This window comes from Dermacentor variabilis, chromosome 4, assembly GCF_050947875.1.
Source record: "Dermacentor variabilis isolate Ectoservices chromosome 4, ASM5094787v1, whole genome shotgun sequence".
In the NCBI taxonomy this organism is placed as follows: Eukaryota; Metazoa; Arthropoda; class Arachnida; order Ixodida; family Ixodidae; genus Dermacentor; species Dermacentor variabilis.
Genome location: NC_134571.1, coordinates 134,018,710 through 134,090,798, shown reverse-complemented (window position 1 = coordinate 134,090,798; position 72,089 = coordinate 134,018,710). Strand labels below are relative to the sequence as shown.

The 72,089-nt window shown below is 44.8% G+C and overlaps 1 long non-coding RNA gene across 1 annotated transcript; it reads right to left on the bottom strand.

Moving 5' to 3' along the window:
• Positions 1-13,613: 13,613 nt before the first annotated feature.
• On the bottom strand, positions 13,614-39,409 carry LOC142577954 (uncharacterized). The gene is made up of 3 exons (XR_012827111.1): positions 39,281-39,409; positions 31,685-31,810; positions 13,614-13,877 (listed from the first exon to the last, which is right to left on the bottom strand). It is a non-coding gene; the product is annotated as an uncharacterized LOC142577954 (long non-coding RNA).
• Between the last annotated feature and the right edge of the window lie 32,680 nt (positions 39,410-72,089).

Below are 72,089 nucleotides of genomic sequence, written 5' to 3'. Positions count from 1 at the left end.
CATGGTCAGTAGAGGATTTGGCGGCGTAGGGAGCAACGCAGCGTCACCTCGAGGCGCTGCATCGTCTAGTTTTCCGGCTGGGAGTGGCGTCCGAAGGGAGTCGGCGAAAAGGACCGATGGTGTTTGCCCGAGAACACGCCAGGACCACGGGGAGCGGGGAGAGTGATGTAGGTCGTCGAAGTGGCAGCAGGTGTTGTAGCCGGCTGAGTCGAGTTGTCAAAGCCGGGAGCCATGAAGGAACGCTCGACGTACAATCCACTGCGAAGCTCCGTGACGAGGTACAGGAAACGTTCACCTCCACCAGATATGTTACATACGAAGACGCAGAAGAAAAGCTGTATACAAGTATATTTACTTGGAAATACGCCGCACTTGGCCAAGGGGCAACAGCCCGCGCTAGCCTCCAATATTCGTCGTCGTCGTCTCGCTGCTCGCCTCTTCGTCAATGCAAATACTGTTCCGTAGCAATAGTAATTCATGGTTATGCCATTCGCCCTATGCGACGCCCCAGCAACGTTCGAATGTATGATGGACCCTTTGCTTCAAGAGTTCAACGGGTCAACATGCCTCTGCTACCTTGACGACGTTCTCGTATTTTCGCCTACATTTGAAACATCAGCTGTTCTTTAAGTCTTCCGCGAGGCTGTGCTCCAAGTAAATTCCTCGAAGATACACTTCGGTCGTCGGCAGATTACAATGCTGGGCCTCCTCGTCGACGCTTCCGGTATTCAATCAGACCCGGAGAAAATTCGTCCTGTCACGTCTTTTTCGGTACCTCAGTCTATCAAAGACGTCCGAAGTTTTGTAAGACTCTGCTCCTACTTCCGGCGCTTCCTTACCCCTTCAAGATGCATTACCAACAAGCCCACATATCAACATTAGTTAAACACTTCGAAGGGATTGCCCGACCACTTACTGATCTTCTGAACAAGGATGTGCCGTTTATATGGGGCCCCGCTCAAACTGCCGCATTTACCCACCTCACCAACATTCCTACCACGCCACCTATACTGGCCCACTTTGACCCTTCCTCTCCTACCGAGGTGCCTGCCGATGCATGTGGTCACGGTGTCGGAGCCGTCTTAGTCCAGCGGCAACAGGGTCAAGATGCGTTATCGCATACGCTAGCCGCCTCCTCACAGCAGCCGAGCGCAACTATTCGATTACAGATCGTGAATGCCTGGCTTTCGTCTGGGTGGTTTCGAAATTCTGCCCGTACTTGTATGGCACGCACTTCTCGGTAACCATGGACCACCACGCGCTCTGCTGGCTTTCCTGCACTCGAGCATCCTACCGGCCGGCTTGGTCGCTGGGCTCTGGGGCTGCAAGAATATTCCTATATAGTAGTGTACAAGCCGGCACGATTACGTCAAGAAGCATACTGTTTAACACGCTATTCAGTGGACGAACCACCCGGCGACCCTGACCCCGATATCGACGCTTGCGTTCTCTCCGTTTCTCAGCTGCTACACGTTGCCGACGAGCACCGCCGTGTCCCGCAGGGCCGTCTTCGTCAGCAGGCGTTTGGTGTGTTGCGACACCACGTACCTGAGCACACGAGGGTTGGACCCTCCCGCGTGTAGCCGTGCTCGGCTTAGCCGTGTCTGGGGAAAGGGGGATCCTGGGGGTTAAGCCGATGCTGGGTGTTTGGACCGTTAAGGCCCCCCGGCGGAGGCAACACACCTCTTCGGCCTCACCTTCATATAGACGGCACCTCCAGACTGACCCACCTGGGCGACATCGGCAGTTGCCTTTTCCTGTCTATCTCTCCTGGAATCTTCGTCTTTATCTCTCACTTTTTGACCTTCTTGTCTCCTTCTCTCTTTTATTTACTTCCTTTCTCATTGGCGGCAAGGGTTAACCGTGTGTGGTTATTCAACCTTGGGTACACCATATTCGGTTATAGTGATGGCGTACGACTGGCGTCGTGCAGACTTGTATGCAAGCTCTGCCGCGTCCCCTCATTGGGCTCCGTGGCGGGTGGTCGGCGCTGTTGCCGAATCTATACATATTTTCATGGAAACTTCTTTCCCCTGCCTTGTTGATAGCCCTCAGAAACGAGGGCGCATCGAAGATGCCTTCAAGTTTTTTGGACACCAAATCCAGAATTTTCCCCGCTTTCACGTTATTCATTCTGAAAAGCCAAGCAAAGCAGTGCGAACCATTTCACAGTTCCTTGCTGATGTACATTTCACCGTTCCTTTCACCATTCCTTGCTGAGTCCGTGGCTGATGTTTTTGGTCCAGGTTACAAGGTGTCGAGGGCGGCAAGCGGTGACCTCCTCTTGGAGCTCCGCGATCTCAAACAATATAAGAAACTACCGAATGTTGTGTCATTTGGGGAGACCCACATAACAGTAACCCCGCACCGTACAATGAACACCACCCGTGGTGTTGTGTCGGATGATAGTTTGCTTGAGCTGACTGAAGCGGAACTCCTGGAGGGCTTCAGTGAGAAAATGTTATCAGTGTCAAAAGAAGAAAGATAAGGCGATATGGTAAAGAAATCCAAACCAAGCACCTAATAATCACCTTTCGTTCGAGTGTCCTACCCGAGTCAATCGAGGCCGGGTACATCCAGCTCTGTGTTTGGCCATACGTGGCCAATTCACTCCGTTGTTTCAAATGCCAGCACTTCGGCCGCAGTTCGCAGAGCTGCCGAGGCCGCCAAACTTGTGCGAGATGCAGTGCCCACGCACACCTCTGAAGCTTGTGAGAATGCTCTCCACTGTGTAAACTGTGACGGGGATCACGCCGCGTACTCGAGGTCGTGCCCCTCCTGGAAGAAGGAAAAAGAAATTGTAACAAGCAAAGTAAAAGAGAATATATCGTTCAAACAGGCACGCAGGTGGGTAGCATACCTACCAAACAAAAGCTTTGCCGAAGTGGCGCGTCAGGGGGCAGCGTCACAACGGCCTTCGGCGGCTGTCCGACCCACAAGCAGTGAGTCGGCAGTTACGCCATCTGCCCCCACGGTGGCTGCAGCTAGCGCTGCTCCGCCAACCAAGCATCGGTTGGTGGAGCAGCGATCGACCCCGAAGGTGGGCGCAGCCGAGGCTGCCCCAACCTCCCCGGCCCCTTCCAGCGCTGGTAACAGCCGCCGCAGCCAAATCCCTCAGGGAGCCCCATCGACCTCCGGGCTGGTGGGTGCAGGGGTCTTGCCCTCCAAGGCGGGATTCTCTCTGGTAACTTCTCGCTCGCAAGAGCACGTGTCCGGAGCCTCACTAGAGGCAGCGGACACTACACCTATCCTCAACGCGCACAAAACGCCTAAGGAGCGGTGAGGCTCCCTCGAATGCTTCAGAAAGGGCAAAATCCCGATTACAGGGCCTTGAAAGAGCTCTGTAATCTAAGGCATCACTTTTGTTTCCGTACACACAGCACCTATTTACTTCCAATATGGATACACAAATCCTTCAATGGAACGTCAGAGGTCTCCTTAGAAACCTTGATGATGTGCAAGAACTCATCCACAAACACAATCCAAAAAAGCTGTGTTTACAGGAAACACACTTAAAATCAAAACACACAAACTTCCTCCGAGAGTACACCATTTTCCACAAGGAGCATGATGAGTCTAACATCTCGTCCGGCGGTGTATCAATCCTTGCAGACAAGTTCGTAGCTTGTCGCCAGGTAGCCTTACAGACGCCCCTCGAGGCAGTGTCAATTAGAGGGATTCTTTTCAATAAGTTGGTAACTGTCTCTACGATATATGTATCCCCAAGCATTACCTCCAAAAAGCCGATTTCTCTAAGCTCATAAAACAACTCCCGGAAACCTACATACTTGTAGGCGATTTTACCGGCCACAACACGCTGTGGGGAACGCGCGTTGTGACTCATGAGGCCAACTCCTTGAAAACTTTATTCTGACCTCTAGTGCCTGCCTGTTTAATAAGAAGGAACCAACATATTACAGGATTCAACACAATTCATATTCATCCATTGACCTAGCAATAGGCTCCACTTCCCTTCTCCCTCATCTGGAATGGAATGTGATGAATAATCCTTTTAGAAGTGACCTCTTCCCTGTAATGTTAAATCACGTCAGCACGAATGCCCCCCACATACCCCCTAGTGAAAACTAGCTTCAGTCGAATTGATTAGTTTTAAAGAATCAACTTACTTAGCACGAGCTCTTATCACTGATTTTAGCATAGATGATGCAGTAGTATATTTTACTTGTTTTATAATCGACGCAGCTGAAAAGTTTATTCCCCAAACACAAAGTGTCTCTTGTAAAAGACGGGTACCCTGGTGGAATAGAGTGCAGATTGGCACGAACGAAATAAAACAAAACGTGGGGTTTGCTGCGTCACTCCCCGACTGCAGAAAAGCTCATAAAATTTAAATTGGCAAAATCGCAGGGAAGGCGCACGCGGAGACCGGCAAGGAGTGCTAGCTGGGAGAAGTTTCTCTCGGGCATCACTTCCTATATCCAAGAGTTCATAGTATGGAATGGCGTACGAAAGATAGAGGGGCAACAAATCCACCCTCTGCCCTTAGTGGACGACCAAGGGACTACCTTGGTGGACCAGGCGAAAGCTCTGGGTGAACACTTCGAACATGTATCAAGCTCCACACATTACACAACATCATTCCTCAAATATAAACAATTAGATGAACTTATGACACTTTATCGTAAATGCCGTCCGGATGAACCATATAACCGTCCTTTTAATATAGCCGAGCTTAAAGCTGCATTGAGCACATGTAGAAGCTCTGCATCGGGAGCTGATAGAATGATCTATGACATGATTAAGAACTTACACGAAGGCGCACAAATGACACTTCTGGCACTTTTCAACTCTATCTGGGCTGCCGGATACCTGCCATCCTCATGGAAGGAAGCTATTGTTTTTCCCGTCTTGAAGCTGGGTAAAGACCCTTCCTTGGCGGCAAGTTATCGCCCGATAGCTCTTAGAAGTTGTCTTTGTAAGCTATTTGAAAAAATGATTAATCGTAGACTAATAAATTTCCTTGAACGGAACAATATGCTTGACCCCTATCAGTGTGGCTTTATAGAAGGGCGGTCCACAACTGATCATCTTGTACGCCTTGAAGGAAATATCCGCGATGCATGTGTACATAAACACTTCTTCTTATCGATCTTCCTCGATATGGACAAGGCGTACGACACAACGTGGCGATACGGGATCTTGCGAGGCTTGTCGGGGATGGGCATTCGTGGAAATATGCTGAGCATACTAGAAAGCTATCTGTTCAAACGTACCTTCCGCGTGAAAATCGGCAATCTATTGTCGCGACCTTTTATACAAGAAAATGGTGTACCTCAAGGAGGTGTGCTTAGCTGCACGGTCTTTATCGTGAAGATGAACACGCTTCGGGCTTCATTACCGCCAGTCATTTTTTATTCTGTTTACGTAGATGACATACAAATAGGTTTCAAATCCTGCAGCCTTGCCGTGTGTGAGCGGCAAGTGCAACAGCGCCTGAAGAAACTACCTAAATGGGCAGACGAAAGCGGATTTAAAGTGAACCCGAACAAAAGTTTTTGTGTGCTTTTCACAAGAAAGAGAGGGCTCATTCCAGATCCCAATATCGAAATGTATGGTCAGCGAATCCCTGTGAACAAAGAGCCCAAGTTCTTAGGCATCATATTTGAATCTAAACAAACATTTATTCCACACATAAAGTATTTCAAGGTGAAATGCTCAAAAACAATGAACTTACTGAAACTTTTATCCCACACAACATGGGGCAGCGACAGGAAATGTTTGATGAATCTCCACAAGAGCCTAATTCGATCACGATTGGACTACGGTGCCGTGATCTATCATTCTGCCGCCCCGAGCGCGCTAAAGATGCTAGATCCGGTCCACCATCTAGGAATCACACTGGCCACTGGCGCTTACAGAACAAGTCCCATTGAAAGTTTATATGTAGAATCAAATGAGTGGTTACCCCATCTGCAGAGAACATACATCAGCCAAACATATTCTCTGAAAGTCCACTCTAATCCTCAACATCCGTCTTTTAATACCGTTAACGATATGACATATGCTACACTATTTCGTAATCGTCCCTCTGTAAGACAGCCCTTTTCACTTCGTGTGAGGGAGTTGAGTGCTGAAATGAATGTTCCAATTCTCAAACATCGTTTAATGCCTCCAGCTAAGCTGCTACCGCCTTGGGAGTGGCAGATGATACAATGCGATTAAACTTTCATGCAAGTTACAAAGCACGCCCCAGATATACAAATCCGAATGAATTTCTTGGAATTCCAGTACAAGTACGCCTGCACGGAGTTCTACACAGACGCATCGAAGTCACTCGAGGGGGTATCCTATGCAGCCGTCGGTCCATCATTCTCGGAATCCGATGTACGGCATCCGGAAACAAGCATCTTTACGGCTGAGGCCTACGCACTATTGTCGGCTGTGCAGCATATAACGAAAACGAAACTAAAAATCTGTTATTAATACGGACTCCCTAAGTGCTCTGAAGGCCTTGATGTCATTTTGTAAGCATAAACATCCAGTAATCAATGAACTATATTCCGTCCTATGTAAAGCGTATATATGTAACCAGCATGTCATCATATGCTGGGAGCCGGGTCACAGGGGCATCAAAGGTAACGTTCTGGCAGACCAGATGGCCACATCAAGTGCATCGTATTCTGTTAATCCTACCGCTGCATCCCTGTCAGGGATCTGAGGCCCTTCTTGCGCAGGAAACTGCGAAACTACTGGCAACGCTTGTGAGACATGGAAACAAATAATAAGCTGCACGTGATAAAGCCACAATTAGGGTTCTGGCCTTCTGCAACAAAATCACGCCGAATAGATGTCCCATTCTGTCGTCTAAGAATAGGACACACATTTGGCACACATAATTTTTTACTCACTGGAAATCTGCCTCCAAAATGTGGAAGATGCGGGGAGAGGCTGACCGTCGTCCACGTCCTCCTGGAGTGTCGGTAAGCCGAATCTGAAAGAAACATTTTTCCTTAGCATACCGGCAACACATCCACCTTCATCATGTAATGTTACTCGGCCCAGAACCGCTCTTTGACACCAACGCAGTCCTAGGTTTTCTGAAAGATGTTGTGCTAGATGTTATTAGCCCCATTAGTTCGTAGCGCCTCCTCTGTCTAGAGGATAGCGCTGTGATAGTTGTTTCGTATAGCACACGCCTCTAGGCCCTTGTGTTTCAAGGGCTTTGGCGAGGCAGTGGTGCTTTTGGCAATTTTAGCACTTCCCAAGTTTTATGTATTGCATCGTTCTTTCTTAATTAATTTTAGTGATCAAAGTACACGTCATTAATCATTTGCATAATTTTATTACGTGTACATTTTATGCAATTTATACCAACTCTTTTAGGCCCCTTTACAGCCACGTCACATTAAATGCAGAGAACCCATCAGACCACTACAACTTCATCACCACTAGCATGGTGCTCTTTGGCCATACCTGGCCCTTGCTCCATTAAACCTCAAACTTCATCATCAGCACCGCCGTGATGCCATTTTGCGCTCCATCATTGATGACTTGGAATCTTCGCCTTCTGATTCGACCTTTCACATGTTTATTCTCCGGGATGGCGTATTATACCGCCACAATGTACGCCACGATGGTCCTGCCCTACTCCTCGTCATTCCTTAGCACCTCCAGTCATCTGTTTTCCAATAACTTCACGATTTACCAATGGCAGGTCACTTTGGCGTCTCCCGCACGTACGGCCGGATTCGCCGACGCTTCTTTAGGCCAGGGCTTGCCTGTTTCGTCCGGAAATACATTGAGGCGGACGAAAAATACCTGCGCCGAAATATACCATCGACGCTCCCTGCCGGTTGCCTTCAACCGCTCGACATTATTTCGGAGCCGTTCTTTCACTTTGGCTTGGGCTTACTTGGCCCTTTTCCCTCTAGCCACGTCTGGCAACAAGTGGGTCGCTGTGGCGACAGATTACGCCACGCGCTACGCCATCCCCAGAGCGCTTCCAACAAGCTGCGCCACAGATGTCGCCAATTTTTCTTTAACGCGACGTGATTCTGCAGCACGGTGCTCCACACCAGCTGCTCCCAGACCGTGGTCGGACATTTCTTTCTCAAGTCATAGCCGACATGTGCAGGCCTACTCCACCAAGCACAAGCTGACTACGTCTTACCGTCCACAGACTAGTGGTCTCACTGAGCGTCTGAATCGCACCCTAACACACATGCTTGCAAAGTATGTCTCGTCCGGCCATACTGATTGGGACCTTGTCCTATCTTACGTAAGTTTTACGTATAATTCTTCGCGTCACGACACTGCAGGTTATTCCCCGTGCTTTTTGCTGTTCTGCCGAGAACCCACATTGTCACTGGACGCATCCATTCCATCCGCCACAGGAGAGACCAGCGAGTATGGACTTGATGCAATCACCAGGGCAGCCGAAGCACGAGAAATGGCCCGCACTCGCCTCGTGACCTTTCTAGACAAGCTACGGCGCTTGTACGATCGCCAACACAGAGACGTCCACTTTTCGCCTGGATCTCTGGTACTCCGGCGGTCCCCGACTCATCACGTTGGCCTGTCCGAAAAACTCTTTGTCTTGGTAGACAGGCCCATATCGCGTGATGCGAGCCATGACTCCAGTTACCTACGGAATCACCCCAGTCAGTACCAGTGCCTCATCTGCCCCAAATTCCACTGACGTTGTGCATGTCGCACGCGTCAAGCCATATTACTCTCGTGTTATCACCGATATTTAGACACCCCGGGACGGTGCTTCTGCCGCCGGGGGTAATGATACGTGCACATAGCGTCTTTCTTATGGCCGATGCACGCGGGCGCCTCGACGACGACGACGAACGCTCTCTGGCTCTCGAGCCTACAGCTCGAGAGCCAGAGACTGGCCAGCGCTGCAGCTACCTTTCGTAAATATATTTTGTAAATACTCTCCAGTCTTAATCCTTTGTTCGCGTAACAATATTTTCTCTACCCAGTAAGATTTATTAAGGGATATGTCAGTAAACATCCACGAATTATACCGAGACTCTATTTCGTGGAACACTTACGCTTCATACATACCTGACCCGGCCATCGATATGCGTCGTGCTGCTCCTCGATTACGTGGACACGATTGTGGGTCACGGCCTCGCCACTACAAAGCAGTTCTGCTTTAACTTACGGCAGTGGCACATTAAAGCTGTCACATTATGAACACATGTGAGGCGCACCTACCAACAGTCAAGAAAACAGTGTTTACATTAGTGCTGTGTGTAAGAGCACAAGGTCAAAGTCACTGATGAATATCATGATACTGGGGACCCTTCATCGCAGTATTATTTTAAGAGGCGCTGCAAGAGCACGTTACAAAGAAATCCTTGTTTACCTAAATTTTTTTTTTCATGACACCTTGATCAACTTTGCCCTGACAGGTTTAGTTACGTCAAATTTATGTCAACACGCCTAGTCCTAAAAAGTAAACTCTATAGTAGCAATTACAGTAGCAATCTCTGATTTCTCGCAATTTTTCGCCTAGAACTGCTCGTAGACCGAAAACTTCATAAGCGGAGACCATTTAGAACGTCGAAGCTTTCATAAGCGAGGACACGTCATTGCACTAAGGATCGGTGAAAAGGCAGATGAGTCGTTGTTATGCAACTTCACCAGAAAAACTGGAGTTCGCGCACAGGCGCGCATTATGAACACGATTATTTGCTAACGTAATCTTTCCATTCTGAAGAAAGCGCTTATCAAGATTTTCAATTTCACAATGAGGCAATAAATTTGTGTAACTAAAATCTGACAATCAGCGCTCAGAAAGCGCTCGTTTCACTGTTTGCGTGGCAGTTCTGTTTTCTTCGTTCGCAAATCACCCTATGCACACACAAAAAGCACGCACAACACGCATGTGGTTAGCAAGCACGATTACTTACCTTTTCGATGTTACGACGCGCTCGACAAGTACCCTTGAAGTTGCCGGTGCGGCGGTGGTACTCCAAACGTACAAGCCTTTGCGAGTGGACAACGACAACCAAAGACAAAGGTGCACGGCATGAAAATGCTTGGTCCACATTTGCCCGGTGCACCACGCATATGGCGAGTTTCTAGAGAGACAAAAGCTATCTTCTGGCACTTTTATGTGTGCGAACTAAGTCGCATTTCATTATAGCAGAAACAAAACCACACAATTAGGCAAACACGTCACTGCATCTTTAACCGGCACGTTAAAACAGAGAACAGGGTAGAAGAATGAATGTTACGTGCGTTTCATTCTAAAGGGGGGGTGGTGTGGGTGGAGCCACCAACAGGTCGCATGGGGCGAACGTAGAGGTGTGCGCTTGTTGTGGCCTCCGTGATGCCTGAAATACTAACCAGTACACTCTCGCTCTTTGGCGTGTTGAGCACAACAACATATGCAGTTGCGATTCAAAAATAGTCGTCGAGCAGTCTATATTGTCCCCTATAGCATTGCGCAGAATGAAATTGCATGAGAATTTTGTGATCTTCAATAACTCCTGCCGAATGCAGCCAGCAAATGCACGGCCTCCGAGATCCACACTTGCTTTTCTTAGGAAGCCGTCGCAGCGCCACGTTTTCAACGATTTCACTTCGGTAGAGAGGGAATGCTTGTCTTCAAGCCCCTCCGTGACGTTTTGTAATCCTGCCCGTGGCACCTGCGCTGCCTGTGCCGCCACTTTGTTTCAAATGACTTGCTGCAGCTTTCGTCAACATCAGCCTCAGAAATTGCTAGCATAATCTCAGAGCTACAGATGTGCACTGTGCGATGTTTCTGTGCGCGTTTTAAATCTTTCAGGCTGAAAGCATGAAATCTGCGAGGGTTTATCGCTCGTGTGGCGCAGGTTACACGTGTGTCGTCCGCATTTGCTTTCGTGTCGGTGTGTTGAATATGTCCGGGTCGTGCTCCTGTCATCCGTACCTTGTTGTGTTTATCGTGTGGGCTAGGAAGATTCCTAAAGGAACACATGTCTCTGCAGTGTGCATGTGTCCCGTGTGTTGTGTGCCAGAAATATGCGGTGCTGTACCATGTGTTTCCAGCCAAGTGCCGCTGCGCATTGGAGCGAGTAAACGCAGCCGGTTACACACAGTTGTATTTCTTTCTTGATTATCTTTATGATTTACCTGCATCTTCGATATCAAGCACAACGCGTTTTTATGACGTTACATTGTGAATGTGTAATGTTGTGTATTGTGCGCTTTCTTCAACAAGTGTCCTTTTAAACATGTTATTGCTTGATAGTAAAAATGTGTGTAATGGGGCTGAACTAAACCGGTTCTTTATTCCTTGAAAATTGAAGTTAAAGGTAATTTTACAAGATCTTAGCATTCCAGCTCTGCAGATCGAGCTATAAAGCAAAATATGTAAACTTGTTCTAGTACATGGATCCTACTATGATGTGTCATTATCTCAGCCTGTGCTCATTGCTGAGGGACTTGCAGTATGTTAATGGCAAATGTTATTGTCTACTCATCTGAAGTAGTGTATGGTATTTCTTGATATCATTTGTTTCAAGTACAATATATTCGAGGATGCACTGCTGGCTTTTCGCGTAAAAAGAAACTTTAAGATATTATTGAACAGTATGCGTTGCAATGTTTCGACATGAAATCAGCAGTATTATATATAGTGCCTTGCATATTTACTCCATACGAGTATATATATGAATACCGAAAGTGTGATTTCTCCGTCGAATGTAGTTTGTAAGTAAGGAAGCAAAAAAAAAACAAAAGAAACGATTTAAGCCTGTGATGAAAAATATGACTCCAGTCAATCTTGTTAGTTTGGCAAATGACTTTTCCACTAAATTATAGTGTATGTGGGCTTTTCATATCCATTTCTCTGCATAATGGCACAGAACCGGGCATGAGCAGCAATCTGCTCAATATGAGATAACCTCCTAGGTCACACTACTGCTAAAATGACAGATTTACTGAGCAAGCATGTGCGCTTTTCTCAGTTACACATTTGCCAAGCTATGTGTAAGCACAGTATTTGTGCTCAGTAAATATCAGTCCTTTCTTCCGTTCACATTCAAAATTCTGATATGGTTCTCACATAATGTTTCATATAATATAACGTAAGTAAATATCAGCATTATGAAGCATGAATGTTAGGTATTAGTACCGGATTTCAGTACATCACTGGAAAGTGATTTTATAAAAGCTAGAAAGAGAAACTTCCATTTATCATACCCACTTTGTTTCGTGCCTTCCTGCGAAGCGTAGGGTTGGTACGCATTCATTAGTCGTCACACTACTATATTTTAAAGTTACCATGTGGAAGAAGGACGCTGGGATAAAGCAAGCCTAATATACATAGCGCTGTTTGTCTGCCATCATTTAGATATTTCCCGTGGAACTCCTGCTCGTGCCAGAGACAGCATTGACCATAGAAGTTTCCATTCTTGTCGTAAACGTTCAATAGTAGGGGATATAAGCAACAAAATTTAAGTGTAAATTGACACACCTTAGAAATATGTGCATCTTACACACACACACACACACACACACACACACACACACACACACACACACACACACACACACACACATAATGTATCATTTGATAAAGCAGCTTTCTCATGTATCCTGTAATCTTGCAAAGAAATAACTCAACTAATGTTTTCTGTCAGAATTTGGAGGCACAGCTCTCTTGCAATGGTTTTATTGTAATTATTCCCACCTTTTAAATGTTCAGCTTTTCACTCTGTCTGAATAACGCCATATTGAGTCATTTAAGTTTTTCCATGCTATGACTACCTCTTGACAATTTCCTTTACTTAGCGGCTTCATCACAACAGGTGGTCTTACACCCTCTTCATGCCATCCTGACAGAAAGTGTCTCCTCATCACCACACCGAGACGTTTAAATGGTGTATTTGTCCATACTATAGCACTGTGGAATGCTTTACCTGGTAATGTTGGTTCATTAATTGTCACCATGATGAATTATTTGATATCATATGTTAACCACCGATCTTGCATTGCATCTTGTTTTCCTTTTGTTGTTGCTTTTTTATTCTTTACTAAATTTGCATTCAGTACTCCGCATTCCTGCAATGGCCGTTCGGGGCTACAGCACGTTCAAATAAAGGAAATAAGTTTTAATGTGATGGCTGTGCTAATTTGAAAGCAGCAAACTTAGCATTTAGAAAGCTTTAAGCATACCAGAACAAGAAAAAAGAACTGTATAAGCCGAGTCAGGTGTGCAAAAGCTAAGTTTACATCACAACATACTATCATGTACGCCAGACAGCAATGCCCTACAGTGATGTGCACACGATGGTACTCTAGACTATGCTGTGCGGTACACACCAGACAACCATGGTGTGCACAAAAGATGACGCCAGACCACTTTGATGTGCATACCACAATACACCAAGTCAATCAGGTGTGCACACCAGAGCCAACCAAACCACTCTGGTGTGCGCACCAGAGAACACCAAGCCATCCTGGTGTGCACACCAGAACACACCAGGCGGCTCTGGTGTGCCCACCAGGTAATGCGAGAATATGCTGGTACTTACACTAGAAAACACCAGAACACACCAAACCGGTCTGGTGAATTTTTCAACTGGGTTAGTAAAGATAAATCAAATCAAACCTGATCAGAAAACGGTAAGTAAGAAACACAGGCTGTCTGTGCTTATAATTTTGTGCCGAACATGCCTTTATTACGGAAAAAATAATCAGCTGGAAGGAAATAGGTGATATGAATTTATGGTCCGCCGCGAATGTTTTCAAGTACTTGGAGGCATGGCACGCTGCAGAATAGTTTTCCTACAGCAGGTTCATGCAACATTTCTTGTTTTTACCGCAGGACTTGCTTGCCTTCTTCAATGATTGGCAGTTTGTATAGTTAGGTTTGCATATTCCGCGAAAGAGAGAACAGGTGTATTTCTTCCCTAGAGAAGGAGAAAACAAAACATGAGATTAGTCAGTCCAAAACTAACAGGTTACTTAAGTCAACAGATGTTGGTAAATAATAAAGTAATTACTAATACATAACAGTAAGTGATAATCAAAAGTTACTTAGGACACACACGTTGGCAAACGAGCAATGGGTAATTCTTAAAACAAAGATATTTTACAACTGCATGAAATTTAGAGGGAGTACTGTCGTTAGGAGAGCTTCCAGAAAAGGGAAGTAGACAGTGCTGCCTCCGAGCGCTCCACAGTTACCTTTTATTATTAAACAGAGGATGTTGTTATCATAAGTTTAAAAATGAGACCTCGCTAGGAAAGAAGCAAGAAGCTTAAAAGAGTGGCCATTTGGCGTTGTGAAGATAGTATATCTAGATATTCTCAAAACAAGATTCCCCATTTTTCAGATTGAAGAATGTAAGTTAGAGACAAACGGGGGGACCGGCATCTTTTATCACCCAGTCAAACCATTAGTTCAGTTTAACAATTCGTTCAGCTTCAGCGTATAACTGTTTAGCACGTCATATGAGCAACATTTCAGCTGTAATAAATTCAGCACGTGACATGAACAGAGGCTAATGCCAATGTTTTAGCATAGTCGAGGTAAAACAAGTGCAGCGATGTGTTTTGTTCCACAGTGGTTAAGTAGTGAACGCTAGAGGATGAAATGTATAGAAGTAATGCAAACCGAAAACTCCTTGTGCATTATAAGCGCTCGCGCCAGATTAGCCATGCAATAACTGATTGGACCAGGAAGTAAAGCGGACATATTTTCTGCATACATTAGAACATATAAATAACTTGTCTGGTAAAAGTTAAAATCAAATAAAATCAGGTGTGCTGCTCGCGAAAAGCACAATCTCATAATGAGGCGCGTCTAATTGGGATACTCTAGATTATTTTACATCCTGGAATACCTTTATTGCGCGCCTACAATACACTAGCGTTTTAATACGATTGCATGTATTTCTGAATACCAGGCAGTTTTCAGTACGTTTATCAATTGTCCGCGCGTAACCCCTTTCCAGTCAACTTGGGTCACATTTACGCCTACAACCTAATGGGTAGAGCATCGCCGCTAATGTTCCAAGGAAACCGCGTACGGCACAAAGTTTAGGAACCACTTGGGTGATTGGGTATGTGCCACTCTGCTTGTAGGCACCCTAGGCCTAATACGTGTGACGCGAGCGAAGTATTTCTTCATGTTAAACAGGTTTTCAGGCGCACCGCAACACAGAAAAATATTACAGAAATGCAGACAGGGCAATGCTTATTTGTGCACGTTCCGTGGCGCTGCAGGATCTGTGGAACATGAACTTTTACCAAGTAGCCCAACTAGGCACCTTGTTGTTTTTCTATCTTCAACTTCATTTAATCAATCATGCCCACTGTCCTGGCCAGGTTGGCAAACCAGTTGTCCGTCTGGCTAACCTACCTGCCTCTCCTTGTTTCTCAATCTTTTCCATGAACCTTCTTCACGACAGTTTGGGACATTGGCTACGTGCCACTGGATATTTACCATCTCCTTATTGTAGCAGTTTGACGCACGAACGAAACTCTTTGACACCAACTTTTGTCACTGGGTATGTGCCCCAGTATGTGCCACGCGCTATGTGCCACTCATCAGCCGAACCCTTTATCGCTGTCTTGGGTCACTGGATATTTGCCACTAGATATGTGGCGCTCTTTAATGACAAAAAAGTCCAGTAAAATGTTTCGGCTGCTGGGAGGGATCGAAGTTGCGTAGTATATTTGAAGACTACCATGTCTGAATATTTATTCAGCAATGCTCCACGGGCTTACTTGTTTGCTAGATGAAGAAGTGGGTCCAGGCGGGAGCGCGAAAGAGAAGCCCGGTTGCACACCCGTCTCACACACGGGTTTCCGTGGTGGCAGTACCCTCTGTCGCCACCTTGCTGCAATGCTAACCGCATCACCAACAACAATCATGAGTAGATGTGTTCTGCCCGTTTTTTATCGCATTTTGCCTAGTAGAAATGCTACCGCATTGGCCGGGATCAAACCCCGTTACCTCGGGTTTGATCCCGGCCACATGCCATTCTAACACCACACCTGTGGGTTACAATGGCAGGTCGCAAGCCTGGCACCACATGGCCACATCCACTTGACTGAAAACTGTTTGGGGAGTAGATTATATGCGTACAAGACAATATACCTAATCACATCATTGCGCCTGTCCTGTCTTCTTCCTTGTGATCGTCTACAAAGCGCATCCAATCTTTCCAAATACAATGAACCAACTTGCCCAACAACGCATTCTGGTAACAACATCAGTTGTATGCTTTTGGGGGGTGAGGGCCTGCCTGCTCGTTTGAACAGTTTTGCAAGAGGTAGGGAATATTTCAGATGAAATTAATTTATCCCTACAGCAGACAGTATTATCGGGCGTGTTTAAAACGCAGCTTGTCACGCTTTACGCTCATTATGTCGACGATTATAGCTTGTTGATCTTCTTATTATGCGGCTTAAAGTAGCTGCCCGCGTTTTAATGACAAAGTTGATCTACTGACATAGTTTTTAAACATTTAACTGGAAGTTGTCCAAATTACAAGCCTTAAAGTGGCCTGAATAACAAGAATGCCTACCGAATTCAGCCGGTCAACTGCGCAGAAACCTCTGACCTCAAAACAATGCCGCGTGTATAGTAGCAGCCTATGTTCCGACTTCCCATCGGGGCTTCCTCGAATCTGTTTCTGTTAACGACAACAGTACCCTATCATTTCGCTACACCGAATAGAAGGTACCACAAAGTGGCGGCTCATTATATCCTTTTAATATTGCCGCGCGTGTTTTACATGTCCATTCCATAACTACGATCATGAGATAGGGCGCCCATTTCCGGACTTGTTGGATGTAGAAGACGATGTGAACGACGTTGCTGGTTGTTACCACTTCAGAAAAAGTGTCGTTCACTTCCAGGGTACGTCTCTTGCCTTTCCTCTCGCGACTAACTGGTGGAGATGCTGGGTAGCCCGACATCCTAGGCAATCTGCTCCAGAAGCTGTAGAGGCCACTACCTTTCCAACCCCAAGTCGCCCGAGGAAGCCGTCACCTGCAAGGACTGCCACCTGAGTTCAACCGGCTGGCAAGTCCATCGAGAAGAATGTTCACCAGGGGCCGTATTCTGTAGCGGTTCGCTTTGGAACCGGTTAGGTCTAGCAGTGGTCATTGGTCGGCGCTACGTTGTCGTCATCCCTGGTGGGCGGGACGACAAATTTTGTTGACGTCACGCAGGTTGTCAATCATCTGGAAAGGAACCAGTTCCCTGCTACGAGAGGAACCGTGGAGGAGTGGTTAGCTCGAGGGTCGCGCCCGGTGGCGAGCATGATGTCGAGGGTTGCTAGGGCAACTGTGGCTGCCGGCTAGTCTCGCAGCTGGCAAGCCGGCACCTAGACGAGACGAGACAGAGACGGCAATGGCGGCTCCTATGGTTGTGCTGCTGGCGAGCGCCGAAGGACAACGATGCGACGAGAGGCAACGACGCGACGCGTTCGGCATGGCCGAGGAAGTGTTTCGAAAGCATTTTAGGCTCTCCAAAGACATAGTGCGACGTCTTTGCGATGAGCTGGAAGAACATCTCGGGCCTCAAAGATTTCGTGGTGTCGACACTACCATGAAAGTGCTGTGCGCGTTGCGGTTTTTTTGCCACCGGGAGCTTTCAACGGTGCGTCGGGAATGTAGAAGCGATTCCACTGTCGCAGCCTTCGGTCAGCCGGATTATTACAGCCGTCGCCAAGGTCATTACGGTTGTGGGCAAAGAAAAAGGATGGGCTAGATTCCCATCCACCACGCAACAGAAAGGCGCCGTCAGCTGCTGGCTCAACACACACGACGCCTTTGCTAGGTAGGGTTGCTCCTCGACAAATGAAACGAGTATTTCGCGCTGCCTCCGTGAAACATGAGGACCCAGACGCCTGTCCTTGTGCGACGACATCGTTTCGGTTTCGTCGCGCGAACAAGTCCAAAACGTAAACAAAGCGAGGCAAGTTGTTTGCATAACGTATGGCACGCCACCTAGCGACTAAATAAGAAAACAACACAAATAAAATTACAACTCGCAGTAGCCGTCTGCGCTACAAGCTCACATTTATTACTGAAAATCATATTTGCAAGTTTTCTATACGAACCAATGTTTTTTATCAAACCAGCCACATCCTTCAATTGCTATACCGTCCCCCAAGTACAAACGAAAATGATGACGTGATCTTCCGGCACACCGCCGCTCGTTGATGGGTTCCCCCCCCGCCGCCCCGTTGCACTCTTTCTCCGAGTGACGTAATCCAGACGTAACAGCCAGACCGAACCGGTTCCAAAACGAACCGCTAGAGAATACGGCCCCAGTGCCACATGTCAGACACAGGACACCCAAACTGCTCCTGACCCTGGAATTGCTCACACGTCAGGAGCGCCACGATCTTTCCATGCGACGTATCCGAGGACGTTGAAGATTAGTTGGACGGCTTCGAACTAGTCACCCGCTTCAATGACTAGGACGACACCAAGAAAAACCAGAATATCTACTTTCCATTGAAGATTGAGCGCGCATATGGTACGTGAACCACGAATTTTCGCTGACGAAAGTGGAGGCCAAATGACAGCTTTGGCATGTTCGTCGAAGAAATGTCTCAGCTGTTTCCTTGTCCTTGTCCGTGGAGAAGGTGCGGCTGCCGGCCTTGTGCGTAATCCTCATGCCATTGGGGCAGAGTTCCTTCGTGGGCAACAACCACCAAGGTAGTTCACGTCATCTTCTGCATCCAACTAGTCCCAAAATGGCTTTCCAATATGATCGTAAAAATTATCGTAGTACAGAACCGGTAAGACATCGTGGGCACTACGGATTCCTCCGAACTGCATGCACGATTTTTTGGCACAGGCTTACGGCGGGAGCACCATGAAGAATCTGCTGGGATCACTCTCTTGTCGACATCATTTAGTCTTTGCAAAACAACATCTGGACTAAAATAGTGGCGTAGGAGTTCTTCCAGGTGACCTAGTTGACGTCTGGGGCTCCACAACGAGACCAAATATGACTACGCGCATTTAGTGAAGGATGAGACATCGCATTTACACGATCCTACATCTTAAAAAAGTGGAAATTATTTTCACCATTGTCCAAAAATAAGCTTCCAATTAGTTCGAGCCAGGCAAGTACTAGGTCATTATCATCATCAGCCTGTTTTATGTCCACTGCAGGACGAAGGCCTCTCTCTGCGATCTCCAGTAACCCCTGTCCTGCGCCAACCGATTCACTAGAACCTGCGAATTTCCTAATTTCATCGCTCCACCTCGTTTTCTGCCGTCCTCGACTGCATTTCCCTTCTCTTAGTACCCGTTATGTAACCCTAGTGGTCCAACGGTTATGTAACCGGCGCATTACATGACCTGGCCAGCTCCAGTTTTTTCTCCTAATAAAATTAGAATATCGGCTATACCCGTTTGCTCTCTGATGGAAACCGCTCTCTTTCTGTCTAAGAGATAAAACGGTTGAACATTTCCCCTGAATGATCAATTGCACTGCGGCTGCATCGAGTCGATGCTTTCTGTCTGAGCCTCCGTTCACATTATTTGCTTGTTTTGTAATATCTACCGCGCATATGTTAACGTGGAAAACAGGTTGCGCCTCCACAAGCGTTTACAATAAAGCGTCCAACTACTGCCAAGCTCTGAACTCCCAGTTTAGGATTCACGTGCGACAATTTTAGGAGAAGCTCGAGATAATTAAGTCCTTAAGGTTGCATTCTGCCTACAAGACCGGCGCTTGCTGGACGGAAGCCCATGCTCGGCCAAACTATTAGGGGTTACGGAGCTGAATACCTTTAGCCACGTGGCACCATGGGTGTATGGCATGCCACTAACATTCCTCTTGCAGCAATGCATTTAGAAGCCCCGGCTAGTAAATCTGAAGACGTTTGGCTAAATGGAAGGAATCATTTATTCCATCACAATGAATTATGGGGAGCTTACGTTCGTTTAAATATAGGCTCAATGTTTCCTTTAAAAGATGTAGTCTGTCAGATTGAAATGCTTCCTACGTGTATTCAAATGGAAACCACAATGTAAATGGTATCTCCCGTACATTGCATAGCATGGGCCACTAAAGCAGTGGAAGTATTCTAACGCGACAGCGTTAAGGAGCTCGTGTCACAGAAAAGCCGGTGACGTCGGTGTCATTGGCCGTGAGCGAAAAATCCCGGAAGGCAATTCATAAATAAAAAGACAGCTTGCAAGATGGGCTGGGTGGAAATCGAACCAGGGTCTCCGGAGTGGGAGAAGGAGATGCTACCACTAAGCCGCGAGTTCGATAGTTCAAAGCGGTACAAAAGCGCCTCTAGTGAATGCGGTGTTGCCTTAGAAACGTGCCGTAGAAAGTTATACTGAGCTGTACATCGGTGATTATGAGCATGTGAATTACAGAAGTCGCAGTTACACGAGTAGCGAAGTACGTTTCCACTACATTTCTGCTGCGCTCTACGCACACGCAGAACCCCCTCCTAGCAATGTACGGCGGTGCCCGCCACGTGGCGCACCACTCGCCCCATGATCGCGTCCGCCTTTATTGCGTGTCGTGGCCCGGCTGTCCGTGCCGATCACGATGTTTGGCTCGCGTAGATAGTTTTAAGTGGGCGGTGCGAACGGTGCGCGATAACGCTATCGTGTTCCACTCTTGAAGGCAAAGCTTAAGCGTCCTCCATTTTTTTATTATTTTAGGAGGTTTAATATTCAGCTGACAACTTACTATGTCACAGATGCATTTCATTTGGTTTAGTACAGCTGCGGCCATAGGTGAGAGGGTGCTGTTTGGTAATACCCGAGTTGGTCACGCAAACGATTGCTTTTATAACTATAGATAAGGGCGGAGAGATGGGTATGACAAGTCTCACTGGTATGCCTATGCATTCAGCTTAAACTTAGAAGAATGGCTTGAACATGCTCTAGAATTGTCTCTGCGGAATTGTCTCTTGACCGGACTGACATATAAGAAGCCGACGAAGACACCAAGGACAGCATAGGCGAAATTACTTCTACTGAATATTTGAATTAAAAATATAGAAATAACTGGAAACGAAAGTGGATGGAAAGTGGAAACAGTAGGTTGCCGTTATCCCTCAAGAGAAAAGTGTATAATAGCTGTGTCTTACCAGTACTCACCTACGGGGCAGAAACCTGGAGGCTTACGAAAAGGGTTCTATTCAAATTGAGGACGGCGCAACGAGCTATGGAAACAAGAATGATAGGTGTAACGTTAAGGGATAAGAAAAGAGCAGATTGGGTTAGGGAACAAACGCGAGTTAATGACATCTTATTTGAAATCAAGAAAAGGAAATGGGCATGGGCAGGACATGTAATGAGGGGGGAAGATAACCGATGGTCATTAAGGGTTACGGACTAGGTTCCAAGGGAAGGGAAGTGCAGCAGGGGGCGGCAGAAAGTTAGGTGGGCGGATGAGATCAAGAAGTTTGCAGGGACGACATGGCCACAACTAGTACATGACCGGGGTTGCTGGAGAAGTATGGGAGAGGCCTTTGCCCTGGAGTGGGCGTAACCAGGCTGATGATGATGATGATGATGATGAAAGTGGAGGAAAAATTGTCGGCGGCCCTAATCCTTGACATAAATGTCTCTTAGTGGCACTCGCACCTCGGTGTTCGTGTCGTTTTGGTTAAGCGAACGAACGACCTTACCCTGGCACGATATGCGGGCTAGGTGCGAGGGATGGCGAAGAGGAAGCGCCGCGCACACCACCTGGCGGGTCGCATCCCCCTAACCAGTGGCTGACGAAGCGCACCTTGCACATTCTATCCGGCGCTGACGTCAGAACATGCAGCGAGCGCACGCGTGCCGCTGTTGCGAGTGAGTGAGCGAGCGAGCAGGTGCTTGCCGGGAGAGAAGAGAGAGAGCATTGAGTGACGCCACATCCGCTGTGCTACACAGATGTTCAGTCTGTGCCAGGCAACTGTTTCCCATTAATTGGCTCGTGAATATGATGCCACGCTCTTGTGTGTGACACAAAAGCCATTAGTGACGTCATTACTTCAGCTTTGTACTTGGGGGTTTCCAGGAATTTAGCCAAAGTCGTGCTCCCGTGGAGGGTCTCTAAAGTCTACGATTCTGTGCTTCAGTGATTAGTAGTAATCAGTGATTTCTGATTAATTATGATTATTCCAGACCTTTCAGTAATGCAGAGAGAGTTACAAAGGAGAGGGAAGACAGGGAGTTTAGCCAGTGTAAGTGCCGGCTGGCGACCCTGTGCTGTGGAAACGGGTAAAGGGGATAAAAGTGAATAAAGAAAAATAAGGTGAGAATAATTCCCACAATAATGCGATGTGGCGTACTACAGCACCAGACAGCGTTGGTGGCACAATTAACAAGCACTTAGAAATTTGAGCAGAACCCTTAAGGCCTTGAGTCACTCAATTTTTACCTAAGCTTATGTTCTGGCATGATATCTATAACAAAATCTGTGAATTTTCTACAGTGCTCTTTCTTGTGTATTTTTTTCTGATTTACTTTGAGCTTCGTCCCCAGTTGTCTCAGGAGGTGAACCGGAAGTGCTGTACGAGAAAAAAGAGTGTCACTCGATGCTCGCGCCACTAAAAAGAACTAGCCCCGTGGGGGATACGAACCCACGCCTTCGCTATACGCGTGTGATGTCCTTACGAATTCAGCTGCTACGGCGGCGTTTTAACATCGACGTGCTGAAGTATTGATGTTTTACTACTAGAATTAACACTGGGAGGGTTACTTTGCCAGCAGGCGTCACGTGTACGTGATCTGTTTGGGTGAAGGCAACAGGTAAAAAAACCCACACATGCTCGCTGAAGGCATCAGTGTTACCGGATGCGAAGACGTGGGTTCGTATCCCACCTACAGCCAGTTGTATATAAATAGCAGGAATGAGGTAAGAGTTTCACGATTTGTGCAAACACAAGGATGCTAAAACAAGATTGTCTTCAAATTCAGCACCCGCACCCGAACTGTGCCGCCCGGCCATAACTGGTGGTATTGACGCTTTTCGCGGCTATCCCGTGGGCGCTGCCATGTTTCATCACATGGTGACGAGTCCATTACGTGCCTCAACTACCTACATTGCCTCCGTGTTTACAATGGGTGTGTATGACGCCCAGTGCGGTTTAGCAAACTTCTGTTTCAGGAAATATCGTAGACGATGACAGGGTGAAAGACATAAAGCTTCGGCCACAGCTTCAGAGAACGTGCAATAGCGCTTTGGAGGCTGTATAAGATACGCCGAAACGGCGCCAGCCGCTTATATGGTGCTTGCTTTAAAAGCAAGGCTAAATATGTATTCCTAGATATCCAAGCTTTGCACACAGAAATTGAATCAGGGTTACGGTGCTTTGGTTTTCGTTCTTTATTTGAGAAATATTTTGAAGCAGCGGCTTGTTACGTTTCTGACTAAGTAAATTTCCTTAGTGCGGTCACTCTGGCTGGCAGCTGCGGCATTGCATGACGCACATCTGAAGCCTGATTCCTCTGTTTGCGCAGCTGTCCTTGTCGGCCGCTGTTTCTTCGGTGACCATCTTCGTGGTGCCATCCCACCGCCTTGCTTCCCTGGACGGCGCTGAATCATCCACACTGCGTGAATCTGCGACTGCGTAGCCACTTCGTGGTCTGCTGCTGGCATCGGCAAAATCACCGCTGGAGAGCGCTGCTATCGCTGCACGCCCTATAAACAAGCCGACATCGACGCCTGCTCTTCACTGGCAGCAGCGGCATTGCATGACCCACATCTGAAGCCTGATTCCTCTGTTTGCGCAGCTGTCCTTGTCGGCCGCTGTTTCTTCGGTGACCATCTTCGTGGTGCCGTCCCACCGCCTTGCTTCCTTGGACGGCGCTGAATCATCCACACTGCGTGAATCTGCGACTGCGTAGCTACTTCGTGGTCTGCTGCTGGCATCGGCAAAATCACCGCTGGAGATCGCTGCTATCGCTGCGCGCCCTATAAACAAGCCGACATCGATGCCTGCTCTTGACTGGCAGCAGCGGCATTGCATGACCCACATCTGAAGCCTGATTCCTCTGTTTGCGCAGGTATTCCTGTGTTTTCCTTGTTTTCCTTTTTTTCCCTGCCACTGCTGCTGCTGCTGCCATCAACTGTTTTTTTTCTGTTTTTCTTTTCTATCCGAGTCTCTGTTTAATACCCATAACATGCCAACGAATGCAGAACTACCAAAGAAAATTGAGGAGCTGGAAGTTAAGATTAATAACATGGCTAGAAGCACGCATGAACTAGTCTTTGGTAAGATCTTGCTAAGAATGAAGGAGTCTGGGATTGAAGTTGTCGAGCTAAAAAAAGAAGTTGATTCCTTGAATACAAGTACCGAGCACTTGAACGGACTTGTAGAAGAACTACGTAGCCAAAACACAACCCTAATTGCTGAGAACAAACAATTGAAATCTCAAAACCAGCCTTTGACTCGCAAGATGGAGAAGCTTGAACAGTACTATCGGCTTGGCAATGTCGACATCAAGAGAATTCCCTGCTCCCAAGGAGAGGACTGTATCGCGATAACCGTAGGCGACAAAATTGGCTGTCCCGTATCGCCTAGCGATCTCGACATTGTTCATCGTGTACCCACCAGAGCTAACGACAAGAAAAATATCATTGCTCGGTTCTGCTCCAGAACTAAGAAAGCTGATTTTGTGAGCAAAGAGCGTAAAGCCAAACTCTGTCTTAGTGACATTCAATTTTCTGGCTCGTTTAATGTTCCCGTCTTTGTAAATGCATGAGCATCTAACCCCATCCAACAAGGCTCTCTTTTCGAAAGTCCTAACTTTGAAGAAGGAAAGGAACTGGATGTTCCTTTGGATGGACAACTGCCAAATCAAGGCTAGAAAAACCACTAACAGCAAAGTTCTCCGCATTCGAGACGAATCTGACCTAACCAAAATAGAGTGGAGCTCATTGTTTAACCTATTGACATAACAATTATGGCTTCCCTACTGCAACCCCATCAAGTGAATTCCTTTATAAGGGGATTTCATTCCATCATTCATTTTAACGCGAGGAGTCTTCGTAAGCACTTCGACTCAATCGATAATTTCTTCACATCGCTAACTATTTCGTTTTCGCTAATTGCCTTTACGGAAACTTTGTTATCTGACGACGCCAAAAATTTGTATTGCTTCCCTAACTATAGACCGGAATACTGCAATAGATTAACGAGCTGCCACGGTGGCGCGGCCATATTTGTTTCTCGTAATATTGCTTATCGAAGAAGACATGACCTATCCTTAACAATTACTAATTGCGAATCCGTTTGGATTGAATTCAGTAACTGCTTTCTTGCTGCGGACAGCACGGATTTCATATTTCGCTGCATTTACCGTTTTCCTTCAGCATCAGTTAACGATTTATGTACCAATATTGATCATATCTTACACACTATATCACTAGAAAATAAGAATGTTATAATGGATGATATCAATATTAATTTACTGGATGAAACATCGTTCATATGTACTTACTATACTAGTTTGTTCCATAGCTACGGATATGATTGTTTAATTGACGTGCCCACACGTGAAGGTTCTAACGGCACAGGTACATTTAGTGATCATGCTCTTTCTAACCTCCTTCAATCACCAGAGGCCGTAGGTTTGCACATCGACATCACTGATCATTATCCCCTGCTCTTACGCTTCAACTCCAACGTACGACCTTGCCCACCTTCACATACTAAAGACGTTCTGGGCAAAGTCGGCTTTATAACTGCTGTTGCTAATACAAATTCGTCTGAAATTAAATCACAAAACGACCCACAGAAAGCATTTCCACGTTTTTGTTTTCACGTAGTATATCATACTTATGGCAGTTCACCTCCAAACAGAAATGTAAAAGAACTGTAGCATTTTCTCACAATCCATGGATCCCGCAGCAGTTATTAACAGCATTGCGTAAACGGTATAACTTATATAGGAAAACCAAAAGGCAACCGTTTAACATGAACTTACGTGCCCGATATAAAAACTTCTGCAATACTCTTACCTGTAAACTAAAATCAGCTAAACGATTGTATTTGGAGAAAAAAATTTTACAGGCGGCTAATAACAGTAAAAAAAATGGGAGATTGTCAACTCTTTCTTAAACAGAAACACACGACTAAACCAAGTATCCAGAGTTTTAAATGATGGAGTTGAGCTCAATTCCCCTGCAGATATGGCTGAGGCTTTTAGTAGTTTTTTCTTTCCTAACAATTTACCTTCCCCTACCCAGACCATCAGCATGGACCGTCTACCTCATTCATTCTTTTTATTTCCTACAACGCCAGAAGATATAACTGCAGTTATAAGAAATCTAAAAGTGACAAGCGCTGGAATTGATGAGGTCCACCCTGCTAATATTAAATTGTGCACTTAATTTCAGATATACTTTCATTTATTGTTCATTTATGTTTGAAGACTGGTTTATTTCCTTCTGAACTTAAGCGTGGCAAAATCATCCCAGTTTTAAAAAAGGCGATAGCTCATTATTGAATATTTAGACCTATTTGCATTTTATCATTCTTTGGGAAAGTTATTGAGAAATTAATTTAAATACGGCTAACGAAATACCTTTCTAAATTTAATATTCTCTCTTCATGCCAGTTTGGTTTGCGCCACGGATATTCCACAGAGATGGCACTTGATCATCTTACTGATCAGCTTAAAAAATTAATCGATGAAGGATTTCTCGCCGCCTCACTTTTTATCGAAGCATTTGATAGCATAAATCATAATATCCATTTGTCGAAGCAATTGGCATTAGTAGACCTGCTCTCTCACTACTAAAAAGCTACTTATATAACAGAGTTCCAGTTGTTTCCATTTCCAACGCTTATTCTCGACAGCGAATTACTAACGTTGGTGCGCCCCAGGGATCTATCCTGGGGCCACTTCTGTTTTTGGTTTATAATAATGATTTACCTAACTGTCTTTTTTTCCACAAAATGCATTCTGTACGCAGATGACACCACTATATTCACATTTTATAAAGATATCTCATCTCTCGTTAATAAGTCACTTTCGGTTCTCACCGCCTTCCTCCAAGTTCATGTTCCTCTTTCCTTGGTATTCTACTTGATTGTAATTTGAAATGTCACAATCATATTGCTCACATAAAACAAGAAAATAGCTTATGCTATACTCATCTTCATAAAACACGCCCTTACTTCACACGTGCCACATTACTCTCACTTTACCACTCCTGTCCACTCTCACATTACTTGTGGCATAATATGTTGGGGTAACACCTATAATACTCATACTGCATCTCACCAGACAGTTCAGAACCGAGCCATAAGAAGAATTACTTACAGCCCCCGCTTTTCTAATGCCACTTCCCTACTACACGAGAATAACATCCTTACCATATCTGGACTCACTAAATACAACCTAGGCATTGTTTTCTACAGATTTGTGAATGAGTTACCATCGATCCCATTTTCGTTTCCTTACCTGATGATTCGTAGTACCACCAGACTGGCGTTGAATAAAAATTTTCTTTTACCAAGAATTCGCACTAACTATGGTAAAGAGACTGTAGAATTCACTTGCATATCAATATGGAACACCCTCCCATTCACAAAGAAAAACGCAAGATCTTTATCACATTTTAAAAGAAAACTAAAAATGCATTTTTTATTGACAGATTAACGACAAGGATTGCTGTAGTCGTTCATTGTTTCCTTTTTTTCTCTTTTTTTTCTTTTTCTTTTGCTGTTGTAAATAAACTGCTGGTATTTTGTTCCCGTAAAATATTGCTGCTACCATGAGATATGCTAAACCTTGTTATTTTTTCTAATCAATCCTGCATTTTGTTCTGTAACCGTTCTTTTCTTGTTTCTTGTATTCTTCCTTATTATATGCTGTTGTTGCTTTTAGTTGTTGCTTTTAGATGTTAACTACAGTAACTGTTCTTGTACAGGAGGTCCCGATACAGTCTTTGACTATGGGACCTCCTTCTGCATACTAAGTACTTGTAATGTGACCCAACTTCTGGTAATAAATTTTGATTCTGATTATTTTGACTACTTGATTATTTTGTGCCTATTCGCTCGCAGGTTTTATCAGTTGCAATATATTTGTTCTTGCTGCGAGTGAAGCTTAAAACGTAGCCATTTTGTAGATTGCAATACCTTGTAGCAAAGATGTATTATCGCTGGTGACTCGCATACTCTCGTGGACCGTGACAAAACATTAAGTTTTGACCATTCATGCGTTATCGGTGGAGTCCGTCGTTTATTGTGCCTATATGGTGCTCATATATTCAAGTTTGTGCCTTTTCACACTATTGGCACCTTGGCGATTAAGTGGGCGTAAGATTCCGTGCCAGTTGGCGTATTTTAGAACGACAGAAAGCTGAGCTAGTTGGCAAGGATTCATTAGGCAAAATAGAAGAGAGGCGTGCAGGCAGGACACAAGAGTAGAGAAGTGGGCAACAAGTTGGGGCGTAGATCTGTATAGATAATGTGGCGAATTGTACTATCGCAGGAAGCGGTGCTAATCCCTTTGTCATCATTGTTTAACGAGTGGCGCTCACTTTCGCGCATGCTCCGGGGGCAGAGTCACTTTCTTTGAAGGTTAGCGACGCATCGCTGGCGGATGAGCAAAATTCTGCATCCCTGAAGAAAATCGTAGATCTCGTAGCGCCGGTAACACGTACGGACAGTTGCGACAACGGTACGCGAACATGGCTACGGAGATTCATTAATATGTCAGCCACTATTTTTGCAGCCAACTGCTGCACATGTCTTCAATCCACATGGTTCAATCCGGCATGATTGGAGCACAGTGCATTAGCGAAAACTCAGTTGCATTTCCGACAGCTGATCGCACAGAAGCAAGGTGGAAGCGGTGATGGTTTCCTATTCGTGCGCTGTCACTGAGGCGGCGTGCGGCGTGTCGTCGAAAGCACCACCACAATTCCCCGGGAAGGCGAAGGGGCTTCTGGTAGACGAGGTCTGCAGGCGTCGCTCAAACGTTTGGCTTGATAATGGTGCGGATACCCTGGGCGCCGACTTAGAAAGCCGCAAGGCAGGTTGAGTTGGGGTGGCACATGATTGCTGCTTTGAACTAACTTGTGCAAGCGTTCGATCATCCCGTTGACGCAAGGGTGGCAACTGGTGTCTGCAGTCGCTAAAGAACCGGTGGATATCATGAGGATCCCGAAGAGTCAGGATTCCTACTGCCGTGCTTGACCGGTTGTGAGGCGACAAGGTTTGCCGACACAGGGCACCCTACCGGCGAAAAAAGTCGACGCGGCGACCTCGGCGCCGATCCTTTTCTAGAGTCACAATTCAGACCGTCTAATGAAGCAGCCGCAATAAGACGCAGCAGGTGGAAAGGTACCAATTATATCTGCCTGGACATGTAGGGAGCGCTCTGAAGGCTAGGCGAATGCTCCTATTGGCGCACTGACGCGCCGGGTAATTTCGGGACGTTATCATCGAATACGACTGCGCGTTCACGCTTGACCTTCACGCTGCATGGAAGGCAAACGTAGCGGTCAGCTACGAGGTGCGTGGAGGCGTGGATGCCAGGAAGGCTGAGGTTGCGCAAGTGATTAGAGAGGTTAAGACGATGCGATGAGGGCACGTGACGCGTGGGTTGTCTTGGGAATAATCGCAGTAGATGCTGGTCTTTGACTAAGGGGCAGGATGTCCTTGTAGCTTGAACGAAGAGTTGCCCTCGGGGAGTCGTTGAAGCTCATCGCTGTATGTGTAAGCCTCGGCTAGGAGTCACATGCTAAGAATTTCTTTGGGAACGTGAGATTGCGTCGGCAAGCACAATATTCTTTCGACTGAAATGCTAGATGTCGAAGGTAAACTAGACGTTAAACGACAGCTGATGCTGCTGGACTAGCGGAACTTTATCGATACATTGAGATAAGGAGGCTGCAACGAAAAATGCCTCGTCTAGATATTTTGTTTAGGCTACAATCACCCAAGTATAGTCATCCAGTGTTTCAAAGGGTGACTACAAAATTACGAACTCTTGTTGACTGCTAAGGCTGATCAGTCCCGTTTAGTCTTCTTACACCTAATTACAATTACATTTCGATAGACGTAATAGTTATGCGGAATCCAACAAGGTGGAGACAAGTAAATCTCTCGGCGTCAAACCCTTGCCTTTGTTTCGAGTTATTGACAAATTCGACTTCGCCCTGCCAGCTGGTTAGCCGCGTTAGCTCAGATGGTAGAGCGGCTGCCCCCGAACCAAGACGAACCAAGACGAAGCGAGTCCCGGACCAAGACGAAGTTTTCTTCAACTGCGGGGCTTTTGTTTCGAGGAACCCATAGGGGTTTTCTTTGTACCAATTGCTACAGTTGGGTGGATGTCTCGTTTTCCTTTAATTATGTTTAGGTTGTTAGCGTACCTAATAATTTTTAACCTTAATTGAAGCTACCACATCAGGGCCTCACATGCAATATTACCGTCGCACTATAATCTGAATGCAGACCAAAAAGTTAACATTGACGACGCACATTATTTTAACGTGGTGCTTATACTTTATTAAAGTAATGCGGTGCACTGTAACCCGTTGAATGCGTGCTCTACTTGGCATCATTCGAGCATGTAGCTTCCTGGCTTAAGAGGAAGCTTTAGCTCGGGTGCTCCTATCTAAATACATGTAAAAGCAGAATTCGTTTTTCTCTGCAACCACTGCACTAAATTTGACGAAATTTGTTGCATTTAAAAGAAAAACTTAAAATCTAGTGACAGCTGGTTTCAGATTTTTTATTTAGGTCGTCAATTTTTTATTAAAAATTGGCAAAAATCGAAAATTTTCAAAAAACGAAACTATCAAGTTTACAACTCTGTAACTCAGCAAAAAAAATTGATAATACAATTCCGTGAACTGCACCTAATAGTACATCTAAAGCGGACAAAATTGATGCGTTACACATGAATGTCAAAAAATATAGTAAAATGGAAATATAGGTTTTGCAGAACCCAATGTAAACAACGTAACAAATCCACGTAAGATGTAAAATGACGTATCGAATTTGTCCGCTTTCAATGATCTGATGGATCTCGTTTACAGAACCACGATATCTGCTCTTGATGCAGAGTTATGAATTTGTAAACTTCGTGCTTCTATTTTTTTCAAACTTTCGAATTTTTGAAAATCTTTTTAAGAAAATTCAGGACCTAAATAGAAATTCCGCGACCAACAGTCACTAGAATTTCACTTGCCCTCTCAAATGCAACAAATTTCATCAAAATCGGTCCAGGGGTTACCTCAGAAAAACGTTTTTGCGTTTTTACATGTATTTGAATAGGCCGCGTCGGAGTTGGGCCCGAGCTAAAGCTTCCTCTTAACCTCTAGTTAAAAAATTGACAACGCTGATATTACATCACGCCGTATCCAAATTCCGGACATGCACGACCTCTCACGTTAACGTACACCTAAATGTCGTGATTAAAAACATCGAGCAGTGCTCCCAACCACCGTACTTGTTTTAATAAAGTTATTCTGGTCTACACAAACCATGCACAATCTCAGCCAGCACATGCGGTGCCTATATTACTCTACATTCTCAGCGGAAAGGTATTACAAATAGCTCGCATTCTGTAACCTCAGTGTGCAATAGCCGCTGGGAATGGATTTTCACATTTTTGACTGCTTTATTACAGTGTAGTTGGCTATTACTCGATAGCCACAGCTTTCCAGTGGTGATGGCAAATCGGATACAAATGCTCACTGCATATAAAAACTCAAAAATAAGTTTCATTTGATTCTGGCAAACATGAAGACGATACTCACGAACGTCACAGCAAATCTTTCCGGTTCTTTCGCAAGACTGCTTATTTTTTTGCCGTTGAGACGGACACTGCGTTTCAGCTACACATTTAAACCCTTTCCTGCTGCATTCCTTGGAATCGCTGTGAGCTGAATGAAGGAAAAAGAGAACAATCACAGCTCTCCATAAGATACCTTTCATGATGAAGAAAACCGGCGCGTCAAGGCTTATATTGAGCCAACTGCATCCACGTTTTTGGTCATCTAAATGCTCTCTCTTGCATTTAGCACAAACGGTGTCAACAAAGGTGCGCAACAACAACAACAAACAAAGCAGTTGAGTTTTGGTACATGCTCAAGAGCCATAGATGTTCCGGTATATTTCTGGTTCGGAAAAACAAGAACTGCAATTTGAGATCTCGTTCAGCACGGCGCACTTGAACCGCGGCCTGCCATGTTATCACGCGACACGGTGCGCAGACGCTAGCAAAGCCTATTCCGCGTGGACGTTTATAAAGAAATATAACTCAAATATAAAGTCAGAGGGAACGCGTGGTAAATGGACCGTCCCTTGAAATTACACATCATTTCAAGCACAAAAACTATTTTGTTCTGTAGCTCGAGAAAGCATGCACTAAAGCGAATAGACTTGTATGGATCTTTCGCAAGTTTTCATGTTCAGTTGGTGGTGGTTCGATGTTGGTATTTCACTGCCCATAGAAAGGCGCCGGCGCGAAGGGTGCGTATGCTCGCGCGACCGAGATGCAAGGTGCGTTACATGAAGAATGCCAGCTATTACAGCTCTTTGAGAAGCACGTGCGGTTCGCCTATGCTACCACGACAGATGGGCTGGTTAACGGCTTCGTTCCATACAGAATTGCGCAAAGAAAATGTACCTAACTATTTACGCTGCAACGAATGCACTGTATTTCACTAGAATAGCAGCTTGGGCTTGTTGGTTTTCCATCCTGCTGTTAACAGCGCAAAATGTAGACGAAAGACGAGACAAGAAGACGACACCCCGGTGTCGTCTTCTTGTTTTGTGTCTAGTCTACATTTTGCGCTGTTAACAGCAGGAACGAATACACGGTCTCAATCACTCTATATTTAAATAACACGTATAAATTTCTATAGGCGTTTGGTGATTAGTTGACATTGAAGATCATTGTCCTCGTTATCAGAAAAAAAAATTACCTCCGGCTGCGTGTAGTTTGAAATGACTTTATTTATGCACTACAAATGGAACGTGTACAGTACTCAGTTATTGAAGCACGATACTATAGGAGCGTGTGGCTCCCTTGGACTGTTCGCGCCGGTGGTGGGTGTCGGTAACGCCGAGCTGATCTATTTTCGTATACGCATGAAAGCGAGTACGTTTGTGATGCATTATGACATGCGTTCGGCGCCTCGGCGATCGCCCAGCGCTCTCGCCAGTAACGCAAAGGGGGCCGGCCGCTATCAGGCCCGTGCAGAGTATGGCTTTTCCATCGCTGAGTACTGCACACGTATGAACGAGAGCAACTAAGAAGGCAGACATATGTGACGATGCACACAACGCTGCGTTTTGCAGCCAGGCGCCCATCGTTTTACGCCTTTCTGCCGTGTGTATCACAAATTATTGGTAAGCTTTCCTAATTGCAGCAACGTTTTATTGATAACTGCAAAAAATTACCTATGTATGAAAAAGTATGAGCATTTTATGATGCTAAATAAGTGCCAAATAAAAATTAAAAAGTGCAGTTCACTGAATATACGAAACTTGCAATGATAGGTCATCGTTGGCTTAAATGGTCAAAAAATAAATTGCTGCATAAAGATAACACGAAGTTAGAGGATCTTGCAGAAAAGGCAGTGACACATCTCTTAAGAAGCGTCACAAAGCAGAAAGCGATGAAAATGCAGCAGCATGTTAACTGTGGATTAACATGAAGCCACACGTTATCGAAAATACAAAATTTGCATTGATACAAAATCTCTGCTAGTAACTAAATATTCATCATTCTAAATCTCATTCGTCTCGGTCCCACGAGATTACCTTCTATATAATGTAATTAAACGGCCCGCAAACGACAACTTCATCGTAAAAAAGAAGCCGTTTCAATTTTCCAAAGAGCAAGGTACGCTCACACAAGTCGCAAAGCATCGGCAGAATATGAGTTCATAACTATTCGTCACAATTTGCCCATAACATGCACAAAGAGCATTGCAATTGACGTGAAACGATAGGAGACTTAGAGGACAGACACAATATGCCACTCAATGAATACGTGTATGAGGAGAAGCTTTGACCATAAAATGTGCACGAAGAAAGGATTTACTGAAGTGGTTCAAAAATCGTACGCAAATACATTCTGTAATGGTGAATCAGTTCTACAGAAGTTCGCAAGTTAGAAGAAGTTCATCGAAACGCGAAAATTATGCGCCCACCTGTGGCACGAGTATTCAATGGAAACGTATATGGGTGTATGAAAAAATTATCCCTGAAGTTCATAAAATCGTTTCGCGCTACTTTCCAATGAAGACAATATTTCCATTTTTTACTCCAGCGGTACTCTCTTTCTATATCGACTGAACCTACCCTTTGATTTCTTGATTAGGCTAAACATCTGCTAGCTTTCTGGTTAACTCAGAAGATAGTGCGAACGTCGTGGAAACACGTTCGTCACGTCTTCTATCTTTGGACTCGGTGGAAGTTTCTTTAATTGAGAAGATTTTATAGGAATCTGTTTTAGTTATGCTCGCATTTGAGTGGTAATAACGCGTGATTGACAATTTCTTTCTTTTATTGAGAAGTGAACGTTATCCGAATAATTTGTTTTGACAAGTAAGCGACGACTGAATAAGCGCGTGAAGACAAGGTGCATGTATGACTTCTGCCAGGAGATGAATAGTGATTATACGTGCCTTCGCAAACTGCGATATATGTATATATATTTATATATATATATATATATGTATATACTGGGGGAGGCAAATATTCGAATGTTAAACTTTTGTTATTGTGCTCCGTCTGCTAACAAGTAACCGCTGATTATAGCAAGTTCAACAACGAAATAGGTTTTTAAGCAATGGCGAAATAAAATGATTCGTGGCAGGAGTGTTTCCCGCTTTGCATGACAGCAAACTTGAATACAAGTGATTTTTGCATTTAGTTTATAATTTAGTGTTCATTGCAGTCAGATCATAGTAGCAATTTTTGGTTTTATTTTAGAACGGGTAGTTTTTTTCCCGGAACGAGTCCTTTTACATGTGGCTACGCCAGGCAAGTTCTTCAGCAGTTTTATTTTTCACAACTTCTCGTCGTTTCCTTAGCAACCAGTTATTTACTATATTCGAAATCTAGTTGTAGGATATTCATACATTGTAGCAAAGATCGTTTGCAGCAAAGCTCTGAAGGTTCTGCGAGGATATTGGAGTACTTCTTTTGTCGACAATTAGTAATCTTGTCCTTAAACAGAATCTAATTGTGCGTCATAGTAGGCTGCGTATTTTTTCTAGACAGTACGAGCCCGATGCCCTATTAATGACAAAACAAACACTCCTGCTACAAATATGTGTGCTTGCGATTTACTATTAGATATTCATTTTGGCATTCCATGCATACTATTCGTATTCGGCCCGTACTCAAAAAATTCAATATTCGTCCACCACTAAAATTTCCTTAGTACTTTAGCTACGGTGTATTTCCTCCCCTCTTCCGCACCTAAAGAACGGCAATCAAGGACGTTTTGATAGAGCTTGTTTGCACTACTCCCTCGAAGCACGAAACACAGATGATTTTATATTATTGCATCAGCAATCGAGAAGCATTTACTTCTTTGCGATCCACGGTACGGTCAGACCTGCGACGCAGCAGAGGGTGCTAACAATCCCTGGCTCCGGACAGGCCGCCGTTGGAATATGAACCTGGCAACGTTTAACGCTAGAACGCTATCTAGTGAGGCGAGTCTAGCAGTGCTATTGGAGGAATTAGAGGGCAGTAAAGGGGATATAATAGGGATCAGTGAAGATAGGAGGCCAAAATAAGCATATACAGTGCTAAAAAGCGGGCACGTCCTGTGCTACCGGGGCTTAGCGGAGAGACGAGAACTAGGTGTCGGCTTCCTGATTAATAGGAATATAGATGGTCACATGCAGTAATTCCATACCATTAACGAGAGGGTGGCAGGTCATGTTGTGAAATTTAATAAGAGGTACAAAATGAAAGTTGTACAGGTCTACGCACCTACATGCAGTCATGATGACCAGGAAGTCGAAAGCTTCTATGAAGACGTGGAATCGGCGATGGGTAAAGTCAAAACAAAGTGCACTATACTCATGAGCGACTTCAATGCGAAGGTAGGCAAGAAGCAGGCTGGAGAGAAGGCCGTGGGGGAATATGGCATAGGCACTAGGAATAGCAGGGGAGAGTTATGAGTAGAGTTTGCGGAACAGAATAATATGCGGATAATGAATACCTTCTTCCGCAAGCAGGACAGCCGAAAGTGGACGTGGAGGAGCCCGAACGGCGAGACTAGAAAAGAAATAGACTTCATACTCTGCGCGAACCCTGGCATCATACAAGATGTGGACGTGCTCAGCAAGGTGCGCTGCAGTGACCATAGGATGGTAAGAACTCGAATTAGCCTAGACCTGAGGAGGGAACGGAAGAAACTGGTACATAAAATGCCGATCAATGAGTTAACGGTAAGAGGGAAAATAGAGGAATTCCAGATCAAGCTACAGAACAGGTATTCCGCATTAACTCAGGAAGCGGACCTTAGTGTTGAAGCAATGAACGACAATCTTGTGGGCATGATTAAGGAGTGTGCAATAGAAGTCGCTGGTAACTCCGTTAGACAGGATACCAGTAAGCTATCGCAGGAGACGAAAGATCTGATCAAGAAACGCCAATGTATGAAATCCTCTAACCCTAAAGCTAGAATAATCAACAAGCGTAAGACAGCTGACATAAGAAAGTATAACATGGATAGAATTGAACATGCTCTCAGGAACGGAGGAAGCCTAAAAGCAGTGAAGAAGAAACTAGTAATTGGCAAGAATCAGATGTATGCGTTAAGAGACAAAGCAGGCAATATCATTACTAATATGGATGAGATAGTTCAAGTGGCTGAGGAGTTCTATAGAGATCTATACAGTACCAGTAGCACCCACGGCGATAATCAAAGAGAGAATAGTCTAGAGGAATTCGAAATCCCACAGGTAACGCCGGAATTAGTAAAGAAAGCTATGGGAGTTATGCAAAGGGGGAAGGCAGCTGAGGAGGATCAGGTAACAGCAGATTTGTTGAAGGATGGTGGGCAGTTTGTTCTAGAGAAACTGGCCACCCTGTATACGCAATGCCTCATGACTTCGAGCGTACCGGAATCTTTGAAAAACGCTGACATAATCCTAATCCGTAAGAAAGGGGACGCCAAAGACTTGAATATTTATAGACCAATCAGCTTACTGTCCGTTGTCTATAGAGTATTTGCTAAGGTAATTGCAAATAGAATGAGGAACACCTTAGACTTCCGTCAACCAAAAGACCAGGCTGGATTCCGTAAAGGCTACTTAACAATAGGCCATATTCACACTATCAATCAGGTGATAGAAAAATGTGCGGAATATAACCAACCTTTATATATAGCTTTCATTGATTACGAGAAAGCGTTTGATCCAGTCGAAACCCCAGCAGTCATGGAGCCGTATGTAAGAATACATACGAGCCTTATGTAAAAATACTGAAACATATCTATAGTGGCTCCACAGCCACCATAGTCCTTCATAAAGAAAGCAACAAAATCCGTGTTTACATGAGGTACAGGGTGTTTACACCCTGTACCTCGTGTTTACAGCATGTCTACAAGAGGTATTCAGAGACCTGGATTGGGAAGAATTGGGGATAAGAGTAAATTCAGAATAGCTTAGTAACTTGCGGTTCGCTGATGATATTGCCTTGCTTAGTAACTCAGGGGACCAATTGCAATGCATGCTCACCTACCTGGAGAGGCAAAGCCGAAGAGGGGGTCTAAAAATTAATCTGCAGAAAACTAAAGTAATGTTTAACAGCCTCGGAAGAGAACAGCAGTTTACGATAGGTAGTGAGGCACTGGAAGTGGTAATGCAATATATCTACTTAGTTCAGGCAGTGACTGCGGATCCGGATCATGAGACGGAAATAATCAGAAGAATAAGAATGGGCTGGGGTGCGTTTGGCAGGCATTCTCAGATCATGAACAGCAGGTTGCCATTATCCCTTAAGAGAAAAGTTTATAACAGCTGTGTCTTACCAGTACTTACCTACGGGGCGGAAACCTGGAGGCTTAGGAAAAGGGTTCTACTTAAATTGAGGACGACGCAACGGGCTATGGAAAGAGGAATGGTAGGTGTAACGTTAAGGGATAAGAAAAGAGCAGATTGGGTGAGGTAACAAACGCGAGTTAATGATATCTTAGTTGAAATCAAGAAAAAGAAATGGACATGGGGTGGACAAGTGATGAGGAGGGAAGATAACGTGATGGTCATTAAGAGTTACGGAATGGATTCCATAGAAAAGGAAGCGTAGCGGAGGGCGGCAGAAAGTTAGGTGGGCGTATGAGATCAAGAAGTTTGCGGAGACAACATGGCCACAAGTAGTACATGACCGGGGTAGTTGGAGAAGTATGGGAGAGGCCTTCATCCTGCAGTGAGCGTAACCATGCTGCTGCTGCTGCTGCTGATGATGATGATGATGATGCACGGCACGTTTTCTTCACCGGCTAAAATACTGCTTGCTGAGGCCTTCCAAATCTATTGAGAGTAGACGCCAATCCCAAAGCCTACAGGGCTGAAAGAAACACTACTAGCTAACCTCTAAGTCCGCGATAGCACGCATCATAAAGCATCCGGAACTTAACTGCACAGTGCAGTAGTAGAATGAGTTTAATCTGCAGTGGCGACGGTAAGCCCACTTTTGTTCTTAACTACATCATGAGAATGAAGTTTTGGATATGTGGCCTGACGACAATGTGATAAAAATGAGGAATTGACCCTTATAGAAAAGAGCCGAAAGGAACCGGGAACGCACACGGCAAACCTAATTTTAACCTTTTTGGGCCGACTGCTGCAATTTAGGTTGCGGTGTGGTTACGAATAAGTGCCGTTTTTTTCTCACTCTATGTTGAATAGCAAAATAACCCGGACAGTTCATTTATCATTTCAGTCATCGATTTGTGCAATGTAGTAAAAACAGCTATCCCAGGGATACAAAATTACCTGTGCATGAGTGCAGCTGACTTAATTCTGTAGAAGCACGTGTGCTTTTAAGCATAATCACACGACGTAATCGTGTTCGCGCTATGGTGCTTTTCAAATTCCTCAGTACCTGTGATTCAAGCACCATGCCTACATGACTCTTATTGTCTTCTATAACGTGGCAAATACGTCTGTAATATTGTTATAACGGTGTCATTTTTTAATGCAAATAGAAAGATCTTTTGCAAAAAAAAGACACTACATTGTGCAGCTCAGTAGCAAGACTGCTTGGGCATTTGAACACATCGGCATAAGCCCTATCATTTCTTGTCACCCCAAAATCATATTGATCCAACAATAACCGTACTATGAAACGAGATACACAGTCGAGCAGCTACGACATACCGATTATAAGTAGTAAGCAGAAAGCGAGCAGAAGAGCATTAGTTCTCATGATGACGTAGACTGTTTCGTTTTGTTGCCTCTCTGTTTGAGCACACGTGCAGCAGGACCAACAAGTTCTAGTGGATCGCCTGGCGAGTACGTGGCTTTATTTCATGATAAAGACATTTAGGAGCGCAGAGGAGAATCTCAAATGGCAGCTACTCATATACTGCCGTTGTTGACATGGAAGTTTCTTCGCTGCATATTTGGGAGCCATGCGATGCTATTTTATTGAACTATTCCTCATCTCTGCTACAGCCATGCATCTGCCCTACTCAAAGCTCCTAGACAGCTTTGTCGTATTGTCTGTTGTAATTTTTTATATATATTCATGTTTTCCCGTATATGCTAAATATGTCAAACGCATCGTGCCGCATATAAAAAAAACGAAAACAGGTACAGAGACAAAAGGGCGACAGAAAAGGTGGAGCGCTGGTCTTCAACTACAGCAACCTTTAAAAGAATAACGCATGTCATGTGTTTACAGAAAACGCCACATCTTCGCGCATGCGTAAAAATGAGGGTTAGAAAGTTGGGACAACTTGATTCGTGCCACCGACAACTTGATTCGGGCCACCGTCAGTTCTTTTTTTTTTACCAAAGCCATACAACGGTCGCTCAGGCACTTGCCTGTCTCAATTTATATACAAAGGGCTTCTAGTAATAATCTGCAGTTCTTCCGCTTTCTATTTTGGGAGAACACGTGTGGTGCAACAGTGTAGTGCAACAGTGTAGTGCAACAGTGTAGTGAACACGTGCAAAGGCAGATTCTGCGGTGTTTAGCAAGAACGCCTCATCCAGTCAAAGCTTTCAGAAGCGCGCATTTCTCCCTCAACCTGTCGTTAATACGTCGATGCAGCACACCGTTGTTAACAGGTCGAGGGAGCAGCGTGCGCAGGTAGAGCCTTTGGTGGGATCATCATCATCATCATCATCATCATCATCATCATCATCATCATCATCAGCCTGTTTACGCCCACTGCAGGTCAAAGGCCTCTCCCATACTTCTCCAACAACCCTGGTCATGTACTAATTGTGGCCATGCCGTCCCTGCCAACTTCTTAATCTCATCCGCCCACCTAATTTTCTGCCGCCCCCTGCTACGCTTCCCTTCCCTTGGGATCCAGTCCGTAACCCTTAATGACCATCGGTTATCTTCCCTCCTCATTACATGTCCTGCCCATGCCCATTTCTTTTTCTTGATTTCAACTAAGATGTCATTAACTCGCGTTTGTTCCCTCACCCAATCTGCTCTTTTCTTATCCCTTAACGTTACACCTATCATTCTCCTTTCCATAGCTCGTTGTGTCGTCCTCAATTTCAGTAGAACCCTTTTCGTAAGCCTCCAGGTTTCTGCCCCGTAGGTGAGTACTGGTAAGACACAGCTATTATATACTTTTCTCTTGAGGGATTACGGCAACCTGCTGTTCATTATTTGGGAATGCCTGCCAAACGCACTCCAGCCCATTCTTATTCTTCTGATTATTTCCGTCTCATGATCCGGATCCGCCGTCACTACCTGCCCTAAGTAGATGTATTCCCTTACGACTTCCAGTGCCTCGCTGCCTATTGTAAATTGCTGTTCTCTCCCGAGACTGTTAAGCATTACTTTAGTTTTCTGCATAATAATTTTTAGACCCACTCTTTTGCTTTGCCTCTCCAGGTCAGTGAGCATGCATTGCAATTGGTCCCCTGAGTTACTAAGCAAGGCAATATCACCAGCGAATCGCAAGTTACTAAGTGTTTGGTGGGATAAGACCGTCCTACTAACCACTGCAGAATATTACAGATTTCCACTGCTGAAAACTATGGCCTGTTGGCTACTGTGCGCGAATACTGAATGCAGAATGCTTAAGTGACTTGGATTGAAATCCTGGTAGCGAAGTTTTTCTGTTTTTCACACTGTTGCAATGACAAAGCTAGGGTTGACGTCACGGCCTGATGAAAACTTACATGATGAAAGTAACGGAAGAGACGGACCCACAGGGCAAACCCGACATTGAGCGTTTAACTGCTGTAGCCGTAAAATGTGCTACTAAGTTTATGAACCAATGTAGGTTATGCCATAAGCTGCAGGCTGCTGCTGGGTGCCTTATAGCAACAGTTGAAGTATTGACAAATAGGTTTGCAAGTACACGGCGCGGAAGATTGTAGTAACACGTGGTCGGCGGTCTGCATAGGTCGACACACTATCGTGGTCGCCATGTTTCTTGCGCGTTTGTGAGTTTCTATTGAAGTGTTAGATCAACACTTTGTCTGGTGTTGCAGCCTAGAACGCTCCGAAGCATGATTTCCCGTCAGTGCAGCCTAATGGTACAGACAGGACTGTCGTACACGTCACTGAAGCGTTATGTTTAGCCGCAAGAACTTCCCGCATAAATGTTCCACAAATTTTAGCGAAACATATATAAAACCGATTTGATGCGTGCGACGATAAATGCACGAGCGAGGGTAGCGCATATGCTACCCTCGGTTTAAGAATATCGGTTTATCTGCGACAGAACGGCGGTGTGATCTATCAGCGCGCGATGTGTCGCGCCGTGTTATCCTTTCCTTTCTTTTATAATAATAATATTTGGGGTTTTACGTGCCAAAACCACTTTCTGATTATGAGGCACGCCGTAGTGGAGGACCCCGGAAATTTTGACCACCTGGGGTTCTTTAACGTGCACCTAAATCTAAGCTTTCATTGATTACGAGAAAGCGTTTGATTCAGTAGAAACCTCAGCAGTCATGGAGGCATTACGGAATCAGTGTGCAGATGAGCCATATGTAAAGATAATGGAAGATATCTATAGCGGCTCCACAGCCACCGTAGTCCTCCACAAAGAAAGCAACAAAATCCCTATAAAGAAAGGCGTCAGACAGGGAGATACGATATCTCCAATGCTATTCACAGCATGTTTACAGGAGGTATTCAGAGGCCTGGAGTGGGAAGAATTGGGGATAAAAGTTGATGGAGAATACCTTAGCAACTTGCGATTCGCTGATGATATTGCCTTGCTTAGTAACTCAGGAGACCAATTGCAATGCATGCTCACTGACCTGGAGAGGCAAAGCAGAAGGGTGGGTCTGAAAATTAATCTGCAGAAAACTAAAGTAATGTTTAACAGGCTCGGAAGAGAACAGCAGTTTACGATAGGTAGCGAAGCACTGGAAGGGGTAAGGGACTACATCTACTTAGGGCAGGTAGTGACCACGGATCCGGATCATGAGACTGAAATAACCAGAAGAATAAGAATGGGCTGGGGTGCGTTTGGCAGGCATTCTCAAATCATGAACAGCAGGTTGCCACTATCCCTCAAAAGGAAAGTGTACAACAGCTGTGTGTTACCAGTACTCACATATGGGGCAGAAACCTGGAGACTTACGAAAAGGGTTCTGCTGAAATTGAGGACGACGCAACGAGCTATGGAAAGAAGAATGATGGGTGTGACGTTAAGGGATAAGAAAAGAGCAGATTGGGTGAGGCAACAAACGCGGGTAAACGACATCTTAGTTGAAATCAAGAAAAAGAAATGGGCATGGGCCGGACATGTAATGAGGAGGGAAGATAACCGATGGTCACTAAGGGTTACGGACTGGATTCCAAGGGAAGGGATGCGTAGCAGGGGGCGGCAGAAAGTTAGGTGGGCGGATGACATTAAGACGTTTGCAGGGACAACATGGCCACAATTAGTACATGACCGGGGTAGTTGGAGAAGTATGGGAGAGGCCTTTGCCCTGCAGTGGGCGTAACTAGGCTGATGATGATGATGATGATGATGATGATGAAATCTAAGCACACGGGTGTTTTCGCATTTCGCCCCCATCGAAATGCGGCCGCCGTGGCCGGGATTCGATCCCGCGGCCTCGTGCTCAGCAGCCCAACACCATAGCCACTGAGCAACCACGGCGGGTTCTTCCTTTTTTTTTACACCGAAGCTGTATAGGGTTAGCCGATTCGTCTGTCAGTCCCCCTGTCGTCTGTACGCGGAAAACTCTTCCGGTGCAACCCCATGCCTATGCGCGAAAAAGAAAGAGAGAAAGTGAGGCGTGCGATTGGCAGCGCCAGTAGTGATATCATCGCTCTCCGTCGCAGCTGAACGCGCGAGCAGCAGTTTCTCCCCGGGTCCAAATGGGTTGGCCACGCGTCATACGTACTCCTAAGGAGCAGGCAGCTTTCAATCAGCGACGCCGCGAGCAGAATCGGGCGGGAATGAGCTTGTCTACGCCGTGCCGATGCTGCAGCCGGGGCACAAGAACAGGCTCGTGCAGCCGAGTGCAAGCAGCAACTGCGTAGCGTGCATTCGGCAGCCTATCAAGCTGTCGTTTAATAGGACGTCGGCTTTCACCCAGTGATAAACACCGGTGCCGCATGTTTCAGCTTCGCTGGTTAACCCTCTGTATGGAGTGCTTGGGCGGCGATTTTTTTTTGTCGTAGATGTGAATGCTGACACTACCGCTGAGCTTCAGTTAGCTCGCGTCATTACATTAGCCTTCATCCCTCGTTATCAGTAGCCAAGCTCAAGAAGACCACCCAAATAACGTCCGAAGTTTCCTGACAAAGCGATATAAAGTGAAGCCATAGTCTATAATACCATGAATTTAACGTGAAGACTGCGAATGAATTAGAAACACAGGTTGTCAATCTGCTTAAAGAAGACCAAATGCCACAACCTCTCGAGATGAATGAATTTTTATTGCATCCAGAAGCCTGCTGCAAATGTAAAAAAAACCCTCTTCTGCGGCACATTGTGCTCGTCATTCGTCCTTCTGTCGGAGACTTCAATAGTGACGCTTTCATATGGTCACTGAATGTCTCTCAGGAGTCTGTAATTGTGCCTAGGAAAATGCAACTGGGAGTTTCCAAACACGTAACAATTATTGTCGGAAATATTTCATGGTCACGCGACGCCACCAAGTAGTTCATAATTAATTAATTATTTATTATTTAGTTATTTACTTCAGTATCATGTCAATTTCGTGGGTGGGATTATTACAGGAGTGGTGTACAATACAGAAATTATACAGGTACGAACATTGTACTAGATACATAAATAGAAAATAGAAACGGTCTAAAATTAACGGCGCACAAGAAGTTTTTCACATTGACGAAAGCACATGCACTATGAATTTCTCCATTTCCTCTACACCTTTTCTACTGTTGGCTGGCAGACATTAAATTGGTCAAACGCGTTCCATTCCCTGATTACTTAAGGGGAAAAGAAAAACGAAACGTATTGTTATTGCACAAATATTATTCGTACATTGTGTCGTGCTTCTGGCATACTTTCATTTTTTCTTTAACGTTAACAAAAGCTGCTGTGATGGTTTTAAAGTGAGCATTCAGCAACTGAGAAAACATTTCAAGCAATGTATCTTTGCTTTTTCGTGCAGTGTAGATGGACCCGCACGATGCAGAAGCTCATTAGAAGAATCGGTTCGCTGTAGCGGTTAAAGATGAGTGTGGCCATCACCAGGAAAAGTGTCCGCTGGGCATGTCAACGATATGTTGTTAAACGGTGTTAATCAAGATTACTGTAGCGCTTGTGCAGCTCCTCAACAAGTTCGGATATATTTCTACGACCGCGTTTTCATTACTGTGACAGACGACCATTCCTTGCGCTGGTTCCTTAATTACAAGTCCCATCTGGATGATTAGGGTGATGGCACTCGAGTCTTCATGATTATGACTTCTCTCTAGCTTATCATAGCGGCAGTTGCTACATGGACACTTGATTGCTTAACTCGGCTTCTTTCTCTGAATATGAGTGCTAATGGTGATAATTTACAAGGCAATTAGCTTCAACCTACTCGCCCTTTCCTCGTTATCCCACCATCAAGTACGAATGACCACACGATTCTTCCCCAAGGTTGCCATTTTGCGCAGCCTGCAAATTAGCATTGGCGACAACACTTTTTATTCGTGATGGTTAACTTTGCTATAAGCATTATTTAGGCCACGGTGCTCCACTGCTTCTCCTTCGGCCAAAGTGCATGCACCCTACGGAACTTCAGATCCCGCGCGACAATTTCGCACTTCGTCACCTCGAATGCGCTAAAACGCTTCGTCGTCTTCGCTAACACTCACAGCGGCAAAAAAAAAAGCACGAAACCGCACGTTGCTTGCAGCGATGACTGCCAGCGCTGCAGTCAACCAACCATAGCTCCAGCGAGTTTTCTGCGAGTGATAATGCCGCAGGCTTGGCCTTTCAAAAATACAGGGAATGACTTTCTTGGTCCTTTTCACGAGTCAGCTGTGGCCACCACTCAATATTCGCATGCGCCGAATATCTCACATCTTATACTGAAGCAACGGCGCTTGGTTCGATAACTGCAAGTGACCTCTCATTTTTACTAAATGCCGTTATCTTCATCATAGCGTTCCTTGAGCAATCATACGTGATCGTGGTCGGCAGTTCACCAGTGAGTTCGTGGAAGGCCTCCTGTATCTCTGCGTATTCCATGCCATATTACCATCTAACAAATGACTTAGCATAATCGGCAAATTGCACATTCGCCAACATGCTGCCTGTACGTCGCTTCAGACCACAACAACTGGGATGCTGCATTACCTGTTATTACGTTTGCCTACAACACTGCCCAATATGATGTCATTGCATATCCACCTTTCTTTAAGCAGTACGCTCTCCACCCCGGCTTTTTCGGGAAACTATCCTTCATTCACCATATGAAGATTTTTCTGTCATACTAATATGACGTGAAGCATCAGCCCATTGACCCTTCTGGCTGAGAACTCTCTTAGCACATGCTTATTCTAAAGTAAACTACCATGCAAGGTGTTTGCCAGTAAACGTTGTGCCAGATGACCTAGTGCTCAAAGACACCAATGCTTAAAAAGGGACTTTACCTAAAACCTGACTCTCTCTATTCTTGTTTTCCTCGATGAACATAATTCATCGTTTCCACCCTCGTGATATGGGTGCGCGAACATTTTACACAATGAATCCGCTTGTTTTGGTCGTTGCATTTAGCCACTGTTGGTGAACGGTGTTCATGAGCACACATTAGTACATGAGATTACACGAGGCATGAAGCTTTCCTTGGCATAGCTCCCAGCATGCGCATTGGATCTGCATTATTTCACGTAAATCTATTGCTTCTGGCTCATTTTCTAGAACTGCGCCTCGCGTACCACGCGAACTAGCTTGTTGCAGACTAGAGCCGTAGCTCAAGATTGTCAGAGAGCTCGGATGATTAACTTGCGCGTTCAGCTATGCACATTACTAAGCGGTTTACGAAGTAAACGAGGACTTCGGCAAAAAGTTCGCCTAATGCTTTTTAGTGTTCTGTGTGGGGCAGAGTACACAATTTGCGTCATCGCATATATTTATTTAGTGCGAAGGTCATTCACAGTGGCTCCTACGCATAGCGACCGTATTCAGTGGTTGCGTCCTTTAAGGATCGTCGCTGCTATCTTTGACCGATCAGTACTAAAGAGATCTTTTTGACTTGTCGCATGGTCGCGCATTATACTCGTACTGTTCATGCAAATAAAGCAGCACCATTAGTTAATTTCTCAGCTGTGATTTAAGCTGCAAACAAAAAGCTAATATTCTGTGAAAGATGAGGCAAACGCTGATTTTACGCAGAAGCAAGCAGTGGAGAAATAATGTATTTATTTATTTATTTATGTATTCATTTATTTATTTAAAGATACCTTACAGTGCCCTAGAGGCATTATGTGATGAGGGGGAGAGTACACTAAAAATTATACTATAATTAGAACACATATGTGAATATATATACAAAATATTCAGTGTAAGAAATGCGATAACATACAGCAATGTTTTTTTTAATTTGTACAAAGGAGAAAGCGCATGCTTTTGAACGCAAGAGGTCAGTGAACAAGAAACTTTCAGAAATTAAAATATAATCAATAGAATTACAGAGCGAGCGGGTCACAGTTGGCTATAACAAACAGTATTTAAGGGATAGTAGCACTATCATAACGGGAAACTGAAGAAAAAATAACACGTTAAGGTAGTAGAGTTTGAAAAATGCGTTGTTATGGATGCCGGAAATTTTCCTGGTAATTCTCCTAAGCGATGGCGTTAGGAAGATTTCTCTCAAGGCAAATGGCTCTTAGAAGAGCGGAGTAGTTAAATGAATTAGCCTTTCCGTAGATGCGCATGAAATTGAACTGATTGTATAGCCGGTGTGATGTGTAATAAGGAGTTCCAAGAGGCAGAACTGGCGGCGCTGTATAATGGACATATTTATGAAATAACTATCACAGGGCTATATCACAACGATCATGCAAGGGCTGTAGTGAGAGGCCAAGCTTAATTTGTGTTACGACTTTGTTATAGTAAAAACAGCGTAATATAAAACGAGCAGCCCTATTCTGAATAGATTCGAGTTTTTCGATCAAGTATTTTTGATGGGCAAACCAGACTGATGTGGCATATTCAAGCTGAGGTCGAACGAATGTTAGATAAGCAAGTATACGAACGTCTTTAATAGAATTATGCGACTTGCGTCTTCTGTACACTAATGATCTCGAAACTTTGGCGCTTATGTGTGCAATGTGTGTTGACCTCGAAATAGTCGAAGTTAGGTGAACACCAAGATATTTATATTGAGTGTCATGCAAAATAGTGATGTTGCTTATGTGATAAGGAAACGTAGATTTAGTATGCTTGCGGCTAAAAGAGATAATTTTACATTGAGAAACGTTAAGCTTCATTACCCAAGTGTTCCACCAAAGAGAAATAAGTTCTAGATTTTTTTGGAGGATTGTATTATCATCGGCACATTTGATGGAACGACAAAGAATGCAGTCGTCTGCGAAAATGCGCAGGTGTGAGCAAATGTTATTTGTTAAGTCATTAATGAATATTAGAAATAGTAATGGCCGAAGAAGCGCAAGAACGCTGCCTTGTGGTACACCAGAAGTAATATGCGAAAGAGGAGAGGCAAAATTAACTGCTGTGAACTGCTGATGATTAGAAAGGGAATTGCGAATCCATGTTAGCGTAAGAGAATTTAATTTAAGAGCAGATAATTTCAAAATCAAAGGGCAGTGTGCTATGAGGTCAAACGCTTTTCAAAAGTCTAGAGAAGCACACTCAGTTTGTAGACCTATTCCATGTTAGTATGCAAATCAGTTGTTAATTCTAATATTTGCGTTACACAAGAGAATTTTCTCCGAATTCCGTGTTGGTTATAAAAGAAAAATTTGTTGGCTCCCAGGTAACTGTAAACATTTGATGCAATTACATGTTCTAGCATTTTGCAGCATATAAATGTAAATGATATTGGATGGTAGTTTACCGGTGTGTGTTTATTGCCTGGCTTAAATATGGGTATGACTTTGCTATCTTTCAATCTGAGGGCAGCACGCCAGTCGCTAAATATTGCCTGAAGATGTGAGACAAAATTTTACTATAGATGCTATGACGCAGTTTTTCAAAATTTTAGAATGAACGTCGTCAACGCCATAGGATGTAGTTAGCTTGATGTTATTTATCAGGCATGCGGCACATTCAACTCTTATTTCAATTGGTGACATGTATGGGTAGTTTAGCTCCGATACACACATCCGAAAGATGAGGCTGAACTTCTGTGGTGAATATAGAAGAAAAATAAGTATTTAAAGCGGAAGCACAATGATTATCTGGATTGCGAGTGTTATCATTGTTGTGTAAAGAAATGTTAGTGTGGTCCTGATCTGGGCTTATATTGTGCCAGAACTTTCTGGGATTGGATTTTAGAAGAGATTGTAGGTCATGAATGAAGCATATATTTTTAGCTGAAGACATCTTAAGCTTTCCTTGTGCGTGTCCCAAGCTGCTTGCGTGCGCAAGCGCTTAGCACTTTCGTAGTGGCGCTTTTTCCTCTTTCTCTGTAAGAGTAGGGATCTGGGGAACCATGGGTTAGATTTACCATTGGTTATCTTAATGAGAGGAACGCACTGGTTAGCCAAGGCAGACATCTCATTTCTGAAGAATGCATAAATGAATGAATGAAAAAAACTTTATTTTCACAAAGGAGGTATCCAGGCGAAGATGGAGCCCCCAGTCCAGGGCCCCTGTTGCGGTTGCCATCTTACTAGCTCTGTCAATCAGCTCGAGCTGTTTTCAGGCTTCGAGCAGGACAGCGCAGCCTCCCACTGCTCCGGTGCTGGTTTTTTGTGTACTGGCGCTACCTTCGGTTTTTGGCAGGCCCATGTAACGTGGTAAAGCGTTGCGTGTTTCCCGCATAGCGGGCATTTATTGTCATATGTTGCCGGATAGACTTTGCTTAGTTGACTCAGATTGGGGTGTGTATTAGTCTTCAGTGGTCTCCAGGCAACCGACTGCTCTATGCTAAGGTCTTTGTGGGGAGGCGGTAGATCCTCCTTAGGGCTCTTTGGTTTTCCAAAATTCCTGAATATTATCCAATTCTCCCCCACCGACCGACTGTGAAATGAAGGTAACATGCGGGAAAAGAATATATCTAATTTCGAATTCATAACCTTGTAATTGGCTTTATTATAAGCGCGAATTTTTTTAGTAGCGAAACCTGTAAAAGATAAGGGTATGTTGAGAGTTCCTTGGAGTAAGGGAATGATCACTAAAACCATTAATAGACAGAATGTTATCAACCGTCTCAGGTGCTGTTGTGAGGATTAAATCGAAGATATTATTACCCCGTGTAAGCTGCGTAACAACCTGAAACAAGTTAAAATCTAAGATTAAATTAATAAATTCTTTCGAAGTATTACAATATGAAGATAAGTTAAACCAGTCGATCAGAGGAAAATTGAAGTCTCCTGGCAGATAGATGGCATCAAACGAGTGAAGCTTCGTCACTGATTCTATGTTGCTGCGCAAGTCATCAAAAATGCATAAGTAGAATACGTACGTCGCTAACATACACCTATAAGTACTCGCGAGGATGAGACATGCACGCAAGCCAGATAATTTCTTGGTTAGAGTATGAGGGAATTACATAAAAGGGAAGTGTTTTTCTTATTCCTGGAAAGATACCGCTGCCTCTTTTATCTTTTCGTTCATATCTGTGAATGCGATAGTTGTGAACACATTCAAATATTTCTTTATCAGTGATATGCAGATACAACTCAGATTCATTTAATGCTAGCATGTCCGACTTCCTATATTCAAGGAAGGAAGAAAGCTGGTCGCGTTTACGCACAAGGCTTCGAATGCTAGTGAACGATGATCATACCGAAGGAAAGGCATGATAGGAGTTAGACTGATTATGGCCTTTTGGACCCACGGTACACCTGAGCGATCTATTGGATAGAATGACAGGGTTAGTAATGATATCTATGTCTTGTTGTCAATGGGCAGCCTGTCAACGGTTACCCTGAATTGTTTTTTCTGTGACATCGCGAATGCAATTAGCTGTCTTCTCTCCTGCCATGCAGCTTGGGAGAAACCTTCCCCGATAGCAAATGACGATCCTTTCACTTGGCGTGCTGACATCAGAATGTTTTCTTCATCCTTAAAAAAGGTTAATTTTGCTATTATTGGCCTGCGTTTATTGTACCCTCCTATTCTATGAACGTGTTGAAATTGGTCATTTGTTACAGTAATGTGACGCTTCTCTGAGCAGAACTCTATTATTGTTTCTTCGCATGCAACCCAATCTTCGTTAGGGGCGTCATGAATTCCAAAGAAACAGAAGGTTAGAGCTTCGTATCCGATTTTCAGCTCTATGACACGTAGAAGAAATGTTACACAAATGGTCAGTAAGACTGCGCAAGTTATTTGTAGTTGTGACAGCATCGGATGCTTACTGTTTGGATACGTTGCATGTTTCCAAACTTGCAACTCATAGGAGCTTAATTTCATTCACGGCGGCTGCACACCTCCCCTTGCTTAGTATCAATTTGGCAAGTAAATAAGCGTGCCCCGCCTCAAGTTTAGACAGTTTTGCTATGGCTGAGGCAAAGGCCTCTCTTTTGCTCATGGGACCTGGATTACTTCCCACATCGCCAGAAATCATAATCAGTAGACTAGACAAGAAAGAGCACAAGCGACTTAATACACAAAAACATCGGTTCAATGGATCAAATAATGGTGGTGCGCACGACACTGCGATTAAACAGTAATTACTAGACCTAATAGAAGGTGCTGCTTCCAGGTAATTACCTGTAACAACAATGGTGGTAAGTGCGGCATCCTTGCTGCGGTGTCGAGCCCCAAGAGGCGACTGGCGCTTTTTTACTGTTGGGACGCTTCCAGGCCAGGTAAAGCCACGCTCAAGTTGCCGGCCCAAAAAGACGGTTTCTTCCAGAAATGGCTCCAGGCAATCGGTAGTTGACTCCAGGTTGACGGTAGTTGGCCAAGAGGCGGCGCTGGAAAACTGCTGGAATGAGCGAAACGGCTCCGCATGAGGCGGACCAGGCGAAGACGGAAAGTTGTCGCAGGAACGGATCCGGTAGGAACCGTGCGTCAATGGGCACACCGAGGAAGGTCATTCTGGAGAGGCGTCATCGGGAAACAATTGGCTGGAACTGAGCGGCCCATAGCACATCGCCAAAGTAACCACTACCTGTAACAACAATGGTGGCAAGTGCGGCATCCTTGCTGTGGTATCGAGCCCTGGTTCACTCCTGGTTGCACTCACTGGTGGACATACTGAAAGGCATTTAAAGATCTCATAAAAGAATGGCGGCCCTCAAACAAGAAAAGGGCAGACACAGATGTATCGTACAAATTTGTTGTGTGATATATATATTTAATGTTTCATGTGAGAAGGACGGGCTTACAGAATCAGCTCAATATTGATAAATAAACATAAAGTGAACATCAAAGAACACAAAAAATCAATGGAGCGTATTGCTTGACTGCTTGATGTATGGTGTATCTCAGTTGCCTTACCATCACCTCGCAGATCATATATATATACTAGTGGGTATATTCAAGGACGCTGAGGAATACATGTTGTACGCTCATAAGCGATACAACAATATTTCCTACTGAATAACAAATACACCCTCTCGGCATAATTATTTCTTAAGTTTACTCGACGTTCTTGAATATTCTTTTTCTGCGTGCGTGTGCATAACTGAAGTTGTTTACACCAAAGTCAGGACTCATTGACATGTATCTATATCGTCATCATTGAATTACAGCGCTATTTACATAACAAAGGTTGCTTTAATAGCATATTGCTAACAGAACGTGCCTTGTCGACAAGCTCAGGGAGGGTCATGCAATTTCTCAGGCGCTGACCCAATGCGTTTGACATTGCTTAAATATGAAGTGGCAAATTATGTTCTTTAGTCGTCGTCGCCATTTCCTGCTTATGTCAGAAAAGTTCACAACGCGTGCGCTTAAAAAGGTTACGGTTCGCTGAAGACGCTATGGTGTTGACAAATTAGCGTGGAACAACTGACCCCTATGAAAAAAGCAGTGCCGAAAAGTCACACTACAAACTAACGGCTTGCGTAGCCTAAATGTGCGCAGATATATTGCGGAGGTCATTGAATCACTACATCTGCAGCCTCGCTGCTTTTATTTTCTAGAATATGAACTAGTCGCATGAGCTTCCTTAGGCCATCAATATGCAACAATGCCATAAACGATTCTTGCGGCTACCACGCTCTGCTGAAAATTATAAAGCAATGGACATAAAGTATAATAACTACTTGTGAAAACAGCTTAACTTTGGTGGTAGCCCTGAAGGGAAGCTTCAGGTATAGGTAGTTCGACTGTCGAGGACAAAAAACATTCTCGCTTTTTATTCCTTTTATGACTAAATTTAGAATTTTCCACTTGTGTGTCTTTCAATTGTTTCCAACAGTCTTGCCTTGATTTAAGTTTGAAAAGGTTATTTACCCGTAAGTGATCTGTGTTGTCACTGCGGATAAGAAGAAAATCCAGACATTTCTTTCAGCCATGTCAGTTTGCGAACATGACACGATCCCGTTAAATTTCTATCAGCCAAGAAAATATTCATACTGTGTGATTTATTGAAGTGCAAAGAGATCTTCAAAAATAAGAATTTACTGATGCGATGAAGCCTTCACCACAATCTGCCTTCAGCATTGCGAACTCTATATTGACAACGAGCCCTCGCATCCTGGCAATTAGTTAAATTCGCAATGAACTTTTCAGCCAATCCTTCTAGGGCCTTTTTCCACGGTCAAATTGAAGTGGAATGCTGCGCGAGGCCAGATAAACTTGGGTGGTTGCAAAAACACAACTTGTTGTAGAAACATTCGTCGTAAAAGAAAAATTGACCTTTTTTCGCTCCGATCCAAAATAGGTGGAACGGCACAGGAAGCACTAGCCACCTTATTTCCGACGCTGTCGTGACGCAGAGAAGGTAAGGGTGAAGGCCCGCTGAAGCATTCATTTCGTCACCGCAAGCTGTCACTGCAAATGAAGGTCGGTCACCGACAGATGAGCGAAGCGAGATAAGGTGTTAAAAGGCACGCAAGGGAAGCGGTGGTTTTGAGGTTAGCCGGGCGCTAAAATTTACATGAGGGCTGCTTTCGGTGTTTTTTGAGCCTCCAGTTTCAGAATCGAAGCAAATAATGTTAACTTATTGGCGATGAGTACGCTGTCAACAGAGATCTTTCAAAATTACGCTGTGTCCTTCCCGAAATGCTGTCCTGCTATACTGTCTTGACAACATGGACGTTAACACCAACACTCGAATACGTATGCAACTAAATTTAGCTTTATATTGAACTTATATACGGATAAGGTTCTGTGTATTTTTGTGTTCCGCGAATGAAAGCTATGATCAACAATGGCTCCTACGCCCGTAAGCATTCATGCTCCCGTAAGCAAGCGAAAAATTCAATGGCTCATAGCCCCGTAAGGCAGAGGCTACAAGCACTCAGCAAAGTGAAGCGAACAGTGCTTATCTTCTTCTAATCACGTTTGCAACATACAGAACAGCATCTCAAAAAAATTACCGACGATTACGTTACTTCCTAATGCGAAATTTGAGCGCAGCAAATAAGCTGTTTCACCTTTTGGATAGATTGAGGCAAAGAAATCGAGCAACACATGTATGCGCTATCACAGAATTTTTTTTTTATTTTTCACACGTATTCCTTTAACAAAGACTCCACTAACAGTTCTTGACAGTCATGAAGGAAGCTTTGTGGTCGGAGAAATAGACTGATATATGTTCGACTTGGTACACCAATGCTTGATTCTCAAAGACGAGATCTATACAAGTGCCTCGCGAGGTTGTCACAGCCGTGGGGGAAGCAGAGGCTAAGCGCCGCCGCCGAGAAGACCCTGCCGTTCGCGCCGCCGAAGCGGAGGCTCATTGCCGCCGTCGAGAGCAACCAGCAGTAAGCGAGGCTGAAGCAGAAGCTCATCGCCGCCGCCGAGAAGACCCTGCAGTTCGCGCCGCCGAAGCGGAGGCTCATCGCCGCCGTCGAGAGCAACCAGCAGTAAGCGGAAGCGGAGGGGGGCGGCGTGTACACCCAGCGGCAAACGATGGGGGCAGAAGCGCGCGCAGCAAGCGGACAACACGATAAAGGGAGGAGGGAAGAGATACCAGCGACTGACTGATGCCTTTGACTGATACTCTTTCTGCATGGCGGCGACGGTGTTCTATGCAGTCACGTTATCTTGACTCTCTAGCGGCGTCAGCGGCATCCAGCGGTATCAGTCGGTCGCTGCTAGCGCTGGGGGGATGAAAGGGGGGCGGAGCTGGTTACGAGGCCAACGCCGACGACAACGCCGACGACAACGCCGACGACGACGCGAAACCCAGGAACGGACGCCAAAGAGCTGCGCTCTAAAACATTCGTCATCAATGCCTCATAAACTTGGGAGCAAGCAAAAAATGCAATGACTCATAGTCCCGTAAGGTTCATGGCTACTCACTTTGCGCGTATTATCGGCGATGACACCAGTCTAGTTGTCGTTGTCCGTGATTTAGAGAAAAGAGAGTGATTTACGCTTTCCGTGTTGCAGACATATCCCTTGATTTACGCTTTCCGTGTTGCAGACATATCCCTTGCGATGCCACACCCAGCCGGCCCAACGAACAACCAAGCGGCGTGCGTGCATAGATTTAACATTATCAAAGAATGTGATTGCAGGTGCGAGAGAAATAATGACCACCGATGAAGACAATAAATGAGTGTGCGTACCTTTCGTCACGATGGCCACACTTCAAGACAGTAAATGAGTTCATACCTTTGTTCAAAGTTATTTAATTGTCAGCTCTGAGTCATGTGGTAAACAGCTTCGCTGGTCAACCATCTTCACAGAGTGGAACGGCTGATGATTTTTTAATCGAACGGACTGCGATGTCTACTGAGCCAGCTAGTGTGCGCCGCACTGAAATGACTAACAGGGACGGAAGTATCCTCGTGCCTACTAAATCTTATTGACAAAATCTGCCAGAATAAAATATATGGCCATCTACATTCTTAGGTATTGTAGCTAACGCACTGATTTCGGTATTCATATTGATCGCAAGACTTTCGCCCGAATTATCGTGTTCGGGCAATCAGTGAACTTATTCACCTGATGCGAACGAGGGCTACAAATAAGTGCTGTAGTTAAGCCCACTCGCCAGAGCGCACAACGGTGTATATGAGCTGAAACACTGCCAACACGTGTTGCCGCTTTTTTCTTACCACGTAAAAGTATCATTTACACTTACCACAGAATACCCCGATTATACAGACAATATCACAACTTTGGTCACGTATTTGTGTAGATTGTAGAAGCACTCTATCAGGCGAAATGAGGCTCGAGTCTCAGACGACGTATACCCACTCGTAATTTCAATTCATAGGGCGAGCTTTGCGCAAAACAATATTGGGTGGGTAATTTTTTTTATCTATTTTTCGGGCATTTCAGTGCCACAACGTATGTGTTTCGTAAACTATCCAAATATAGGTGCGCTGCACTCGTCACATGCCCGGCAAAGCGTACAGGATATATTTTTTCGTACTCCTTTCAGGTTCGAGTCTGCGAGACACAGCAGACGTGCCAAAGTGAATGCTTGAACAGCTCTTTCTAGCTCGCAGACGTGAGCTCTACGTTTCGTTTTTAGCATTGTTTTGGGAAACTGCAGCATTCTTTTTTCTCATTTAAAAAAATGCGTAGGAACGGCGACCACAACCAAGAAAAAAGAATGTGGTATCGCGGAAAGGAGAACGCAGGCTGAGGCTCTTTGACACAAAGTTCTATCCAAGTGAAATTATAACAATGCTAGAAGTTACCTAGGCTATACTTGGTTCCCGTCCCCCTAATGGCGCCAAATATTGATCTTTCCAACTGGCTACAAAGTTATCGCGACGAGGCCTTCTCAGCCTTAATTCGGCCCCGTAATGGCTACCGTGCTGGGTCAGAACATATGCCACAGGGATGCATAGGCGGTCTCTAAAAGGAAGGCAAATCAAATTGTGTGATAGCAACCAACGTTTTGCAATAACCTTGCTGTGGTGCACGACGGTAATGGCGTGTGAATGGAAGTCAATTGAAAGCCTAGAATTAAATCACAAAAGAAGTGAGCGATACAAAAATGCTTGGCCAAGAATGGGAGATTCTTTATAAGCTACATTTTATTTCCATTATTTTTATGCGTCAGAGTGATCAGAGAAAGAGCCACCCGCGAGAACGCATTTGTTTGCGTATAGCAAAAATAAAGCTTGAACCGGAACATCAAGCGACACTGAGAGTATGCCCTGGCTGAAACACCACGCACTTTCCAACGTAGGCCTGCGCCCAATGCAGTTCCGTAAAACGGTTTTTGTAACCATGCTCTACTGTTTCGTGTGTTCAGGCACGCAATTGCTTGAATAATAGACATTTCTTTCGAAAACGACGTAGTTATAAGGCACACCTAAAAAAGGAATGTTCATTCAGAAACCTTCGAAGATGATAGTGTAAGTGTGCGAATTTTATCTCGTTTGCTTTGTTATCTCGCTCGATTATTCGTGGATGCCTGAAATGCAATGTATCTACTAGCGAAAGTCTGAAGAGGTCATTAAAAATTTAATGATCTTTGTGTGATAAATACATGATGCTGGGATATTACTGATTTGGACAAGAGAAAGCAAGATCTTTCGTGGAGCAATTCTTGGTGTAAACTTATTCATAAGTGTTCGTTTTGATAGTAACTATCCAACTGGGATGAGAGCCGATTCAGCACACTGCACCGAAAGGGTCAATAACTAAATGCTTCTTGAATATGTTACCGCTGAAGTGGAAGATGGTTCTTGACGTTCTGCTTCGTGCTGTTTCTCATCTTTCGTTCTTATCTCAATTTTTCTCATCCACAAGTGGATATTTTTGATCCATCTTGTCAATATAACGTTGCTGAGCTTTTTCGGCAGCTAGAGCCCGAGTGTACGTCACCGCGATCGTCGACGCGATACCCCAAGGTGAGCACAAATAGGTGCTTAATCGCAAATTGCAAAGAGCAGAAATCGCAAATCCCGGCACCACAGTGTCTCCTGTACTGTTCAAAACGCTAGTGTGATGTCAGTCCAACTTGCACGATTCGAGACACCGGCGCATTTTTCCTCTCCCGGTGATATATTGTTACGTGTAGCTGGAGCCCAATACTGTATACAATTTATTTACAAGGAAGCTAACGGAAGGCCAAAATGGCGACGCTATATCAAGCGGGCCCACGTCGTCTTCTTCCTCCTCCGTGCAGCCTCACTCTGGCGGCTGTTCCGTAGCATCACCCCCGGCAGTAGAAGCACCGTCCCGGTGCTTAATCTACACATCCGCGTTGAAAGGTGTCTGGTATGGCTTTAGTATCGCCACGTGAACGATGTCACTTGCAGCCGACGATGACGCTGACAGGTCGGTGGGGATGACTTCATACGTGACATCGGTCACTTGTCGCACCACAATATTATTGCTCCGCTAGCTCGGCCAGACGAAAGCTCTTTCTACCTCTGCGCGATCCCCGCCTCTTGAGGGTCAGCCGGTGATACACTGAAAGCTCGTTACGATAGCCAACGGTAATTGCTTTAAAACGAAACAATAGGAGCAAATGTAAAAAAACAGTAAACAAATGGAGCGTTTGATTCAGTGGTTCGAAAGACCTTGTGAAACCCCACCCACATATTCGTCGGCATTAACGTAGATTTGCCTTCTGGAGATTGGAATACAATCACAGCGGGACAGTTATACGTCATGGTTACCCTGGTGAAATTAAACAAAATATGGCAAGCGAGGAGAAGGGAGTCTGGTGCTGGCAGAATTTTTTATATAATCTCCGGGACTCTATGAGGTGGGAGAGGGCCTAGAGAGTGAAATATTGACAAGCGCCAGAAATAGGGGCAGATATTTATATACAGCGCCGCTGAAACATATGTTAGTTATTTTCAACACCAGCCAAATATGAAATACTGCATAGCAGAGGGCGTTAAATGGCGAAGTAAGTCCACTGTGGTGGATATGCTCATTATTAAGAAATTAAATTGGCCGTATACTAATCAATAGTTTGAAGTTGTAGAAGTGTTTTTAAGCCAGAAATGCCTTTTTGAGACTACCATCATGCTTATTGGCCTAAAATTATCTAAAGTAGGAAATGAAGGTTAATTCAAGTCATCCAGTTCGACAAAGGGGTCCCCCACTCGGATACAGCCATAGACCACTAGAATGTGCCTGACGACCTGAAGCGCGGCAACGGCTACATAAAATCACGTTTTGATAGCTAACTAAAGCAGTTAAATAGTGCGACAATGTTTGTAATGACATAAAAGATGACAACTCAATTTTTTTAGTTTGCGTCAGTGTTTGTTTCCTTTACGTTGTTTTGTAGAGGAATTCTCTTCAGTGTAACTGAACTGCACCACATCTTACTCAATGCATTTCTAACTGCCTGTGAGTTTTTTCTAAGTAAACAAATAAGCAAAATTAAATTACATGCTACGTCATTATAGACATAGTGAGACAAAGCATTATACCATGATAAAGATATCAGCCTAATAATGAAATATAAAGATAAGCGCTCCCGAAAAATAACAAATTTTGCCGGAAACTATATAACAGCGAAAAATAGGAAATAGGCGAGAGAGAGAAAGAGAGATAGAAAGAAAACTAAAGAGGTACCACTAATTATAGAAGGCATACTGTTCCGTCTTGGTGCTTCGCATTCTATACCAATAATGTGACAATTTGTGCATTTGTTTGCCGGCAAATAATGCATAATCATAATCTGCTGATACTGTGATTAGTACTATGGCTACTTCAGGCGTTTACAGCTTTACTATCTATCTATCTATCTATCTATCTATCTATCTATCTATCTATCTATCTATCTATCTATCTATCTATCTATCTATCTATCTATCTATCTATCTATCTATCTATCTATCTATCTATCTATCTATCTATCTATCTATCTATCCATGGATCCTCTTGCGCTGACCCAGTGGCTTAAGATGTCTACAAGCTTGAGCGCGTGGACCACTAGGTATTATTATTTAGCCGCTAATATTTAAGCAATGGGGGTCATAGCGCTGGTTGACAAGGACAAGAGCGAGATAACAGGACGAGCGCCACCTTTCACTGAGGTCGTGATGCCGTCGTGGTCGCTCCATCCTCCTCATGGCAGCTTCTTCATCCAACTCTCATCATGAAGTCATCGTCACGCTATCGTCGTCATGCAGTCTTCGTCTTCCCATTGTGCTCCTACCGCGTCCTGCCATCGTCGTGATTGCGTCGTCTTTATACAGTCGTCGTAGTGCCGTCATGGTCGTTCAATTGTCATTATAAATTCGTCGTCCCACTCTCCTCATGCTGTCATCGTCTTAGCGCCTTCGTAACTCTATGGACATGACTCCTTCACCATCACTCAATCGTAATCATGCTGTTACAATCAATCTTGATTATGCCGCTATTCTAATGTGATCGTCTTTATTGCGTCGTCGGCCACGGCGGCCGCATTTCGATGGGGGCGAAATGCGAAAACACCCGTGTGCTTAGATTTAGGTGCACGTTAAAGAACCACAGGTGGTCAAAATTTCCGGAGTCCTTCACTACGGCGTGCCTCATAATCAGAAAGTGGTTCTGGCACGTAAAACCCCAAATATTATTATTTATTGCGTCGTCGGCAGAGAGTCGCTATTGTGCATCGGTTATCACACCGTTAACCTTAAACTGCCGTGGCCGTGCAATCCTGAGCATACCAGCTTCGTCATTCGGTGTTCATACCATTGTGTTCACACCATTGTCGTCATACCATCGTCCTCATACCGTCGTTACGACGCAGTCGACGTTATCCCATCGTCATCTCATTGAAGTTGTGCTTCTTCGTCACAGCGTGCTTATCCTACAGTCATCGTCATGCCATCCGGTTCATGGTTGATCTTGGCCTTTGGCAAGGGAGTGCCCTACCAAAGTGGGCCAGTACTGGAGCCCATGTATGTAGCGCATAGCAGCGTAAGAAACAGGAGTCTCGGAATGAGCAACACAAATTGTAAATAATCGTCACTCCATCAATACGGTGTGTCGCCACGTTGATTGAATATTAATCATATTGCCGTACATCCTGTAACGACTTGTTCGAAAGGTTTTATTTGTTTTGATCAATACGACGTTGATGGAGGAGATATAAGCAAAAGCAAATCTCCGCTTGACTAGTTTCTCCGGCCTTGTACGTCAGGCGAAGGCTTGAGTATTTTGAGTCAAGACGCAAAGAAAATGGCGTGTGGAAGATTGCCAAGCGTTCTTTATTCACAAATATGGTGGTGTTTCCGTTGCGAGAGTATCTGTGATTGCTGCATGAGATACAGATTAATTATTTAGCCGCTAATATTTAAGCAATGGGGGTCATAGCGCTGGTTGACAAGGACAAGAGCGAGATAACAGGACGAGCGCCACCTTTCACTGAGTGTTTATTTCCAGAAAACCAGCGCATTTGTAGACACGCACACCGAAAAGGTCCGAGGAATGTTCGGGGGAAGTTCGCCTTCCTGACTTCGTCAAAAAAAAAAAAAACGCTTCTCCTGGGACCAAAGTTTGCTACAGAACCAAACAAGTCAGCTCCGAGCTGATTTTCTTGGCAAGACCTGTGGCAAATGCCGCTCAGGAAAGTGATTATGACATTCTCGTGAATGAATCTGTCGATGTGGTTTCCAGAAAGAAACCTGCGTCAACGCATTAGCCTGTAGGGTCGCGTGCAGTAGTTTTTGCAGCGCAATTCCTTGTGCGTCCTATCGGCGGATAGATACGGTGGTCTTGCTCTCCTCACTGATGGTAAATTTTCATCAAAATATTTTGAAGCTGTATCTTCTGTAATGAAAAGATGCGACGGTGCTTCCATAAAGAAAGTAAACGCTGAAGGGAAACAATTGTGCTCTCGCCTCAACTTAGCTCAGCTAGGGAACTATTCGGAAGAAAAGTGAGGACCTTCACTTGAAAGTCATGTCTTATGTCGAAACTCATAAACCGAGACCTTTCAGAGTGATAGTGTCAGAGAGAGAGAGACACTTGGCAGAAAGCGGTCGCAGGTTTTCTTCAAGGTGCATTATGCTTGTTGAACATCGATGATCTATTTATTGCAAGAAGCTCGAGCGATGTGATGCAGTTATTGAGAAGGAATTATGACAAGGGACATTTTAATCTGTTCTATCGACGTGAAAGGTTCATATTAGTCCACGTCTCGAAGCCCCTTTGTGACATGTGTTGAACAATGCATTTACAATTCTGGAGTAATTAGGCTTCAGAGTTAAACAGGAATTTAAGCGAGCTGGTTCTTAGAACTTCTTACGTTCTATTTCAATTCAACATACGTGGAATGCGATGGACACATCTATATTCAAAAGAGTGAGGTTTGCTTTGAGTCGTGTATGGTACCCATCCTTAGCGATATTTTCTTGGCTCATTATGACAATGTCACAGAAGTTTTTGTGTCTGAGGTCAGGTTCCCCAAAATCTTTAGATATGTTGATGATTACCTATCTCTGTTTGATTCTACTCAATCTGAAAATGATGCAGTTAGCATTTTTTCTCTATGTCTTCACAGTGTGGTGATAACGCATGAACTACCGGTCAGTAATTCCATGCAGTTTTAGGCAATATCTTTTTTTGTTCGAACATCATATTTGTTGGGGATATCATCCTCTCGACACTAAAATGTTGCTTCCGCTTCATTCATCTCATTCTAAGCTAGTAAAAATAGCAATGGCTAACCTGGAAGTTATGCCCTAATACAATGACTAGAAGTTTGACGTACAAAAAGAGCGTCCATCGGATGCAGGCTACCGTGACCATGTACGTGTATCAGTAGCAAAAAGTGCGTTAAAAAACTGAATAGCACGCCCATGAGTAGTAACGACAATCTGAAAAAGGTGGTTGTGTCGCATTTGAATAACCCTTCACACGCACTAAAGAAACTTGGACGGAAGAAACTTGGACTTGGACCACTCCGCAGAAATTGCTCAGCTTATGCAGTGCTAATGATCCGTTTGCCAAAAAACGCGCAGGTTATAAAAATAATCAACGGCCCCCTTTAGTGTCATGTGTAAAGAACGGGGTGTATTGCCTTCCATTATGGTGCGAGAAGGTTTACATTGGGCATTATGGGAGATGCCTGAATGATAGGTTTAAGAGATAAAAACTAAAATTTTAACCGATACCGGCATGGGCATGTGTCTGTACATTGCGGTGATTGTGGGTATAAGCCCTTGTTCAACAAGTGTTCAGTTTGCAACAGAAATGTGCGTAGAGTTAGGCGAGAAGTTGCTGAACCTGTTTTGATCGCAAGGGGGCCGCTGATAGCTCCATTAGTTCCCCTCAAGATGGCCTGACTACTAGCGAATTTGCGTTCCTTGAAGCGGACGGTTTTCATCTTCAGTGCTTGGGACCTTTGAAGTGTGCAGGCCTAGGGATACGGTGGTTTTCTGGAAATAAACACTCACTTGAAAGGTAGCGCTCGTCCTGTTGTCTCACTCTATCCCATCTCTTCCAGCGCTATGACCTATATTGCTGTATGTAACCAACTAGCCCAAAGGACCATACTTTTATTCTTTAACCATCTGATACGTGCTAGTGCGATGTTATATATATATATATATATATATATATATATATATATATATATATATAGACATATATGCACAGGTGTCCACGCTACCAGCTTCCTTGGATGCGTGTTGAGCTCGTGAAATTCGCGTGCTGATTGCAACTGCTGTACGGGAGAGCGACCTTGGTAATTTCAACGCCATTTCTGCACTTAGTTCACTTGACGTCAAAAGTGACCGCGATGCTCACTGACACTTTCGATGTAGGCGCGTTTCTTACATGGCCTTCTCTCCTATATGCCACGTCCTCTCTCCGAACTGTCAGTACGTACATTGCAGTGATTTCGATGTTCTTTTTTTTTCATCATTTGATTTTGATAGCGCGATATGCTTTGCAAAAGATGCACGAAGACATATAAATAACACGTTAGGTTTTACATAACAAAACCACAACCTCTTTATGAGGCACGCCATAAGTCCGTACTACTTTTGAGCACCTTGGTTTTTCAAAGTGGACCTAAATCTTATTACGCAGGCGTTCTGCACTTCATTCACACCAAAATGTGGCCCCTGTGGCCGGGATCTTAACCGCGGGCTCGGGCTTAGCACTGCAATATCATAGCGTCTAAGCTAAGACGGTGGTTTGAAGATCCATAATGATTCACCGAGGCGTTTGCAGAGGTTCATTCGACATCTGTTCTTTTGTTTCTTTTGGCTGAAATATAGCATATTATTTAATTGTTTCAGAAAGAAAATTATTCACATGTTTCCGTGAACACTACCTGCGTAAATTGGCAGCTCTCGATTCACTCTTCTTTTTCGATAATAACAGTTTAAAAAAACATCAAGGTTTCGAGGTGCGCAGAAGGGAGTGACTAGCTATGCGGAAAACTCAAATAAACAGCTCAAGCAGCAAAACGCCAACGGAAGCTTGTCTCGTCAGGACCAATGCAGGAAAAGGACGATCACCTTAGCAAGCAGTGGCCCATCCAATCAAAATGCAATCTTGCAAGCAAACGTCTCGCTAGAGAATGTGCTGAAAGTTGAACGAAAATAAAAGTGAGAAATTGTATAAACAGTCAGAACGAGCGGATAAGTTGTCATGCGCTGGGTGCTTCGCTCTGGGTGCTAAACTGTTGGCGCATCTAGGGGCCATATAACACAAAACCATTCCAATAAGTTTTTATCCCAACCTCCTTACGTCAAATTTGCGCCACCACCGACGCAAGCATCGAGTGGTCACCCGCAGGGTTGTCTGAACATAGCAATGGAACGCTCTCCTTGTTCATAGGAGGTCACTTTTGTTTGCTTAAAAACGAATAAGGTTGCCTATGCTGAGCGGCTTGTCTTATCTAATTGGCTGACAAGAGGCGAGGAGCACGTTCAAGTGTAGAGGGATTCGATGTGGCTGAACGACTGCACTGAAGATCAATAACCAGATGAAGAGGGTGGTGCCCGTGTCTGAGATTTGCCCGCTTTCTCTCACTTAGGTTGCGGTGGCTGTTCGAAAATTGCGGCGGCACGCAACGGAAGCTTAAGAATGATGCTAAAACGGATACTCAGCAAAGGAGAGTGGGCAGAACGAGGTCGGAAACGTACCGAAACTCCTGAAAAACGTTACGCGGCACGCAAAAAATTTTAGTATATGCCTGAGCGATCGACGGCAGCCATCTTTTATTCCTTAAGGAACGAGGAGCCTGCGGCTATTGAAAAGAAAATTCAGTTTTGTTCTGCATATTAATCTATCTCTAACGCGTACACGTAACTTTGACGTGGTGAGTTTTTGCGGTTTTATGACGTCGCGTGACAGGCAGGTGAAGGGGGTGCAGCCCGAAAAATTTTGACCAATAGCGGTGGACTAATGGCGAAAAGGCGTCGAATCAGAAATAACTATCTTTCTTTTGTTCAGCCAAATCATGCATAATCAGTGTGCACGCGTCATATCAGTTGCGGAGCTATTGCGGTTTTCGTGACGTTGCATGACCGACAAGTGAAGTAGGGCTGGTCCAAAAAAAGTTCGTGATCAATCGCGGAGGGCTGATTGCAGAATTGGAATAGAAAAGTTTGGAACAGTTTTACGTTATAGCGCCATAGAACTTACGTTTGCTTAGCCTTGACTACTGTGTATTGCGCATTGAGGTAACGCTAACCAATACTAAAACAAGCAAGCACGGCGGAAGAATATGTGCCCCATGATAGACGATGTGCCAAAAATGGGTAGCTACACTTAAAGCTTCGCGAAACTGCGTAGCCTCGGGAAGCCTTCAAGTTCTCGGAATTTCCTATCGATCAGCTGCTTTCACCTTTGGCTTTATGCGTCATACCAGGCAGCACAAGAGCATAAGCTCAAACTCTGCAGAATGTTGAAAAAAAAGCCAGGTAGGCGCATTCTCTTCATAGTATAATATCTTGAAGACGCTACTGCTTCAAACCATTGGCCCAATAATAACAATTATGTCAGGACCAATCCTCACCCACCGCTTGATGTACCAGCGATGCGTGGAGGCTTGCACGATAACAGGTAAACATTTGGCGTTCTCCATTCGCGTTGAGGCGTCAGCGATGCGCGCAAAGATATCGCGGCCCAGCCGTGGTGTCGTCCTACATCATTCGGTGGTCGTGGACATATCAGTCAAGATTTATTGGGTGCTTAGAAAATACTTGTACAGGTTTCATGCTTTAATCAACATGCACATATACATTCTCAAGATAAGCTAATGAAATATTCGTTTAAAGCTTTTGTTTATATTTTAATGCAGTAGCAACTGACTCATAAGTATTCTTTTGTGTGGGATCAATGCCTTCTGAAAGAAATCCAATGGTATAAAATATCCGTCCTCAAAAGCGGTAGTTGGCATTCATGAACTAGGTAGTTGTGGGTGCCTAACCCAGATCATGGAAACGTATTTTAAGTGGACTGGTGGTGGTAGGTCGCATGACGAACGAGAGCGCTCAGACTGCTCAAAACCCTCTGCAAAGCGCGTGTTCACATTGCCGCCGCATATGTTAGGCGACTCCTCAACCTAGCTTCTAAAGAAATTTCGCTTTTGTTCGGATAGTTGTTATATGGACACTGAAGGCATATTTCTGTCGTCGGCGTCCGCGTTGCCGTGATGTTCCGTGTAAAGTACAAGGGCGAGAAAACAATAATACAACTATAGCAAAACTAATTTTCTATCGCAATTGGTGTTGCACCTTTCCGGCGGAACTGCGATTTGTTTTTCATAAAGATGTGCGCATGATCTTGCGCAAGAGGTTCAACATTGCGCTCTCTTAAAATGAAAGTGTAAATTCAGCAGTATGCTGTTTATTTATTCGTCGGCCTATATAGGAACGGCAGGTTGACCAACAATGATCTGCCAGTGAAAGGTTACGCAGAACTTCTGCTCTGCGTAAACAGAAAGTCGTAGTTTCGGCCTAAAGGCGAAACACTAACACCGATAGCAAGGTACTAGACAAATACAAGAAAGTAAGATTAGTAGTTTACCTTCAGCTTTATGGATTACACAAAGCATTCGCCTACTAAACAAATTACTAAGTATGGCGCCACGCACGCCCACGTAAACATGAGCAGGTTTGGCTCTATTACCACGAGCCCTCGCGGCCTCATACTGGCGTGATAAATAGCGCCGGCAGTGGCAGTCGAATGCTTCATGCTGTCACTCGGTTATATCGTCTTGAAGAAATTGCGTTTACAGGATCACCGACATAAGCACGCGGAAACAGAGCACGCGCAAACCCACCAGCTATCTCGTCTCGCCCTAAGCTTTTGCATGCGCCACAGCTTGCCGCCAGGACACGGCGCGTGGGTGGCATCTGCGCTAAGCCACGCCGAAAACCGCGCAGCCAAGGCCAGGATAGACGAAAAACCTACAAACGAAGCTCGCCTCCCCTGGTGCGCTTTTGCTCACGTGAGCTCAGCAGAGGACGTAGAGAAAGCCGTCGCGCCTCAAACCACCATAATTGTGGGTTCACCCTCAAATAATTTCACTCGCGCCCACGGTATATCTCTATATGCAACGACTTGATTTGGGCCAACGCTCGTTCTGTTGTGTTTGTTTTTGGTTCCTGTCCTTGTCTTCTTCGCGCAGCTTCAAGTTATATTCATGCGGTCCTGCTTGGACCAGATGAGGTCCGCATTATCATGCAAATAAAAATGAATAAATTAACATATGAAGTGCGATGTTAGATTTCATGGCACTTGGACTTTACACAAAACGACACGTACCCACTGCGAAGATTCCCCTGGAAAGTCCGCATAATGCATATCGCAACAATATAAATTGCTACATAACGCTTGTAAATAAGTTGTGAGGTCACAATTAACGGTAAAGTGCACACACCTCTGAATAACATGGGGTATGATTTCCAACGGTCTGTTTGAGTTTATTATGTTTGGACGACCCTGTTCTTGAACCACAGAGTATGTGCCACAGTGGTGTTCGGTGCAACGGCTTCTGTCAGGTTGGAACCCTTGATAATACGTACTTATGGCACCAACCACCCGGCAGCTTATTTATTTATTTTTATTTTATTTTAGCACTCTCACGGGACTTTTCGGGTGCTACAGAGAGTAGTAGTTTAGCACTTATACAACGCCGTAATGACGGTCTTGAGTGAATAAGCATCATTATTGCAAGCGATGTACTCCTTCCGAAGAGTAGTTAAAGACGTTTTTAGGGATGGTAGGCACATGCGGCCAATTTTCTTCGATTCTGCTATCTGTATCTGCAATTTTGGGTAGACAGCGAAAATGTCTTGAGTGATCGAGGCGTACACTTCTGTGAACAGATGGCAGCGGAACGCCCGTACTCCTCTGCCCTGCTGGACTGTTCCTCCAGGAGAGCCCTCCAGGAGTCCCTCCCCCCTCGCTCTAATTTATCGTATAGGTTCTGGTTACTTGTGTCACAGATTGTCAATTCGTGCTTGTATGCCGTAGATAATACCGGTGCATATACGGAAGGCAACATTAGCGAACTTGAGCCTCTCCCGATGTCTTATGCTTGCTCGCACACTCGCACAACAATAGCCTAGCTCCTACATAGATTTCCGGTGGAAGTGAACGACACCAGGCCACCCGATCGAAAAAAAAAAACAACAACCGCTAATGTACTCGAATTGAAAAAGGTCTCATCTCCATGTATCCCGGCAGAATCATTGTGGAGTACGCTTAGCAGACATTCATCGTGCAGTCGCGAGCATTACAAACACTTCCACCTCAAGTTATATAGAGAATACAACGTTGTTACCTGGGTAAACAAGATGAGCAAACGATGCGGGCCTCATCTGACGCATTTTTAATGCATTGTGCTGCGCCGTCATGGCGCAGCTCGCCGCATTGGGTTACGCAAGCATCAAGTTGTTCAGCCTGTCTCGCTTTATATCTTATATATCTGAATGATTTATATCTTATTTGAGTGCTTACCACCGAAGAAGACACCTTCGTTCCTAACAGTATGCTCTGTACCATCTAAACAAAAGTGCTCCCCGTGCTCCGCCTAACCAAGCCAAAACCGGAGCGACAATCTGGTCCAGTCTCTAAAACCACAGTGGCTAGTATGTCATTTTTAAAGCAAACGCCTAAGTGTCTCGCTGCAAGGCTCACACCTAAAAGACTTGGTGTCTAGTTGAGTTGTGCACAAGTATCATCGTCAGCAAGGGCTCGTACCCTCGTAAACAAGGAAAGATACAATGCTTCATACCCCCGTGTGTATTCAGTGAGTGAAATAACTTTATTAGAGGTTCGGCGAGGACACGAAAGCGTCGCGCACCTGGCTAGTCCCCCGTCGGGACTGGCAGGTCTAGCCCACCGGCCCGGTCGCGGGCACGCCGGACAGCCAGGATTTGATTGTCTGGGCTACGCAGAAGCGAGTCCCACTCATACCCCTCTAAGCCAGCAAAAAATACAATGTCTCATACCCCTTTAAGGCAGGGGCTACAAGAGCTCAACAAAGGGAAGCGAACAGTGGATACATTCGTTCAAATCACCCATACAACACTGATCACAGCATATGTTTCAACGGAGATCAACTTCAAAACAAGCATCGGAACCATCAATAAAGCATGGCATGCACACCCACCCTCAGAAGCACGCTATGGCCGAGGAGGCTCGCCAAGCAAGAAATGAGGTGCGACTTGCAAAGCGGCGGCAGCAGGGTGTTCGACTGCGTGTTCTGCTTTCCCCAGCTGAGAGGATGCAACCTAAAGCGAAAGAGAAACGTCGTTGGCGCGAGTATGACCCCGCTATAGGAACGCCCGAAGCTGCAGCTAAGCGTGGAAAACGAGCTCAAGAAGCCGAACTGGGAAATCAGCAACGCAAGGATGTGAGGCGGCAACATAGAGAGGAGGCCGAAGCTCGCAGACAACGGCTTGCGAAACGTTTATTTCACATTGCGACTAGCAAGAATTCTGACCTCTCTGATCCCATAACCTAATGCATAACCAAATCGCAACAGGCTTTCGCCTTCACGTGTTAGAGGAGTGTAACATGCTGCCGAACTTTTAATGCGTAAGCATACTTTGGCGAGCTCCCCAGCCCTGTTACGTGAGAAGTGTAATGCCTTGTATGTGCGCAAAGATGCGTAATTTCCAAAGTTAAGACAATTAATCGTTATGATAGTCGAAATGTAGATGAGTGGTAGCTTACAAGCGATCTGGAGCAGCTTAAAGCAAAAAAATAAACAAGACTACACATAGAGATACGGAGGGCTCCTAAGAAAATGCATCGGGAAGCTTATAGTAGCGGTGGGCCAACTTGAAATTTGTCGGTGGGCAAACTTGAAATATGGGGCGTGGCAACCTAAACTAGGGGGGGGGAGGGGTGGCAACTCAACATTTGGGGGTGGCCGAACTTGAAATTTGGGGCTGTATAACGTGAAACTATTCCAATATGTCTTTATTCCAATCTCCTGACGTCAAATTGGCGTAACCGCCCACGCAAGCATCGGCCGGTCACCCGCAGGGTTGTCTGAACAGACCAATCAAACGCTCTCCTCGTTCATAGGAGGTTATGTTTGTTTGCTTGAAAAACGAATAACATTGCCTGCACTGAGCCGCTTGTATTAATTAATTGACTCACAAAAAGCGAGAAGCATGCTCAAGTGGAGAGGGATTCGATGGGGCCGAGCTACTGCACTGAATATCGATAACCGGATGAAGAGGGGGGTACCGACGTCTGCGATTGGTGCGCTTTCTCTTACTAAGCTTGCGGTGGCTCGTCCACAGTCGCGGCGGCATGCAACGGAAGCTTAGGAATGACGCTAAAACATATCCTCAGCAAAGAAGAATGGGCAGAGCGAGGTTGCAAACGTGCCGAAAGTTCTGGAAACGTTACACGGCCACGGAAGAAGTTTTAATACACGCAAATAAACCCTTGCTCTCCGGCAGGGGTTAGTAGCCAATGCCGGAGCGATCGGCGGCAGCCATTATTTATTCCTTTCGGGATGGGGCAGCCTGCGCCTATTCAGTGGAATAGTTAGTTTTGTTCGGCATATTAATGCATCTTTAACGTGTACGCGTCACTTTGACGTGGCAAGTTTTTGAGGTTTCTTGACGTCGCGTCAGGTGAATGCAGCCCGAAAACTTTTGGCGAATCGCCGAGGGCTAATGGCAAAAAGGTGTCGAGTCAGAAACAACTATTTTTATTTCGTTCGGTCAAATTACGCATAATCAGTGTGTACGCGTCATATCGATGCGGAGCTATCGCGGTTATCGTGACGTCGCCTGACAGACAGGTGAAGAGGGAGTGGTCCCAAAAATATTTTGACCAATCGCGGTGGGCTGATTGCCGAATTGGAATAGAAAAGTTTAGAATAGTTTTACGTTATAGCTCCCTTGGACATGGGCCAAATTAAATTTGGGGTGGGTGAACCTGAAATTTTAACGTGGGCCAACTGAAATGTTTAGGTGGGCCAAGTCCAAATCTTGGGTGGGCCAACTGAATATTGTGGTCGGCCAACTTAAATTAGGGGTTGTGCCAACCTGAAATTTGAGGTGACCCAACTTAATTTTGTTAGTGGGCCAGCTTAAATTTAGGGTGGGCCCAAGTTGAAACTTGGGAGTCTGCCAAATGAAATTTTCGGTTGGGCCAACTTGAAATTTTGAGGTGTGTCAACATAAATTTGGGGGTGGGCCAACTGAAATTCGGGGGAGCGCCAACATGAAAATTTGGGGTGGGTCAACCTAAATTGGGAGGTGTGCCAACTTGAAATTTGTCGGCGGGCGAATGTAAAGTTGGCATGACGCCACTTTAAATTTAGGGGCGGGCACACTTATACTTGGGGATAGGCGAAGTTGAAATTTGGGGAGGGCCAAGTTAACATTGGGGGCTGGACAAATTGAAGATTGCCGGGTTTTGGAGAGAGCTCCGAGAAATTCAGAGAAATGTCTACCAAAGCCTAAGCATTCTTAGCAACCGGCACGGCTATGGGGAGACGCGCATTAGCTAGGAAAAGAAAGTCAGCAAAACTGCAAAAGCGAATTCACAGCCGAGGCAAACAATCCTTACGCATAAGTAGACAATTCGCAGAATTTTTATTGCTTTTTACTTAAAAACTATTATGCTCACAAAGTTACAAGACATAAAATAAGTATTTATAATGAAGTCACACACGCATCAAAGGAACTCTCATAGAAAGCTATTCTGCAGAACGTGTTGCTGAAAAGGCAAGTGACACAAAATCTACTGTTGGCTTACCGACATCAAGTTACAGCATGAGCTTTGGAGAATGTAGATAAGAAGTAGTGTTTAAACATGTGATAGGACGCTATACCTTGCTTTTGAAAAGTGATTGCCGAAAAATTTGCGGCAACATGGTTCTCTTTCATTCAGCAGAATTGCGT